Below are 72089 nucleotides of genomic sequence, written 5' to 3'. Positions count from 1 at the left end.
AGCAGTCCAAACCCAACTTGTCAAATTTCATAGGCAAAACAGAACCCAAACCCAACTCATGTCGAAAATGGGTTAACTCCAAGCTTGACTTTTCAAGTTGAGTCGAGGTTGGATTGGTGGGTTAGGTGAAGTTTTTCCACCCCTAGTGATGTAGAGCGGGTTGCAGAAAGTTTCATGGCCAAGATGGATCAGAAAAGGCCCGGTCGACGACAGAAGTGATCCGGACCGTCGGACCTTAGATCGGGCGTATCTCACAATTCGAAATGAGTTATCAGGTGTAAAATATATGATTTTGGGGTAAAACGAGCTACTTTAGCCAGCCAACCCTGCTATGTCGGGTTGCGCAAGCCGGATTTGCAAAATACCCCTGGATCGACGGTCGTTTCCCTATTTTAATTTCGTTTTTACTATAAACAGTAAGTTTTAGTTTGATTATAACTCTTCATCCGTCAGGCTTTAGGAGTTGCATCCAACGTGAAAAGAGCTTAGAATAATTAGGAAAATTGTTTGGTGAAGCCAAATAGGACACTTACTATTTTTGGCCGAAAACCTTGCGCACTAGTAGACATCACGACCGTCTATAAATAGTAAGTTTACTGTTTATAGTAAATCACGGATTCTAAGAGTTTTAGTTGTAGTTTGAATGTGATTTCTTTCTCATTGCTTGGTACCCCTCTTTAAAGGGTTGTGAACTCCTTTTTATTGCTATTTTCTACTTTCTTTCCTCATGGATTCGAGAAGTCTCCGTGAGGGGTCCAGAGAAGCTCCGTGGAGTCGATGTAGTTATCCTCATCAAGCTCATCCCTGCGTCACCTAGTCTTAAAAGGAGAGGGTTCTTCATTTGTGACTCTCTTCAAAGTTGTAATATTTCTTCGTAATGCAACGCAAGCTATTCCATCCATTCTCTGGCTAGGTCATTAGTTTTTAGCACTTGGTGGCGCAGGTGGGGGATATGCTATCGCACGGACAAAATTGCTACGGAGATAGCAAGTCCATGACACGTGCTTCCTACCGTTCCTTTTGCAGAAAATCTACCTCCTTTGGAACCAGCTACCTTTAAAAGATAAGGTGACCGTTTGTTATTCTAGGGATGCTACTTGCCTATGTCCCCTGGCCATGGGAACTTTCTATGGTCGGAAGCTATGTGGCCCAGAGAGTTGCCCATGACAAATCCACTCCATGCATCAGTTTCAAAAGACCGAAATAGTAAAGAAGTCAGGCAGATCCAAAACTTAGAGGGCCACACCACACGAAACAATGGGAATTGGGTGCCTATCATTGGAAACTTTGTGAGGCTACGGAAGTTTTGTCTCAGGGTGATATTTGTACCTACAATTCATCCGAGTAGTATTAACCCTACGAACGGTCTGGATGGCATATAAGCATCATGCTCAGCTCCAGCAAGGTTTCAACGGTGGATGTTTCTGTTCTAATTATTTTTTGTGGCACGGCCCGCATGAGTTTTCGATCGACCTGCCTGATCTTTAGATTCCTTATCTTATTATGGTCTTGCGAAACCGATGGATGGATGGGTTTGTCACAGACATCTATGTGGCCCCATACAGCTTCCAACCACAGAAACTTCCTGTGGCTGGGGACGCGCAAGTTCCTTATTATAGACTTAAATCATTGACCTGGCTTGGCTTCGGTCATCGGCCATCTCACACTCCAAATGCATCCGCATCCACATGTCTTGTCGTCCCCTACAAACTCAAGACTGGTGGTGTTTGAAGTCGAATGTGGGGCAGGATGAGAATCCAAAGGTATAATTGTGAAAGGTTAAAATTCTTTTCTACCTTTTCACTTCCGTGGCTTCTTTGTTCTTTCGCCATCTCTACCTTGCTGGTACTCATGTTTCTCACAAGAATTTCAACACAAGGTCATGGGTTCTATTGCTCATTGTTTTTACAATTTTCAATTTAGTCACACAATAAGTGTGGGTGAGCAATAATTGAATTTGTGGCTCAATTCAAATCAAACAACTATGACCCAAAGCATCAATATAGGTAGATACATAGTATGTGACCGAGATCGAATGACATTGACCGCCTATTCAATAACTCGCTCAGTATGTAAATAAGATCAGGCAATATTCAAATCGTAGGGTTTGTATGCTGATGATGAGTTATACATTTGCTTTTCATACCAAACGACTTTTCAATACAAATAAAACATAAATGGGAAAAAAAATCTTATAGTCAGTCACGAAGAGCAACTGCAAAACACCTTCTTAAATAAATAATTGAATTCAACGTATTAGCGTAAATCCAAATTATAGCTAAGATTTCGAACTACTTGATTAATGTTATGGATTACACTATGAAATGTAAACAACAGGCAAAAAATAAAGGATTACACTAAGGAATATAAATAACTTGCAGAAATCTACAGTGATTACACTAAGGAATGTAAATAACGGGTAATTGTAAGGATAATTGAAAGATATGTTTGAGTTTGATTGGGTTGGTATGAGACAAAATCTTCATGTTGAATTCATCTATTATTTATATCCTTACCCTAGCTATCTAGATCATTCTCATGTTCTGACAGTTACTATATCCGTTTAACTCTATATGGCCTTCTTTACTTCTACTCCTGCCATCTGTGATATATATAACTGCTTCTACACAATTATTCTTTAATTGACCGCTTAATAGATGTCACAACATCACTCAATGTACTCCAGTTGTATTATCATAAGATCATCTTTGTATATCCCCGCATGCATATCTCTAAATACATCACGCAAATCCATCTGAATCGCATCTAACTCACTCTGATTGGCTTTTGCATGAATTGGTGACAATAGGAATGAACATTGTTCCTTATGTCGCTTCTGTTGGACATAGGCTAGTAGGGTCCACTTGTGAGCAATCACTAGTGGGTACGTTCCATGTTTTCTCTGGTCTCTTCCTTTGAATTAAATTTCAAATTCAAATATGAATTTGATTTTTAATTGAAGATAGGGATTTGATCGGATTATTTGGCCTTATCCCAATCCCACCTAAACTCTCCTTCCTCTGTTGTAAAAAAGAATGCGCTTCTCTCGTGTAAAACATTTGAGTCATACGATAAACCGAGAGTATACGGAGAGATATTGTGTGCGCTATATTCTGTCCATTTTAGCTTGTCCTTGGGACGATCTGATCCATAGATCGCAATCCGGGGCCACTATATACCGTAGAATCAGAGGTGTGAATAGTTTCATCTGCTCCAATAGTAGATAGGCGGGCCGTTGAAGTACCGTTCTTCTACTTTTTGAGGGTCCCAAACTTCATGTAGACCGTTAGATCTTGAGGGCTCACCTTCCACGCTTCCCTACAGCTTCACCTTGGGAAAAGGTGAAAACGACATGTGACTCATCATTAATACAGCAATCCTTCCATACACATGGCAATGTCATGGTAATTGTCTCTAACTGATACATCCCCATATGCTCTAACTACCATTTTTCAAAATAAGGGTTAAACCCTTTGCGACGCATGTATATGCATCTTATAAAGCAAAATTTTAATGATGTCCTAATAAATGCTCTATCCCCTCAGCCGACGTTTCAATATTCTTTTCTATCAAGACTCTAGCATTTAATGTTAGATAGACATATGTTTTAATGAGATTTTATATTAAATGCTCTCTATGCTCATGTTTTTATTTTTTCTTTTTTGAAGTTTATCAACATCACATATGGCATGGTGTCATTTAGACCGTTTGATTGAGCACACCAGATTAGATGTAAACAACGCTCTTGATACGCAAGTAAGATTTTGTCCGCATTTTAGTGCGTAGCACCAACACATGGCGACATCTCATTGGTCAAAGTGGAGTACCAAAAACAGTTGTAAACACATGGATCCTAAGTTAGGAGTGACATTGGATATTACAATTTTATCATTTTAATTAATTTAATATATGACAAGCATATCGTTTCTAAGTGCCTGCACATTAAGCCTCATATGTAAAATTAATAACGCCCTGTGATAGAAAGTCTTTGGAAGTATGGTGACCTGAACGATTTCCACTTTGCGCCCCTGTGAGGCGTAGCACCGTAGAACTTTTGTCACTCTCGTTCAAGATGCAAATATACTAGTCACCCTACAACTTCTTTTCGTTTATGTGGGTGTTGCCCATGGCTTACTCACCCAGACAGGTGGAACCCACTGTCCATGATCCAAGCTCATAGCGTTTTATAGTTAGGAATATCATGGCCACATTATTTCACCTTCTTTATATGAAATGTGGACCGATGCAGTCTGTTTGCGGATGATGAATGGAAAAGTTGGGACTGTCCTGTAAAAAAGATATTGTGCATGGACCCAACGGATCCATGATCAGGATCACCAAGCCATGGACCCAGTTGTACCTTAAATCTTGAAGATAATACATGGTTAAGAAAACCTGTCAATTATGCTTCACTCAATGTGTAGTCTGGTTGGGTCTACTCAAATCCTTGCAGTCTTTACCGCATTTGACTCGATATTTAAGATTAACAGATTAAATCGAAGAGAAATGCTTATGCTATTGTACTCTTAGTTGCACTGTGGCATTTAGGGCTGTCCAATTCATTGATCTAGACTGTTACTTAGGTCTAACCCACATTTCATGAGCAACCATGTAAGCATTACACCAATTTGACAAATATTAACCATTCCATAACTGTTCTTTATAAATATGGACAGTCAAAATCATTTACCCAAGAATATTAGGTCCAAATAACAATATGATATAATCCATCTATTTGTTAGAGATCATCATGGATTGCTTATGATTTTAAAGGATCACTTTTATTATATGCAATGGTAGCTACCGCATTCATGGCTTGGGAAAAGGATAGTCCGATCAGTGTAATTTTGCATGGAAAATGTTTTGAACTTACCAAACAGTTCAGATTGATTGATTGCACATGTCTAACTGAACTTAGACAATTAGAAGCACTACAACTAACAGTGCTCTGAGCACTTCTCGAAATTGAAATTGACATGGTGGTTTAAAATGAAGTGCCCAACTCAGACCATTGCCTGGCCTACACATAGGTGTGAGATCCAATCCATCCATGATCAGGTTGGTCTGACCTTTTATATTTCCCTAAAAAAAAATAAAAAAATCTGGTCCACTCAGCTTGGGGATCTAATATTGGAATTGGAAACATAAAAATGCGTTATAAAATAATTGACCATTTCCTTTTAACCACCGAATTGATGGCTACAAAATCGTAGGTGGGAGTAATTTTCAGAACATGCTCCATCAAAAAAGGGTCCACAAGTTGGACGGTCTAGATGGATGTACATTTACACTACACTACTTATACCGTGGATGACCCGCCAGTGTTTAGGAATTGGCGAAGAATGCACGGTAGAATTAGCAACAAAAGAAGTAGTTTACTATGGATTCATTGTAGAAAACTGATTCCCCATGATTTAGAAGAAATGCCAACAGTAAGCAATCAAATAAAAATCTGGACAGAATTTCCATTCTTCCATTCAAATTTGCATCCAAACACAGCAACAATGTAAGAATTCATTAACCAAATTGACAAGTCTGGTTTACAAACAAAATCCAGAAGCAGCTTGAAAGTAATTGCAAGACATAATTCCAAACATACAGTAGTAGTTAGAAAGACCAAATACTTGTAACTTTTGATTTATAACAAACACCAACAGAAGGGAATCAAACATGTACCTGGACTTGCCAATCTTCGCACCTTATGCAACCATATGCTTCCATCATCTAGGCGCTGAGAGCACTGATGCCTGCGGTGGATCCGACAAGATGTGAAAATCAGCGCTTGTAGTAGAATTATGTGCCATGGCATTGGAAAATCTGTAACTGATCTCTGGCTCTACTTCCATTGCTCCCTCTAATACCTTCATCACCATAGACATCAGAGGCCTTCTTGTATGATCATCCTGCAAGCACCATGCTGCCAGCTTAATCATCTTCATGGCTTCTTCTCTATGCAATTGCATATCAGCACTCGACACATCAATGATGTCAATCAGACGGTTCTCCTCAGCCTTCTCTTGCAACAACCTTAGCAGATGCTTGCTCGGTTCTGAACGAGAGCGATCCAAGTTCTTCCTTCCACAAACAATTTCAAGAACAACAATCCCAAAACTATAGATGTCTACTTTCAACGTAATTCTAAGTTGTCGCCATTCCGGAGCAAGATACCCTGGAGTTCCTCTCATTGTCGTCTGTACTTGGCTCTGGTCTCTATCCATCAGCTTCGACAAACCAAAATCTGATACTTTGGCACTGAAACTGTCGTCCAAGAGAATGTTCTGAGGCTTGATATCCAAATGAACGATTCGTTGCCGACATTCTTCATGAAGATAAGCCAACCCTTTTGCTATATCGAGTATAATCTTCTTTCGGGTCTGCCAATTTAGAACTTGATTCTTATTTTCACTGAATATCCAGTGATCCAAGGACCCATTGCTCATGTATTCGTAAACTAGAAGTCGGTGAGATCTCTCAGCACAAAAGCCGATCAACTGCACGAGATTGAAATGGTGAATGTTGCCTATTGTTTCAACCTCCGCCAAGAACTCCTTCATTCCTTGCCCTATTTTTTCCAATTGTTTCACCGCAATTTTGGTGTCATCTTCCAGAATCCCTTTAAACACAGATCCAAATCCTCCTTCTCCAAGCTTTACCCTGAAATCGTCCGTTGCAATGCGCAGGTCTTCATAAGAAAATTTCCGGGGCATTCCCAGTACTTGTTTGAAATATTCCTCATCATCCTCCCTCTCTTTCTTCTTCTTTTTCTTCCTTGAAATCACAATACAGATAGCAGATAGAATAAAAACAACTAGCAATGCTACTGAGCCTGATATTATTGCAGCTAAAGGCACCTTGCTTCTGGACTTGACAATTAGAGAAATCTCTGTCACAGGACTGTTTACCGGCTGAGGAGTCGGTGCTAAGTAATGGCGTTGAATCTTGATGAATGCAGATGAATTGTAATTGTAGGGACCTGGTATTGGGTTTGCTCGCATCGACAAGATCTTGGATGGCAAATAGCAATCTCCATCAGAAGTGTTGCTGCCATACTTGAAGAAAGCAGCTTTGCAAGTGCAGTTTTTCAAACATGCCTGTTTGCATCCTTCTAGATCTTTCAATTTCGGAACGGCAGCAACTGAATCAATGAAGTTGAAGTACGAAAGGTTTCCAAAATCCACAAGATCGTGATGATCTAATGGACTCTGGCAAGATAAAGGAGTGATTTCAGAGCATCCCTGGTTTGGCAATGGTCCTCTGTTTCGCTTGAAGTAGTCCAACCCATCTACCGCCTTCAGACAACTGCAATTGCCTCCTCCACTGCAAACTTCATAATCACCACAGTCGTGAGGATACTGGCAATCATCCCAACGTTGAACTACAAAATCATAAACCTCACGGAAAACATCGTTTTTCTGCCACTGGTAAGTCCTCAAATGACCATCGAAATCCAGCCTCAGGTACTGATAGGATCCAACCACAGAGTCAGTGGATACCCTCTGACTATAGTTTTCTCCTTCAATGTTGAGGACAAGGTTTTCTTCATAGAGTGCAGCATAGGTGGTTGGCGAGGGTAGAGAAGAAGGTCTGCACCCAAAGATGGGCTTACACCCTCGAGAATAAGGTGAGGTCCTAACCCCTCCCGGATATGGAGTGTCTGATGCGTATCTGTTACCGTCATGAAGCATCAACTTAACATACTTCAATGGCGCATCCGCTATGACAAAAGCATCGAAACCACTTGAAGTCATTTCAGCGTAGTACCGCCCTCTGCTCCAATTCTTAGATGAAGAGCTGGAGATAAGCTGACGGCCTTCATATAACTTCTGACCGGGGAGTAATGTGTCGGTCGGGTGGTCAAACGACTCCCAAACCGTGTACTTTTCACTGTAAAGCTGAAGATTTCCATCGTCTTGAAGGATAATGCCGATAATGGACTTACCGGACGTGTCAGTAGACCAAACCTTGGTGTCATCAGAATCTAGCAGTAATAAATCTCCATTGGACGTCAGAGTCAACGTCCCATTCTCTCTTATGGGGTTTTCTCTGTTTGCTAACCAAACTAGGCCTGGAAAGCCTCCTTGCGGATCGGTTGCGCTGGTGTTGATTTCTCCGAGAATAACGACTGCGAGGTAATAGGAATCACAGGTACCAGTGCAGATGAATCCGCATGCGAAGACCGGAATGTCCGGATCGGAGTTCTCCGTCTGAAGGATTAACCTCGCGAAGGAGCTGTCTCCATAGTTGATGGTGTCAGTTATCGAATTGTTATTCGACCATGTATAGCTCGAATAAGGTTCTTCATTCGACGTGAGAGCAGAGGATAGCCAGAAAGGAAAGATGAGATTTAAGGCGAAGAAGATGTAGAGAACCATGACTCGCACTCTGTTTTCTTCTCCAACCAAGGGGTTCCAAGTTTTCTTATATGGCATCTGCCTCTCCCACGGCAGCGCAGAATACGGATAAGAAATTGAGTCAGGATCCTCTGTTATCAGGTCAACAGAGAATTCCTGATACCCTAATTCCCATTGGTCCACGTCACCACTTACTAAAAAAGTAAAAAAAGTAAAAAACAGCTTCGGACGCCAAACTTATCTGTTGACCTGATAACAAAGGATCCCGACTCAAAGAAATTACGACAGTTAAACAAACTGTAGACGTAACGGTCTTGTCAGGGGCTCTGGGGCCCACCATGATGTATATGTTTTATCCATTTTGCGAGGGCAAGAGCCCAAAAATAGGCGTATCCAAATCTCAGGTGGACCACACCACACAGGAATGCAGTAGTGATTAAACACCTACCATATTAAAGACTTCTCGGGGGCTCCCAAATGTTTTGGATTCAGCCGTGCTTTCTGTTCATCCAAGGCTGTTTGATCTAATCAACAGGTTGATAGTAAATAAATATTACAGTGGGACTTAGGAAGTTTTTAACGGTGGGTTTTCAAACAATACCCGTTTTCCTCTGGTGTCAAACACCTGAGATTTGGATCTACTTCAGTTTTAGATTCATGCCTTAGAGTGAGCTGGGGCGCACATACCACTGACTCGCTACTGGCAGGGTGAAGCTAAGAGTTCCGAGTCTGTTTGATCTAATCAACAGGTTGACAGTAAATAAACATTACAGTGGGACTTAGGAAGTTTTTAACGGTGGGTTTTCAAACAATACCCGTTTTCCTCTGGTGTAAAACACCTGAGATTTGGATCTACTTCAGTTTTAGATTCATGCCTTAGAGTGAGCTGGGGCGCACAGACCGCTGACTCGCTACTGGCAGGGTGAAGCTAAGAGTAGCACTGTGCATGCAGGGTAGCCTGCCTACAAGCCCAACCTAGCTTAGGCCTAGGCTTGGACTTAACTAGCTTGGCCCGTGACCCGGGCTTAGGCCACATGCATGGCACCCGTTGGGGAAAAATATGACAAGTCCGGAGACCTAGATATGAAATGGACCAACTCTATTGATACTTCCCGTGATTCCGAGGCACCGCGCCCGACCGATGTAAAACAGCCAAACGCCTAAGGAGAGACTTAGCTCGAATCGCAAGAAATAAATTCCGACCGAGTCTCATAAAGTCATGAGCCATAGGCAAAACATATGAGACGCATAAAGTTGACTCAAATACTGAGCTAGTAACGTCTTAAAGGACCGATTAGAGTCCGAACGCTAGAAGCCACCGGGCTGACTATAAAACCACCCCATATTAGGTCGGTTATTGTCAGCTATCAGATCAAGAAAGGATATCGGCTACGGGTCTACTCTATTTCATCCGACAGAAGGCAAAAAGCTTATTCTTGCAGCCAGTTGGGACTCAATTATTAACAGAGTCGGTTAAGGCCGAGCCAAGCAAGGGAGAGACGGTGTAAACGCAAATACCGTCCCAAAAATCTTATAAAATGATTCCCGACTCCGAAGATCTCGAGATCGGGCAGAATTCATGAACAAGTTACAACTAAATCGTATCTCCGAGATATGCGGAAGAGAATCCCTGCACGTCGGGACCCTCTCGTTCCTATAAATCCAAGAGACCTCCATGTTGAAAGGTACGCAGAAAACTCTTCTCATAAACCCTTCTCATAGTCCTATGGCTGACTTAAGCATCGAAGGGTCCCCGGCTCTAGCCAAGATCTCCTTTGCCTCTTTCTTGTGCAGGTGGTGGGACGGGGAAGGACACACCAGTTTTTTGCACGAACAGATTAGCGCTGTCTGTGGGAAGTGATACAAAAAAAGTCATTTTCAATGCTTATCCGGAAGCTTCAAACGAGTTTTAATGGCAAGGACCAAAAGAACTGTTCAAGAGGAGCTGAATGAGGCCGATATCACTAGACCGCCAGGTCCGAACGAGGCCCAGGGAGCACAAAATCAATCCGACAACCGACAGGGTTCTGCGGATCGTCCAGTAGCTTCTACCGCGACTAGGAATACCCAGCGAAGCTGAGGTAATAGACAGTTGGACAGGGAGGTCCAGGAACTCAGATCCGATATAAACGTCATGAAGCAAATGTTGGAACAGATGCATCGTCAACAAGTTCAACAACCCCATCACAGTCAGACGACGAATGTCCCACAGCAATATATCGACCCTAAGCCTGTTGCTTCGCGGTCTGTCCCTCTACAGAGTCAGCACCACGGTCCGTCCGAGTCAGTTCCCGCTCATTCCGTGACTGCCCCGTGACACCGATCTTCGACACAAAATAGATCGAAGAAGGCACGGCAGGCCTTCGGTTGAGGGAACGGCAAAAAGTGACGAACCCTGGAAAGCCGACCTCCAAGACTTTAGGAGAGAAGTGCGTCAAGAAATTGCGGATATGAAGCAGAATTGGGATGTACATCAAACCAGGCCCGAGTCAAAGGCATCCCCATTCGTTGAAGAAATAATACAAGCTCGGTTACCAGAACGGTTCCGTCTTCCGCAGATTACACCCTTCACCGGTAAAACCGACCCAACCGAGCACATTGAGTCCTTCTGGACATATATGGAGTTACATGATGCCTCGGACGCCGTAATGTGTTGAGCCTTCTCCCTCACCTTGGCCGACGTAGCTCGACTTTGGTTCAAACAATTGAAACCGAAGTCCATTAGCTCATTTGCAGAACTCAGTGATGTCTTCCTCACCAACTTCATTGGTGGAAAGAAGAGGTTAAAGTTACCCACACATCTAAACAATATAGTTCAGAAGGAGGGAGAGTTATTGAAAGAATATATTAAGCATTTCAATTTCTAATCGCTCCAAGTTCGAAAACATTCGGAGGAGACAGCCCTCAACTCGATCATGCAAGGCGCTAGAGACAAGCCATTTATAGTATCCTTGGACAAGAATCTGCCTATGACTCTGGCTGAGTTTATCGCTTGGTTGGATAAATACGCGAATGCCGAGGAAACACGGATCATGCATGAAGCCGCCCAGAACACAAAAGCCCCAACCAAAGAGTCAGCCAAAAAAGAAGTTGACTCGGCCGGAGGGAAGAAGCGTAAGGACGATCGAACGCGTGATGAATGCAAGTTGGGCAAGCGACCCGATCGAAAGTTTTCAACGTATACCCCTCTCAATAAGCCTCAAGAGCAGGTTCTGATGGAGATCAAGGGAGAAGGATTCATCAACTGGCCAGATAGGCTTCGAAGCAATCCCAATCGACGAAGCAAGAACAAGTATTGTCACTATCATCGCGATCATGGGCACAACACAAGTGATTACTATCATCTAAAGGAAGAGATCGAAAGACTCATCCGAGAAGGCCGTCTCGGAGAACACATCGAGAGAACCGGGACAACGGAAGAACGTCTGGGAGACAACCAACCCACAAAAGAAATACGAACCATCGTCAGTGGTCCCCAAGGCGAGGACGACTCAAACAACGCTCGGAAAAATTACGTCAGGAGCATCAGTCAACCCGAGTCCAAGATCCTGATCTTAGCTCGACCTTTGAAGGAAAAGAAAAGAGAGAAGTATTATATCTCGTTCGCTGATGAAGATGCTCGGGGCATTCACTACCCCCATGATGATGCATTGGTCGTCACCCTCACTATTGCAAACCGTAAGGTGTTTCGCATCCTCGTCAACACAGGATCGTTCGCAGACGTGTTGTTTACTCAAGCATTCGACAAAATAGGTGTTGAACGGTCGGCATTACAACCGGTTCGTACCCTATTGATTGGATTTTCAAGAGGACAAACATTCCCAGAAGGAACCATTTTGTTACCATTAACTGCTGGAAACCCTCCACATCAAGCAACGGTAATGGTTGACTTTCTGATAGTCTAACAGTCATCAGTCTATAATGTTATACTCGATCGACCCTCTCTTTGTCTTCTTCAAGTCATGGTATCGACCTACCACCTCTCCATGAAATTTTCGACTGAGTCAGGAGTAAGAGTCGTCAAAGGAGACCAACAAGATGCAAGACGTTGCTACGTGACAGCCGTAAAAGCTCTTGTCAAGGTATCCATGATCGAATCGTTGGATCCTCGAGTTGAGACTCACGAACGAGGACAACCGGTAGAGGACCTTATCTCAGTGCCCTTGGCCGAGACAGATGAGTCCAAAACGTGCATATCGGTTCGTCTCTACAGTCACCCCTGAAGGATAGGCTGATACCTCTACTCTGATGATACGCTGATATGTTTGCATGGAGCCATGAAGACATGCCAGGGATCGATCCATCAGTGATTACTCACCGACTCAACATCGATCCGACCTACCGGCCGATTCGACAGAAGCGACGACCGCTTGGCCCTGAGAGATACGCTATTATTGAAGAAGATGTGAGCAAGCTCCTTAAAGCAAAATTCATTGAGGAGATATACTACCCAAAGTGGGTAGCTAATGTCGTACGCATGAAAAAAGTCAATGGGAAGCGGCGAGTCTGTATTAACTATACTGACCTAAACAAAGCCTATCCGAAGGATAGCTTTCCTCTTCCTAAGATCGATCAGATAGCACGGCGGGGTATGAACTCCTTAGTTTTATGGATGCTTATTCTGGATATAATCAAATTGTAATGCATCAATCTGATAAATCTAAGACTATCTTTGTCACTGACAAAGGCCTTTATTATTACCGTGTGATGTCATTTGGTTTAAAAAATGCTAGAGCGATCTATCAACAATTAGTGAACAAAATGTTTGCTTGGCAGATCGGCCGAACCATAGAGGTATACATTGATGACATGTGGCCGACCATATAGCTAATCTAAAAGAGATATTTCTCATCCTTTGGACATATCAGATGAAGTTAAATCCTAGTAAATGTGCCTTTGGCGTCAGCTCGGGTAAGTTTCTCAGATTCTTAGTCAGCCAACAAGGAATTGAGGTGAACCCAGAGAAAATCAGAGCATTGCTCGACATGGAGTCCCCGAAGACAATCAAAGACATACAAAGGATGATCGGACAAGTAGCCACACTTAACCGCTTCCTCTCCCGAGCTACCAATAAATGCTTCTCATTCTTCAAGCAATTGAAGAGATGACAAGCGATGGATTGGACAGAAGAGTGCAAAGCAGCGTTCCAGCAATTAAAGTCTTATCTCAGATCTCCACCCCTCTTGTCGAAACCTGAACCTGGGGAGGTTCTACTATTGTATCTTACAGTGTCTGATGCAACGGTTAGCTCAGCTCTAATACGCGAGCACGAAGGAAAGCAACTGTCAGTTTACTACATCAGCAAAGCACTATTACCGGCAGAGACAAGATACTACTTCTGAAAAACGTGGCCCTAGTCCTTGTAGTCTCATCGCGACGACTTCGGCCATACTTTTAAGCTCACACTATTGTCGTTATGACCGATCTCCCACTGCGTCAGATTCTAAACAAATCGGAAGCATCCGGCCGATTAACGAAGTGGGCGATCGAGCTCAGCGAATTCGACATTCAATATAAGCCAAGAGTAACTATTAAAGGACAGGTTGTGGCCGACTTCTTAGTCGAAGAAACACCACAGGCCGATCCACCTACCGAGCTTAGAGATGAACCAACTGAAAAATCAATGACTGCTTCTCCCGAGTCATCGCCTGACCCTATACTTTGGAAGTTGTATGTCGATGGCTCCTCCAACTCTAAGGCAAGTGGGGAAGGAGTCGTCTTGAAAACTCCCAATCAAACCTACGTGCAATATGCCTTAAGACTTGGATTTCAAGCCTCGAACAATACAACGGAATATGAAGCTTTATTGCTCGACCTTCGACTCGCAGCCAGTTTGGGGGTTACTCATCTCAACGTCTTCAGCGACTCGCAGTTGGTTGTTAATTAGGTCACCAGCGTGTATCAGACACGGAAAGAGCAATTGAAAGCATATATGGAAAAAGCCAAAGAATTGATTGGCGGTTTTCAACTTTGTGTTATCACTCGGATCCCTCGAGTGAAAAACGATGAGGCCAATCTATTAGCAAAACTTACCTCTGCCGACGAAGACAACATACTCAGGTCCGTTCCAATCGAGTTAATTATTAAGCCGAGTGTCAATGACCCGGTTAGCTCGACTGTGCACACAGTCAACTCGGAACCCACTTGGCGTGATCCGATTGTTCTGTACCTCAACAATGGAAAGTTGTCTGAGGATCGTGCCGAGGCACGACAATTGAAGATTCGAGCCTCCCGTTACACCATACTCAATGGGACATTATATAAGAAGGGTTTCTACACTTCATTGTTACGATGTCTAAATCCCGATGAAGCCAACTATGTACTGCAAGAGACCCACAAAGGGATTTATGGAAATCACTTGGGAGGATGGTCACTCGCACACAAGGTCCTACATCAGGGGTATTATTGGTCGACCATCCAGCACGACACTCGTAAGATCATCCAGAGATGCGATAAATGCCAACGATTCGCAGGCATTCCGAGGCAACCCCCTGAGGAGTTGACTCCAATGATTGGTCCTTGGCCCTTTGCATAATGTAGAATCGACATCATTGGACCGCTCCCCTTGGGGAAAGGACAGACCAAGTTCGACGTCGTTGTGGTAGACTATTTTACGAAGTGGGCTGAAGCCGAACCATTGGCGAAGATAACCGAACAGAGGATCACAGACTTTGTATAGAAAAATATTGTCTGCCGATTCGGAATACCCCGGACCATTATTACTGACAATGGGAAGCATTTCGACAATAGGCGATACCGAGAGATGTGCAGCAATCTCATGATCAGAAACGTCTATTCCTCTCGTCATCATCCTCAAACAAACGGACAAGTCGAGGTAGTCAACAAGATCATTAAACAGCATTTCCAAACCCAACTCAACCGAGCTAAAGGAGCATGGGTTGAAGAGCTCCCTAAGATTCTATGAGCATACCGAACCATCGTTCGAACAGCCACATGTGAAAATCCCTTCTCCCTCGCGTATGGCTCGGAGGTCGTTACCCCGGTCGAGATCGGGTTGCCTTCAGCCCGAGTCAGTTCGTTTAATGAAGAAGATAATGAAGAACTCCTCACTCTTGGACTTGACTTAGTGGAAGAACAAAGAGAAAAAGCTCGACAACGGATGATAGCCCGGTAACGCCAAGTAGCTCGGTTTTACAATGCCCGAGTCAAGGTTCGACGTTTCCGAGTAGAAGACATGGTCCTCCGAAAAATGTTCCTAAATACAAAAGAAGTTGGTGTAGGCACATTGGGTCCCAATTGGGAGGGACCCTATGTTGTCTCGAGTACTATCTAACCCAGAACATATCGGTTGAAAGACCTAACGGGTAAATATTGCCCCATCCTTGGAATGCCGAGCATCTAAAGATCTATTATCCCTAGGTCGGCCAAAAATGATGATGATGATAAGTTTGTAAGCTAAGTCAAATGAGCAAAAAGACTATGTATATTCATTCATCAAATGACTTTTACATTGGATTACATGATTATCTATTATGGAATTACATTGATGGATAAAAGCAGAAAGAGTCCGTCGAAATACATTAAATCCTCACTCGGTTGCAGATGCTCTGGGGCCTGCCTGGTGTGCTTAAAGTGCTTGACATCATACTAAGCTCCAAGGTTCACCAGGAGCTAACACAGGAGGTGGCTCGGATTCAACTGTCGTCGCCGCTTAGAGCAACCTCTAGTGCCGCCTTAGGAGCTACTTCAAGCTTGACCTCGATACCAGCCGCTGCATCACCAGGCCTGGTTGGCTCGGCCTCTGGACCTTCGGACCTTGAGGCACCTTCGTCAAATCCCGAGAGATCAAGGTCGGGGAAGGCTTCCTTCATCACTACCATACATTTGGTGTAGTCATCCTGAAACAAGCTATCCCATTCCTCTAGATACTCTTAAGACTCAAGAAAGGCCTTCACAGCCTTATCCGCGGCCTCTTTCTTGGCCGCCTCAAGGATGGCTCAAGTCTTAGCCTTAAGCCGAGTCAACTTCTCCTTAGAAGAGTTGCGGGCCAGGCAGCCGACTCTCTTCCTGGACCTCTTTCAATAGCAAGGCCACGTGAGCATACTCAACCTTGGCATCCTCAGCGGCCTTCTGAGCAAGCCCTAGCTCGCCAGATAGCCGACCAACCCGAGTCATAGTAGCTTTGAGTTGTGCTTTGTTCACTCCCCAAGTATAGGGTTGTGATGTAGTAATAAACTCGGTGAAACCAAGGTCGAATCCCAAGGGACTGAAACTTGTACGTAATCTGAAACTAAGTAGAACCAGAACTAGACTAAGATGAAATCTAAATCAACTGTAATTTGAGAAAATAATGGTGAAATAGGAAACTAAAATTTGTAAAATTCAAAGGTAGGAAACTAGGGTGCCAAGGATCCACTTGTAGCAATTGGGAAGTTACCTTACACTGATTCAGAGACACAACTGGAATCAGAGTCCTATCTTATCTAGTTGGTAAGAAGAGATTTGTCAGATCTCTGAACTTCTCATGAATCTATTCATCAACAGATAAGATTGGTGAAGATTTGGAAATAATTCTGTCACCTAACCATGCCCAGGAGACTATGGTAAACAACAGCAATTTACCAATCTCACAGCCGATCATGAGAGAATTGTGAAAGTTAGGAAGGGTTCCATCACCCAACCATGCCCATGAGACGATGGCGAACAACAGGGCCTCCTAAGTTCACAATCTCATAATGAAAAGAACATACTCAAAGCTATTGCAGATCTACTATAATTTGAGTCACAATAAACAATTAAAAACTAAAAGTATTCCTTAATAATCAAACTAGAATCCATAAGAGTTCAATAACCATGAATCAAAGCAAAACTAACACCCCAATCATGCTACAAGCTTCACCTCTTAGCCCTGGCTAAGAGGTTTAGCCTAGCAACATGATTAGGCTAAATCCCTTCAACAAAAAATAAAATAAACAAAAGAAAAAAAAAACAACTCTACTCTCTCTCCAACCCTTCTGTGCTTCACGTCCAAGCCGAGCTCCCCTTTGCTCTTTCTTTCATCTCTTTTATATAGCAATACAAGTGGTGGAAAGCTGTCAGTGGAGGGCTGGGAACGTGCGTAACCCGTATGCACGTTACGCAGCTGCGAAACGCAACCTGTGCAGGGGATCTGCACTCGACCTACATTCGACATGATTAGCTGATCCGTTTCAGCCATCCAATCCGTTTAAGCTTCTTAATGATGGCCAGTTGCTCCAGGGGAAAGATTTGATCCGTTAGGATCATCGGTCCGATCGTAGCCAAGATCGCGGAATGCCCCAGATCATCCGGGACTCTTCGTACGTGCGTAACAGAGCTCGTTCTTCTTGCGTTGTGCTGACGGTGGGACCATGATCAGATTTTTCAAAGAAATCCACGCTGTCCATTGGTTTCCCCTCAAAAAACCAGTCGGGAATGGTCGGTTTTAAACTGATTTCGTTGTGGCCCAAAGCATTTTCTCCCTACCGTCTGTCCTACGGTTGGACAGTTGAAATCCAATACACACTAGCTTCCGAAATTATGTCACCTAGGATTGAAACATATGACCTTTGGAAATATAATGGACGGTCCAGATCTTCACGTTACATGATGAGTAGAGCCCACTGAGCGGTCCCGATGTCGGACAACGTAAACGCTGTTGTGTTTTGAAATTTGGAAATAGAAGTCAGTCAGCATGCGCTGACCGACTTTGGCTGTAATGGTGCACGGCTGGTGCATGTGTACTCTATATACACGCAATATACGTGTGGGGTCCAGCATGATGTTCTTGAGAAATCCGCTCTGTCCATCCGTTTCTTTGTATCATTTATGGGGTTGAAACTGAATTTAAAGCATATCTAGATATCAGGCGGCCCCAAATCAGAGTTTTATGGGCTGATTTGTCCATTTGGGCACTTGCACAAGGATCCAATGGCTGAAATTTGATGTGTATGGTTAACTTATGGTCATCAGGCCAGATATAAAGTTTCGAGCTGAACAGATGGTGAAAACCCTGTGATCTTGCATTCTGGCTGACTTTCAGGCCACTTGAGCTTCAGTTTCTTGATTTTCTCGGATCCTTGACGTGTAAATCCATTGATCTTGGTCCCCTGGGGTCCCGTCCATTGCCTTGGTGAATTCTGAGCGTAAATCTATGCTTTTAGCATCGTATTTCAATCCAAGCTCGTAAATACACCCTGCATCACAAACACGATTAAATCGGGCCGTTAAACAGTACCATGTTCATAAATCCAGGCAATAACTGGGGTCTGATATGCAATATTTGACCATCAACACAACCCCCAACCAGTATTTTGCTAGTCCCGAGCAAAGTATGCGAAAAATAAGTTGAGAATCATAGGACAATTTATATGAACTCGAGTGATTTTTTAAAAAACAAACCAAATACTAGAATTTTAAGATTCATGAATGTTGGGCATTACTCTCTCCTGGCCTCAAGCGCACGGTAAATTTCATAGTTAAGATCAAAGTATTAATCTATCAATTAGAAAAAATTCTAAACATTAGGATCCATGAGTGTATAGTCTAATCTCGGCTTATCGTCATTAAAATTCACTTCTCTATTTCAGGATATCATTGGTAACCAACACGAGAATTCATGACCAAAACTTGCCTCACAGATCATCTTTTCATTCTTCTAGCTTTTGATTTTTTTCATGAACAGTAACGCCAAGGGGGGGAAACAAATCTTCACCTATAGGGAGCAAACCTATGGTGAAAACTACTCACCTAACTCTCTCCAAATGTCAACCATGGTAAATCGAATCTACACCTATAGGGAGCAAACCTATGGTGAAGTTCGTTCGCCTAACCCTTTTCACAGACAGCTATCTTGTAACTGGGTATTTTCATTCTTTCATTCTTCTTATTGATCATGATGGACAAATTCCCCAAGTTGGTTCCTTCCATGCTTAATGATCACCAAGTTACAATTCAATATCGAACTGAAACCTTAATGTGCAAGCGAGATGTGTCTTGTGAAATCATGACTCAATTAATGTTTAAAACCTCTAATCATGGATTAACAGTTCAAACTTAGCTGTGAAATCTAATAAATAACTGAATCCAAGAGTCATAAATTACCAACATCACTTATCTTGTAATTCTAAATCCAAAATGGCCGTCAAAATTACTTCAAATTCACAAGAAATTCCAGAAAAATTGAAAAATTTTTACAATTTCTGCTCAAGGCCAAGAAAACACTGATTAGGAAACCTAATCTCCCACCCCCAACTTAAAATCTACATTGTCCTCAATGTAAAAGATGTATGAGCATGCAATGCACATGGGACAACGAAAGTAAATGAGAAGTGATGGGAAGATAGTACCTGCACGAAGGAATTGAGAAAGACGTTTCCACAATGATCATGAAAGTCAATCAGCACGAGAGTGAAGACACGGAAGCAAACTATCTTAAATCAATGCAGGAAGCAAACTAACCTATCGGCATAAAGCCGACTATCCTATAACGGCATCAAGCAAACTATCCTAGTCCTATGAAAGCAGGGGAAACGAAACTCAGTCATGCCGCAAGGTTTCTCTTCCAACCAGTATCTTGATAAGTTTCTCAGTAAGTTCCTCAACAGGATCATCCAAAAGCCCTTTTTTGCAATATGCTTGGATGCCCTAGAGTATGAATATCCAGAGAAATTTAAGAACCTCATCAAAAAATGGTCGTTGAAACGCTTGAGGTATCCAAAGGATATATGATTCACCTGTGACAGAGAAAGTTTCAAAGTTAGTATCCCATGGTGAATCAAAGACTACAGGTAGATAAAATTCACAAAAATTCTCAAGAAGTAATGTAATCTCAATGCATTCCGAAGTTCCAGACTTCGGTTCAATTTTCAGCTCCTCTTCCTTTAATGGTAGACATTTAGGATCAGGGGAAGAAAGAGCTTCAGAATAAAGGTTCTCTCGATCAGTAATGACTACCGAGATGTTGTCTTGTAAGGCATCCACTTTGTCTTTTGACATGGGATCGTTTGAATTTGCAAAGTGTGCCAAGCAAACATCCAAAGAGTTGGAAAGTTCAACTGAGCGTGACTTATTTTCCTCATTGGAGTTTGTGATGATCTGCCCAAAGAATCCATCATTCTTGCAAGTGGATGGAGGTACGCTTTCTTGCTCCAGTCTTGCACCGACAGATTGAAAATCAATAGGGGAAGCATTGATATGATCACTCAATTCATTGAAACTACTCAATCGAGGCATTGAATTGTCAAACGTGTACAGCCTAGATGGTGGCCTCAACTGAGTGGTTTCAAATTCCAGGGTCGTAGCGAGCACCTCGTCCTTCTCCCAAATCTCATTATCATTCGATTCAGAGGAGTGGTCCAAACATATTTCACAAGAGTTAGAAGGGTTAGTTGTAAGGGGCTCATCCTTAACTTTTAAATCAGACATGTCAAGTGAGGGGAGTGGCTCATTATGACCGACCACTTCATGTACGAATTGATCATTGACCTGGAACAAACTTAAGATTGATTCTAGGGGAATTTGGATTGCACGTTCATAATAGTCATCCCTATACGCGTCATTGTCTAATTTCATCCAATAATGCACACTTGGGATAGGATCGCTTTGCTTACATTTCATTCCTGAATTAGTTGAGGTTCGAATAAATTAACCTTTACCTCGTCATTGAAATCATGTGTGTCATGTGAGGGAGGTGTGTCACCATCACTAATTTGAAAGATACACACGTCTCTTGACCATTCCTTTGAACCGTCATCGAGATCGACTCATCAGGGAATTGAATCATATGCTCGTTAACACAATCCAACTCTTCATTCCAAATTCCAGAATTCTTCAAAAGCGAGTTAGGATCACTTTCCTCGCATTGTATTTCTGGAATGAATTGTGGCTGGGATGACCGAGCCTCCTCTACCTTATCAAGGCATGAATTAAGCGCTTCCAACGATTTTCTAATTTTCGCGAGACATGCTATGCTATGCTGAATTGAATCCTGTTGGATCTCAAAGGTAGGGGATCCAAGAGAATAATCATTATAACATGTTGTTGGCTCATTTTCCCAATTTTAATGTTTCCACTGATTATAGTCATACAGATCATAAGTAGGAGAATCTGATGGTTGGTAATACATATTATCACTCATAATATAATCACGCAATGTTTTCTTTTTATCGGATGGGTGATAATAATTCTCACTCCTATAGTTATGATAATCCCCACACTCATGTACTGTTTTGTTAATCCATGGGGTGTAATTGTTCTCCTGCATATGATCACATAAGGACTTCTTAACCGGTGGATCTTTATATTCCGGTCGGTTCTTGATGATAGTTTCAGAAAAGTTTTGAGACATTGATGGATTTCTATTATAATCATCATCCCAATATATGTTATTCTTCTCAGCATACTGACGTTCCCACTCGTGCATATACATGGTGAAACCCTAATTCTAAATCTAATTCTAAAGGAAAAATCCTACTACAATAAGAAATTTAGAAATAGGAAGAGAGATACTTAGAAAGAAGTTACCAATTTGGAGGTCTATGTTAGAATCCTGTAAAAGAAAACACAAGTTAGTTTCTAAAAACAGAAAATCTAAAATTAGAAATTTTCTAAAGAACAAAGAAGAAGAGTTAGTTTCTAAAAAGGAAGGAATTTTTAGAATTAGAAAGTTACTAAAAATAAAAATAGAAAGTTAAAAAAGAAAGTTTCTAATCGTAGAAATACAAAGCTAAGTTAGTTTCTAAAAAGGAAAAAATTTCTAAAACTAGAAAATAGAAAGTTTCTAAAATTAGAAAGAGTTTCTAAAAAGGGAAATCACTAACCTAGATTCTAAAAATAAAAGAAGAAAGTCTCTAAAAATAAAATAAAATAAAGGAAAGATGAAATAAATTAAGAAAATTCCTAGAACAAAACCAAATCTAGAAATCGAGGGTTAGAAAAACTAGAAAATCAAAAAGATATTACCAATTTAGAACGTATACAGAGTCTTACAAAACAAGAAAAATAAGTTAGTTTCTAAAAATCAGGAAAACCTAAACCTAAAATCTAAGGTTAGAAAAGTCCTAATTTAAACTAATCCCAAATCCAATTAATTTCAGAAAAATGTAGCCGTCAGTCCCCGGCAACGGCGCCAAAAAATTATTCACTCCCCAATTATAGGGTTGTGATGTAGTAATAAACTCGGTGAGACCGAGGTCGAATCCCAAGGGACTGAAACTTGTACGTAATCTGAAACTAAGTAGAACTAGAACCAGACTAAGATGAAATCTAAATCGACTGTAATTTGAGGAAATAATGGTGAAATAGGAAATTAAAATTTGTAAAATTCAAAGGTAGGAAACTAGGGTGCCAAGGATCCACTTGTAGCAATTGGAAAGTTACCTTACACTGATTCAGGGACACAACTGGAATCAGAGTCTTATCTTATCCAGTTGGTAAGAAGAGATTTGTCAGATCTCTGAACTTCTCATAAATCTAATCATCAATAGATAAGATTGATGAAGATTTGGAAGTGATTCTGTCACCTAACCATGCCCCGGAGACTATGGCAAAAAACAGCAATTTACTAATCTCACAGCCAATCATGAGAGAATTGTGAAAGTTAGGAAGGGTTCCATCACCCAATCATTCCCATGAGACGATGGCGAACAACAGGGCCTCCTAAGTTCACAAGCTCATAATGAAAAGAACATACTCAAAACTATTGCAGATCTACTGTAATTTGAGTCACAATAAACCATTAAAAACTAAAAGTATTCCTTAATAATCAAACTAGAATCCATAAGAGTTCAATAACTATGAATCAAAGAAAAACTAACACCCCAATCACGCTACAAGCTTCACCTCTTAGCCCTGGCTAAGAGGTTTAGCCTAGCAACATGATTAGGCTAAATCCCTTAAACAAAAAATAAAATAAACAAAAGAAAAAGAAAAAGAAAAAGTAAAAAATAACTCTTTTCTCTCTCCAACCCTTCTGTGCTTCACGTCCAAGCCAAGCTCCCCTCTGCTCTTTCTTTCATCTCTTTTATATAGCAATACAGGCGGTGGAAAGCTGTCAGTGGAGGGCTAGGAACGTGCGTAACCAGTATGCACGTTACACAGCTGCGAAACGCAACCTGTGCTGGGGATTGCGCTCGACCCGTGTTCGACATGATTAGCTGATCGGTTTCGGCCATCCAATCCGTTCAAGCTTCTTGATGATGGTCAGTTGCTCCAGGGGGAAGAATTGATCCATTAGGATCGTCGGTCCGATCCTAACCAAGATCGCGGAATGCCCCGGATCGTCCAAGACTCTCCGTACGTGCGTAACAGAGCTCGCTCTTCTTGCGTTGTGCTGACAGTGGGGCCATGATCAAATTTTTTAAAGAAATCCACACCGTTCATTGGTTTCCCGTCGAAAAACCAGTCAGGAATGGTCGGTTTTGAACTAATTTTGATGTGGCCCAAAGAATTTTCTCCCTACCGTCTGTCCTGCTGTTGGACGGTTGAAATCCAATCCACACTAGCTTCCGAAATTATGTCACCTAGGATTGAATCATACGGCCTTTGGAAATATAATGGACGGTCCAGATCTTCACGTTACATGATGAGTGGGGCCCACTGAGCAGTCTCGACGTCGGACAACGTAAACGCTGTTGCGTTTTTAAATTTGGAAATAAAAGTGGCTGTAATGGTGCACGGCTGGTGCACGTGTACTCTATATACACGCAGTGTACGTATGGGGTCCAGCATGATGTTCTTGAGAAATCCGCTCCATCCATCCATTTTTTCGCATCATTTAAGGGGTTGAAACTGAATTTGAAGCATATATAGATATCAAGCAGGCCCCAAATCAGAGTTTTATGGACTGATCTGTCCGTTTGGCTACTTCCACAAGGATCCAATGGCTAAAATTTGATATGTATGGTTAATTTATGGTCCTCAAGCCAGATATAAAGTTTCGAGCTGAACAGATGGTGGAAACCCTGTGATCTTGCATTCTGGCTGACTTTCAGGCCACTTGAGCTTCAGTTTCTTGATTTGGATCCTTGACGTGTAAATCCATTAATCTTGGCCCCTGGGGTCCGTCCATTGCCTTGGTGAATTCTGAGCGTAAATCTATGCTTTTAGCGTCGTATTTCAATCCAAGCTCGTAAATACACCCTACATCACAAACACAATTAAATCGGGCCGTTAAACAGTACCATGTTCATAAATTCAGGCAATAACTGGGGTCTGATATACAATATTTGACCCTCAACATGCTTCCACTTCCACTGCCCGTTTTTGAGCTACTTCAACATCCGTCACTCAACTCCGAGCCTCGGTCAGATCTATGTTAGCCTTGAGTAAGCAAGGGGCGAACTGCATAAGAAAAAGGCAAAGTTAGATTAAGACAGGAGGAAGTAACAAGATGTGAGAAAAGTTCGAGTCTTATCTCGAGCAGGATTTTCGCAGCATGAGAGAGAGAGAATCCGACTCTCGGGAGCTTCAAAGAGGGAAGCGAATTCTTTCTCGCTCCCATGAGAAATGGCCCAAGGGACCATGTCGGACACGGCCCGCTGGAAGATCGACGTCCCCTATTGAGTCATCTCCCCTCCAGAGGACTCCCCTCTCTGCACCTCCCTCTGTTCCGAGACCTGCTCGGCAGCAGGTCCTGGCTCGGGAGCCGCCTGAGCCTGAGAGTCAGAAGCGGCCACTTCCGCCATCACGTCCGCCACTTCCGTCCCTTCCTCCAAATCTATGGTCGGGACCTCAGTCGGGATAGCCAATGTGGCTTGCCCCTTAGCCTTCGAGATCGTTTTCAGTCTATTTGAAGGACGAGCCTCGGGCGAGTCTCCAACCTCGGAGGAGCTTTCATTTTGAAGGGTGGATGGAGAATAGGCCTTGCTTCAGCCATATTTGCATCAGAAAAAGCAAGACGAGTTAGAAACAGTTCGAAGAAAATGCAACGGGATTTTCAAAAATTACCTGTTACGGCTGAGTCTAAACCCGCGAGAAGAAGACGCTCCGGTTGAAGAAGTGTCTTCCAAGACCGTTCCTCCGGATCCAACGCCCTCAGATCCTTGATTCGCTCTAGGGCGTCGGCTCCTAGGGTATATCTACAAAATGCATTCAGTCAGACTCAAAGGTATCGCAACAACAAAAGATAGAGAAAGGACGCCCCGAGTCACCTGCTTCTGAGAACGCCCGGGGAACGCGAGGTTCGAAGAGTCCTGACTCAGCAATCTCCCAGCGACCACATGCTCAGAACCATCTATCTCTCTAATGCTTATTGGAGGAAGGAGGGTCGGTTATCAAAGGTCCGCCCTTGTTTCGTCAAGCACACAAAAAGTACCAACCGGGCTATTGCGGGTTCGTCCGTACTTAATATAGATGGAGAAACTCATCGATAGTCAATGGGGGCTGTTTTGCTCAGCCCACAGCACCGAGCATCCGAATAAGTTCCTCCATCCGTTCGAAACTATCTGCCCCGGTGCAATTTGTAATTGAGAAAGTAAATCCTGAGCAATGCCTTGGAGGGGGAGACGCAATCCGCACTGTAAAGCGACTTAAAAAATCGCGACCATCCCAGCAGGAGGATGGTCAGGTAATTCACTCGGCAAAGAAAGACGAAGAATGATCGAGTCTGGGACATGTACCCGACTTGAATCCTGTCCAAGTCCGCCTCAGTTAAGACCGGGGGGACTAGACCCCTCTACTCGTCTCCAGCCTCTCCTCCCTTGACAACCTCTCCACCCTCGGCAGTCGAGTCAACAGCCTGTGTCAATCTCCTAGCGGGAACCGACCCAGTGGTTCCCTCAATCTCCTCATCCTCTTCCTCCATGTCTTCCCCATGAGGATTAGGTCTCCTAGGGGCAGTCACTAGCGACATATCTCCATGAAAAGGGTCTGCCGAAGCAGGACGTTCCGCTGAAGTCACAAATATTCTCTCAGAGAACTGGAAAGCTTCATTGGCACCAATCGCCATCTCCGCCAGCAATGAGGGAAATTCCAAGACATTCCAAAAATGTCTCGTTTTGCCCTTATCACCGGAGGCTCCCTCCTGGGGGCTCTGAGAACCTTGCATTACTAAGAAAAGTAAAAACGAATGGAAGGGAGAGAGTCAAAACTCACCGAAGAGGCGAGGAGTACGCGAACGTGGATGCGAAAACGAAAATGAAGATGGAAATAGCAGAGGAAATCGAACCAGTGAAAATAGGATTTGGGAGAGAAGGGAGCAAGTGTGCGAAAATGCAGAATGGGTGTCACGCTCTTCCTTAAATAGCCCAGCCACGTGGAAAGGGCATTTAAGGAGGAGTCATATCGACGTACGTTTCAACTCCCCTGCCCGACACGTGGCGCACGCAGACTGATGAAGGAACCACTCCCGCCACGCGTCCAGTGCTTATAAGTCCGGAAAACATTCTGACGGTTGTCCGCTCATGCGACCTCGATTAATGAACCGACGCGCATTATGGACGACGCAAGAAGCATTAAATACGCCGTCATAACCTCGGTCTCCGATTCAAGCCGACGCTAAAATTCTTTACTCATCTGCATCAACACAGTTCACACAAGGAGTAAGGGGGCTTAGTTGGGGAAAAATATGACAAGTCCAGAGACCCGGATATGGAATGGACCAACTCTATTGACACTTCCCGTGATTCCGAGGCACCGCGCCCGACCGAGGTAAAATAGTCAAATGCCTAAGGAGAGACTTAGCTCGGATCGCAAGAATTAAATTCCGACTGAGTCTCATAGAGTCATGAGTCATAAGCAAAACACATGAGACGCATAAAGTTTACTCGGATACCAAGCCAGCAACGTCTAAAAGGACCGATTAGAGTCCGAACGCTAGAAGCCATCGGGCCGACTATAAAACCGCCCCATATTAGGTCGGTTATTGTCAGCTATTGGATCAAGAAAGGATATCAGCTACGAGCCTACTCTATTTCATCTGACAGAAGGCAAAAAGCTTATTCTTGCAGCCAGTCGAGACTCAATTATTAACAGAGTCGGATAAGGCCGAGCCAAGCAAGGGAGAGACGGTGTAAACGCAAATACCGTCCCGAAAATCTTGTAAAAGGATTCCCGACTCCGAAGATCTCGGGATCGGGCGGAATCCATGAACAAGTTACAACTAAATCGTATCTCCAAGATATGCGGAAGAGAATCCCTGCATGCCGGGACCCTCTCGTTCCTATAAATCCAAGAGACCTCCATGCTGAAAGGTCCGCAGAAAACTCTTCCCATAAACCTTCTCATAGTCCTATCGCTGACTTAAGCATCGAAAGGTCCCCAGCTCTAGTCAGGATCTCCTTTGCCTCTTTCTTGTGCAGGTGGTGGGACGGGGAAGGGCGCACCAGTTTTTTGCACCAACAGCACCAGTTAATTTTTTAGTTGGGCTTGAGCTCAAGTTAGAAAAGCTGACATAGCCCAACTGAAATATATGCGCATGTATTCTGTTCCACAAATATGCCGTTCCAATCCTTGGTTAGGAAATTCATCCATCTTAAATATAGACGGTCAGTTTCATTCCTCTAAAATGTGTTTTTCAAATGCAGTTGTGACCTACTTGATTAGTGAATATATCAAGAACACTCAAGCCAGAAATTAGAATTTTACCAATGTTCGGGTTAGGTCCAGCTCTGGCCATATTAATTTTTTTTGGCTTGGGCTTGGGCCAGTCTAAGGCTGCAAGTGTTGAGCCTGGACTAGCCCATTGCCACCCCTAGTGAAGATGATCAGCGGCCACCTGGTGCCAATGTGGCCCATGTGTGCAAGATCCTGGCGTTCATCTGGTGAGGCCACTCTGAGCATGCCCTGGCCTTAAAACCGGGTGGCAATGCACAATGATAACATTCGATTGTTGTCCAGATAATGAGTTGTCGACTCGCATGACTTTGACAGCGCGTTCAATTTTCATGTTGGGACTGGATGAATGAGATGTATCTTTCACACATGTGAAACATGGGCACGTGTGTCAGTAATGGTCTTTCCAGCCTTTCCTCTTGCAAAAGGGCTTTTTACTTTAAAAAATAAAAAATCGGCACTAAGGTAGCATCCATAGCACTTCTGCTTTAACAAAAAAGTAAGAGGTGAGCCCACACTCCATCAAAGGAAGCGGGGCACCCGCCTGCTGTCTTGGACGCAGATTTCCTGCGAATTTCGCAGCAAGTTCCTGCGCTAGAAACCTAGGTGGGCCCCACCGTGATGTTTGTGAGAAATTTACCCCGTCCATTCATTTTTTAGGAAATGAAATCAAAAATGACCCGGATCGAATACTCAAGGGGGCCGCACTAGAAGAAAAGGTGGGTAGGGAAATTCCTACCGTTGAAACCTCCCTGGGGTCCAAAGTAATGTTTAAATGCCATCCATACCGTTCGTAACGTCATTCCTACTGAGATAAACTGAAAACACGAAAATTAGCCTGATTCAAAACTTGTGGCCCCACGAATATTTCAACCGTGGACGTTCAATACTCACGTTTTCGGCTCACTTGAGTAATGGATCCGGGTCATTTTTTATTCTATGACCTAAAATGATCTCAAAAAATGGATGGAAGGGGTGGATTTCTCATAAACATCACGGTGGGCCCCACCTAGGTTTCAAGCGCTGGAACTTCATGCGAAAGGCTTCCGCGGTAAATCCGCGTCCCGCTGTCTTCATCCTTATCCGAAAAACAGGCCGAGTCGACCATCCGTTTGACCACTTGTATGAAGGAAAATGAATCATTAGTGGGAGACATCCAACCGACCAGATTTGACATAACAATGTAGCTAACCTGGTAACCAAATTGACCTGATTCAAGACAGACTTGAGGTGATGCGCAGGTGATTGGGATGGATTTTAGTGGAAAGGATTGGCTACTCCCTCCGACACCAGCCCCGGGGCTGGTGTTCGGTGCTCTGTGGGCCCTACCATGATGCATGTGTTTCATCCATTCCGTTCATCCATTTTTAAAGATCATTTTAATTCTTTATGCCAAAAATTAGAGGTGTATAAGTCTCAGGTAGTCCACACCACACGAAAACAATAGTGATTGGATATCCACCATTAAAATCCTCCTAAGGCCCACTGTACTGTTTTTTGATATCCAATCTGTTGATTAGGTCATACAGGCCCAGATGAAGGGAAAAAACAAAAATCAGCTTGATCCAAAGCTTTTATGGCCACCAAAATGTTTTTAATGGTCAACGCTTATTCAACACTGCTTTGTGTAATGTGGTCGACTTGAGAATGGGATATACCTCATTTTTGGTCTCATATTCTAAAATGATCTATAAACATAGATGGACAGCATGGATGAAACATATACATCATGGTGGGGCCCACAGAGCACCGACCATCAGCCATTGGCTGGTGTCAGGGGGAGTAGCCAATCCGTTCCCATTTTAGCATCCACCCCAAGCAGCCAACCCATTTGCTCCCATTCCCACCCAACTGGCAATTACGTCGGTTAAAAAATGTGTAATACGAGGGTAGCGGAATGATAATAACATGGACTAAGGAGGAACTGTTTTAAAACTATTTTTTAAAAAGTACCAAAATGTAAATTATATATAATTAGGTAGTTCCTTGTAAAATTCCTTACAAAATAATTGCAAGTTTTAGTAGGCATTAAAAAAAATTCAAGCACGCAAAGATGTACTTCGTTTGATGGTGGAGAGCGTGTGTAATAGAAAGGTTGTCTGTTTGATGCCACACTCGTAATTTTCTTCTACTAAAAACTGCCTCATAGGGCAAGTGACTCTACCGAGTCTCCACGAGTCACATTGAGTCGACTGAGTTATCAATTCGAGTCAACGAGTCTTCCCAAGCCAGGGCCGAGTCGGTGCCAGAACTGGGTTTCCTAAAGACCCGGTGGGTCATGTTGAGACGACCAAGTTATCCAGTCAAGTTGACAAGTCTCTCCGAGTTGGGGTTGAGTCAGACTTGGCTCGAAACCTCACCGAGTCAAGAGTCGACTCGGGCCAACCTTTAGAACTGGGTGGATACCATCCCTTGTACCGTACTGTGGCATGGAATCCTATCAAAACCTGAAGTGTGAAATATAAGAGCTGCCAATCAAGCAAAGTCCACTCTCTGTATGGATTCCATGCAAGGAAAATCGGGCTGAGACTATCATTTGGACCGTCAGATGGACACCGTTAATAGAGATTATCCAACGGACCAAATTTGTTGTACCAATTTAGTCCACCTAATCATCCAATTGACCTGATTCTCGACATCAGGGATCGCCCAATGTGTGTATCCAATAGCACACACGTACGAATAGTTTCCGTCTGTGCACACCTGGGCGAGTTCACGTAGCATGTAGCTGGGCTGGCTGCCTCTACAACAGCCTGCTTGTTTTGGTAGAATCTTTGCTTAGTCAACACACGCATGCGGGAACCAGTGACTTAGTATCGTACCATCAATGTCAGCTTCCATTGATGACCAGTCTGAATGTGGGTCCACAATTGAATGGACTAACTTTATGTACGTGAATGACATGTCGTAATCACATCACACATCATGCAAGATTTTCCTTACTAATTCATAATTACTGATCTCGTTTTAGGCATCTACCAAAAAGGGTACAAGTCTTTTTCTTTTTTTTTATCATGCAGGCCATGAACATGGAGGAATTGCAGAAGTTGTGTCAATTTCAGTATGGGATTCAAAGTCATCGCATTCACAGTTTTTCTTGCTTTTCGGATCCTCCTCAAATTATGGATAATCATCAAATGATGTGACAGTTAGCATATGATCATAAGAGCTTGACATGGTATAAAATGGAAGTGACTCACATGATTTTATGATTTTCAGAGAAAATATTGATTAAGTAAGCTAATTAAGAAAATCTGATTCTAGACACCAGATTTTATCCAACATGCATTCACAGATTTAATGGATAACAGTGCTTTTACAGCTTCCATATTGGCACAAGCAGGTGAGCCATTGAAGCAAACAGACTTACATGGTCAAGCTCATTTCATTGAATATGTGTGCATTGCAATCTGTCTTGAGTGTTACAAAATAGTTTCATGGCTTTCAAAGCCAAAGGTAAGCCGGTGTCACATGAGAGTGGCATTTCAATTCATGGAAACAATAACTTTTCAATCTATTCCAGCTTTCCACTTTCATATTGTACAACCTCAGAAAGTTTTTCCCATGGAAAGGACAACAATTGTAAAATGATAAACTAAAAGAGTGCTGAGAGCATATTTGATTTCTATCAATAGTACTCCAATAAAATGCATAAAAATACAAATAAATACCGCATTTGCTCCTGCTTATAGGCATCCAAATGCCTTGAAATAGTTAGGTTTGCTTCATGTGACCTGCCCATTGTTGTTGGCGATCTCAGTGAAGACTGTAAATATAGACAAGCTTATAGAAGGAAAAACAATGTTGTCAGATATCAGTAGAAGTGCGCGTTCGTGGTGGAAAAGTTTAGAAAGCTCTTTCTGTGACTGGGATGGAAGGAGAATACATAGCCTGTCTAGCAGCATCGATACAAACTGTTCTCGTGGTTGGATCAATTATCCTCCATGAAGAAATTCACGCAACTGGAATAAGCTATTGCAGTTATCTCTTGCATGCCTGTCCAAGGAGAAGAATTTAACTATAGTTTGAGCAATATCGACCACTGCGGTCTGCACATGTATTGCGGATAGACATCCGAACATGGAGTCCATTCGAACATGGAAAACTATGGAGTAGAAAGTATAGCACTGAAAATTCTCTTCCTCTATGAGTGACACATTCCACAGATCAATCAATTCAATCAACACTTTTTGTATAATGGACAGGGCAAGAACTCACCTTTATGCTGTATACTTTAGCTAGTGCAATCCTGTGCTAGCGGCATCATCCTGATCATCCATCTCATCAAGGATAACATAGTTTGCAGCTCCATTGGCAGCGGGTGACCATATTTCTTCATCATTGCCGATTGGCGGGCCTTTCTGTAGTTTTTGGTATCTAGAGATGATGATGTGGCAAATGGAGACATCAGGCATTACTTGAGTCATTTATTGTTTTACACCACATGCACAGGTTCCGAAATTGCAGTATGGTGTTCAAGTAATATCATTCAGAAAGAAATTGAAGAGTAAATGGACAACTGGATCATTTCAAACTATGGGATATCAACTTCCGTAATTAAAAAAACAAATTAAGGTGACTGAGTTATGTAATAGATTTCATATATTTTTCCCTTTCTGACACTTTTTTTATTTTTACTAATTTATGCGCCCTATATACGAATTGTCTGGGATTTTACCAACAGTGGCTTGCAATATGAAGACTTTTAGCAAGAATCTTTCAGACACTTAAAGATCAGAGTTGAAAAACAAATACGAAAATCATAAACCGCAATTACAGTCAGATTGAAGAAAAGACTAGAAGATTTCCATGAAAAAAGTTGACCTATACAAATCAACAAGGGCCCAGATTGATTTGCTATCCGATCATTTGGTTAAACTTGTAAGCAGTTCCACAACAGGTTTTGCATAATCATCTGTTACTAGGCTCAATTTTTTTAGGGACAGAAAATTAATGTACCACATCGTTCATGGTCAAACTAATGTAAAAGTCTCAGGAACTTAAAAGGGCATTTGAACTATAGAACAAATCAAATATTTAGCATGCAGCATAAATTATTTGGATCAGGTTACTCGATTAGAGGTGCATTCGATTTCATCATAGCACTGAAATAATTTCGCAAAGCCCTATGCCATAGCAATGGCAATGGCATGCAACAGATCTACCATGCACCAAAAACCATACAACTGATGCTACCTGAGAGAGGTCAAAAGCAATGGCATTTTCCTTGACCCCTCCTATTGCATGGAAACTAGTGAACTTGGTAAATATTTCGCAAATAAAAACCACTTCCTAGGTTTTTTCACTAACATATATCACTACAAGTTACAATCAACAGCTAACAACTGTAAGCTGTGCAGCGTGGACACCAACAGGTGCATCATATTGGATATGGATACAGGGTAGCAAAAACATGGCTTTAAAGTACGATTCACTGCTGTCACCAAACTATTTTCTAAAAATAATAAAAGAATATATCTTAATAGTCTGTGATGATTATTTACGTGAAAAGCCAAAATCCCAAAGGTCGGTAATAAGAATAAATCTAAAAAACAACCATCCAGATGTAAAAAAATGTGCCCAAAAATTAAAAGATAGTATTTAAATATAAAATACTTTTTGATATGATGTTGGACATGCCAGCATAGAAACGTCAACACCTAGCAATTTTAGAACCCCACAAAAAAAAGTGGTGAATCATATTACATGGACTGCAGAAATGTCTTGCCGAAAAGTATTACACAATGAAGGTATGATAACTTACTTGTACCAATTGAATAAACTGACACCGACCATTATTATGATGAGCCCAATCCCCTTCAACACAGTAAATTGATCATGGAAGTAAAACACTGCAACCTGAACAAGCGTAACAAAGATTACAAAAACATGATGCATATATTGAGTTTCTACTTGCAAAAAAATTCTCAGTAAATGATTACACAAATGTAGGTTTCAGTATCTCCAAAGTCACTAGGCAAGGGTTGACCAGAATAACATAACGAGAAAGAGGAGTGACCCATGAAACAAAAGAATAAGAAGAACACTAATTTCCTAGTAAGAAAGAAAAACTACTTCGGTCCAAGCAAGGTGTATTTGACAAAAAAGAAATTTGCTGACAGTAAAGCTTTGAAAATTCATTGAATCAACTCTAATCAATCAAGAACTGGCCCTAGTTAAGGTAGAAATGCAGTCAATCTCTCTAACCTGAAAAGATTCCAATTGAGCACTAGAAAAAACTCAAAGAAGCATGCAAGAAACTAACAGGGTTTTGTATAAACTTGAAAAGGGGTCCTCATTCCTCTTTTGTAAAGGTCGATATAGTACATAAAGACCAATCTGGTTGTGTAACAACTACTATGCTAATCTTGAAAGAAAAAAGTACAGATTCTGACGTCTTTCTTCTGTCCATACGGTATTCAAAAAACTAGGGGGCATGTTCTCATGGAAGGTGATACAATCAACTATATTTCATGGAGTCAAAACAAAATCCTGGTCCATGGAGAATAGCGTGTATCACTGACAAATTTCAGAAATAAACAAGTTCTATGGAGACTGAACTTAGCCATCCATCTCACAAGGCTAACAAGTTGGCTAATGGTCTCACAAAAGACCCAGTTGGATCCACAAGGTGTATTGGGCAATTTCTGACCTCTACCAGTTGTATCTTGCTTTCTTGGAGTAACAATTTTTTTATTGAAAAATATTAAAGGGAAAATTTTGTGAGCACACAAATCTGCCACCATCCAGTAATGGTAGGTGAGAAACTGAACATGCCTTCCAATATGGGCTCTAGAAAATTCATATCTTGAAATTCTTTCTAGATTCCTGCCAACCGTCTTTAAATGGCAGATGTGCCCAGCAACTCGTGTCCATAAAAATAGGAGCACGGGGTCGAATGAATTAAGCTACAACAAGCATAAAAGGTTATGGCATATAAGTGAGTAAGTGTATGACTGAACCACGTAGCAAACAAGATGACTCAAAAAGTCAAAATGGATATATATATATATATATATAGGGAAAAGTTACTATGCGCTCGACCTCACAATAAGCTCCCGTGAGGTCGAGCTGTGTGGGCCCCACCGTGATGCGTGTCGACCATCAACACCGTGCATTTGATGGGTCCCCTCTAAATTATGGGATATTCCAAAAATCAGCCGTATATGGAACTCAGGTGGGCCATACCATCTAAAATCATGTGAAGACACCGTTAAAACATATAAAAGCACTTGGTGGGGCCCACCTGAGTTTTGAATGCTGCTGAAACTTGGTTTGAACCCTCATCCAAGTGGGACACACATAATGGATGGGCTGGATTTGCAAACCACATCTCGGTGGGCCCAAAAAATGATTATGAATGTTTTAATGGTGCACGGCCCCTCCCCACTTCTGTATGTGGTGTGGCCCACACAAGTCACGGATTGACTTGATTTTTGAGACCTAGGCCCACGATGGAATGGTGCATCTGACTGATGGGGTAGATGTTCGAAACGCATCACGGTGGGGCCCACACAGCTCGACCTCATGGGACGGACTCGTGAGGTCAAGCGCATAGTACCTTTTCCCATATATATATATATATATATATATATATATATATATATATATATATATATATATATATATATAAAATTTAAGGGCAGATTTTTATTTTTTTTTTGACAACACAAGGTGTCCCCGTCCCTTTTTTAGGCGAGCCTATTCCCTGCGGATGCACACAATCACCCGCAACCACGTGCATTGGGTAATGCCGGGGAGGTGAGTCAAAGCATATTTTACAACATCTAAATAACATATTTAACCTGAGTGATTGGTTATGAGCATATTAAGTTGACAAGTTAAAACATACCAAAATAGTAACAGCCTCCTTAACAACACCTGCTATTGTTACCGTTACTGCACTGGTCGTTGAAACAAGAATATATTCAGTTAGAACCTGCAAGGGTTGAGGAACAAAATTGCTATTTTAAATTCCAAGCAATTAGACCAATAAAAATGTAACATCAGTTACAAAGATGATGAAGCGCCAGTGTGCTGAAGCAAAGAGGTCAGCAAATATGAGAACTCAGCCTTCAAAGGATGATTGTGCCTTTTAAATTGTTGGTGGTTGATGAAACCCCAAACTCATGGGTGATAATCATCAAATCAAAGAACCAACAGATTGTTCTTTCAATTACACACAAGTTGAACAGGTGACACTTACCATAAAAAATGCCAAAGTTCCCCCTAAAAGCAATACCATGCAAGTATGAAGAATGTGCTGTGAATTGCTGAAGTAATCATTCCTTTTAAATTCATGCCAGGGATCCATTATAAGAGAGAGCAAAGCAGTTGCCACTGCCATCACGGGGGTAACATAGCTCATAAAAGTGATGGGATGCTTTAAACCTGAGTAGCAGCCAATGAGAATGAATGCGTTAAGTTATGACTTAAAGAATCAATTAAATTTAATAAAGTTTAGGTTCTTTGTAAATTCCCCAATAAGCTGAGACAAATTATAGAGACAGTGAGCATGGAAGGCTTCCATATGCTAATGCATGCCCAGACACATGCATGCACATGAGTACACAGATGTGCAAATGGAGGGGCAAGTGACTGAGTTGGCCCATGTCCAGCCCACTAAGGTATAGGCTGGGTGTTTCATCCAACGCTCAGGTTTAGGCCAGGAATTTTGAGCCCGATTGCTAGTTGGGTCTGGTTCAGGCTTAGTATGCCAGATCCAAACAGCCCAGACCATCTTGAATAAACTTTAAGTTATTAATATTGAAATACATTATCAGCGACCAACCCAGCCTATTTGCAACACTATGTATATGGCTCTTGAAAATTAACTCTTGATTTCCCCCAACTGCTATTTGAATATATACCATAGACTACTTACCATAGGCTTCTTTCTTCATTTAGAAATCGAAAAGCAGTGAACACAAACAAAAGAAAATGTCAGATTCTGAATCACGGGAGATAGAGCAAACAAAACGATGATTAAAACAAAGTAAGATGGATACTTGAATATTTTAAATGATATGATGGATACTTGAATATTTTAAATGATATTGAACCAATTATCCTGAACCATGAAATCTTCATACAAGAGCTTTTAGTAGGCAGGAAATGGGAAGTAATGTAGGGCATACCTGCAAAAGAATCTGAGTCATGGACCAACGAAATCCTGACATAATAGCAGCCAGCATAACAAAAACGAAGCCCCAGAACTCAAATTCTGTCTCCTTTGCAACTGTAAGACAGATTTGGATATTTAAGAAAAATCATAAAATAGACGATAAAGATACAGTGGACGTAATTTAGGATGTGCTATAGAATGCTTGGGATGAAGGTCTGTACAGTACATTCGGGCTTTCAGCTTGTACGGATGGTGTGCATGGTTTGGTTATCCAAATCATCAATACAATGGGTATCATCATGAATGGACATGCAAAAATCTCCGAGATTGAAAGATCCTAGCCACAAAATGTTTAGCCTTTTCTTGGTTGAATGTGAACCATTGCTACAATCTTCATAAAAAAATGTGAACCATTGCTGTGTTTTCTTTCTTAACCTTCTATGCCTTGGCGATCTATCGAAAGATTAAGACATTCCCAATCTTGAGGATGTTTGGTGCATAGCCCATCCGCGGTGAGGCCCATCATATCACAGTTTGAATGTCTAAACATTGGGCTCCACTTATACAAATTGATGTAGATTAAATAGGTAAATATAATATTTGTTTTCATTTTAACCAGGTAGACCAAAAAATCTACTTTGAAGGAGTATTCCTTTTTCCTTTCTACCGTTTTCTTTTCACTGTCACACGCTCGATATGAATGGAGTATGGAAGAGCATATAAGTGCTCTATTCCCCTCTTTAACTCACACGTGTAAAGTGTATGAATGGTCATCAGGTGCTTTTAGCATCCAGTGCGTGAGTGCAAACATGGGTGCATGGGCAGTTGAGGCATTGTGGCATGGGCAGATGGAAGGGCACTCAAGGCGCACTTTGCAATTTGCACTTCGCACATACACATCTTCACGAGGTGAGGAGCCTTAAAAGTTATCCCAAGGAAAATCTTGACCATCAGATGGAGATCTAGGTAGATCCACCATTTGATCAACTTAAAGGATTCATATGACTTAATTTGGACGTTAGACCAAGTGCAGGATTGATCAAGTGTGTTCTGGACCATCATATCATTCTAGATTGGGTAGTTGCAGCCCAAACTGTCTTATTGCTGCCAGAAGTGAGTAACAAGTGAGTAGGATTACTCAGTGCGTTTAATTGAATTTTGACCGTGATTTGACCAGGCAGTTAAAGAGTTTGAATTGCACCAAGTGGCTCTCACAGGTAAAGACAAAAGAAAAAAAGGGAAAATAATGGGGAAAATGGTAACAAAAAGCAAAGGAAACTTAAGGAAACCTCAATTTTCTAAGGCAAACACCAACTTCAAACCAGTTTATGACCAAGTAATCTTGAAATGAACCAAACCCATCTGGGATATGTAAAAATCAAGATATGCTCTTCAATGGGAAAAGCAGAAGAAGAAGAAGAAGAAGAAAATGAAATGGTAAGGAAAATACGGGAGATAGGATATAAAGGTATGAAAAGGAAAAGTAAACATAACAACAAAAGAGCAAAATTCAAACAAACTTACAACCAGGTAAACTTGAAATAACCCAACCCATTTCCAAATGCAAGACTTGGAGCACTAAGATACAAAAGTTCACTGAATTGTGGCAATTTGGAGCCTTTTGCAATGCCATGATGCACTAGTTCATTCTCGCCCAATGCATGGATCTTTTTTTCTTTTTCTTTTTTTTTTCTTTTTTTTTTTTTTTTTTTTTTGGCGGTAAGATACAAAAGTTCACTGAATTGTACCCAAAAAAACAAGATAAGACTCTTACAGAAAAGATGACAGGCATCATCTAGAGTACCAGGAGAGGAGTCTTCACAAGAAATCCTAAAAAAGTACCCTGATCTGTCAGCAAAATCTTTGGAGGCTCTAGCCCAATCTAAAGCCATCTGTTTCGCTTTAAGGAAAACTATATCCGCAGAGCACAACTTGTCCCAGAAAGTCCTAATATTGCATTCTTGCCAAATCACCCAAAGAATAGCAAGCAGAAAATTCCTCCAAGGGCCAATCTCTTCTTACACCCCTTGCTACCTCCATGCCAAAATATGAAAGAGCTGATTGCTCACCAATCGATAACAGCATAACTCACTCCACATCAAGAAGCCTAAGGAACTTCCATCAAATCTCTTACGCAAAGAGATAGTGCATGAATAAATGATCCATTCTTTCAGCATCCCCCAGGCACATAATGCACATGTTTGTCATTTAATATCTGTGCCCGTGTAATGTTGTCAAAATCGTTATCATATCATTTAATATCTGTGCCCGTGCAATGTTGTCAAAATCGTTATCATATCGCAAATCGTAAGATTTTTATGATTTTCTTAAAAACACACACACACACACACACATGCCATCAATATGCACCAAGTAATACACACACACACACACACACACACACACACACACACACACACACATGCCATCAATATGCACCAAGTAATACCATGTCATGATAGTGTTAAAGGATTATTATCTTTCCTTCTTCTTCTTCTTCTTCTTCTTTTTTGTCTTTCAAGAAATTTTCCTTAAAAAACATACAAGGATTTTTTAATAATTTATGTTCTTGTTAACTTTCTTGAATGTAGAATCGTGCAAGAAAAGCGACATTTGATTCTATAGACTGAAGAAAGAAGATATTTTGATTTCTAACCATCATTCCACAATACATATAAGTCAACATGATCGTAAACATCCATAAAAACATTCCAAATCATCCATACATCAATTTGGTGTTTTGACCAGTTAAGTAAGAAATCATTAAAAAAAGCTCTATGATTTAACGTTGAAGAGAACATATAATCATTTAATCTCTTATAAAGAACAAAGTAAAATAATTTACCTTTTTTGAATGGTTTATTTAAAGGCTTTTTCTAGATGATTCTTAAAGCCCCCACCACTTTAAAAACATACAATGAAAGTCAAGTGAAGTTAAAATCGAAGAGAACAAGTATAATTTGAATCCTAAAGCATACGATTCAAATCATAAAATTGTCGGATGCATAAAAAAAGGGATTCAAAGGTGGGATTCAAGTCGTTTTGCTTAAGATTCTACTCAAATTGTAAATCATAGGATTTTGACAACACTGTGCCTGTGTTGTGTTTTTGTTCAACTGCTTGCTTAAGGAGCAAAATTTGCTAGCAAGGCTATATAATGGCAGAAGTGAATGGGTTTAAGTGTGATTGTCCAGACTTGTAACAATAATGAATCATAAAAATATCGCATTGTTACAGATGAAACATGCTTCTTGAGTAATCATAATATTTATCAAAAATTCTAAATTTAGAAACTTCCAATAGCCACATAGCAGGAAAGCAAATGTAATGAATGAAGCAGCAGACCTGTTAATAAAACTCCAATGGAAATGATAAATATGATTCCTAGAAGCTTGATGCTTGGACTCTCCAACCTTCCAAAACAAAAGGAAACCTTAGAATAGAGTTCTGTATGATGTTATGCAAAGGAAGCACCACAGATAACCAACCCTATGCTACACCATAATCCCAATGGTCAGAAGGTTGCAAACATAAAGGAATTATGCTTTTTGCCAGAAGCAAAGTAAGATTCATCACCCATAACACAACATGATAATTGCATCAGATTCATTATCCAAATAAACAAAAGGATGATTACATGAAATCATCAATCAAAACACAACAGGATGATTACATGCAATTCTCCAAAAAAATGATACATGCAATTCACAATGGCCTTCAGCTAAAGATAGCATCAAAATTCATTAATCACTTGTTTAATTTTGGATAAATGACAATACTGTTCACCAAATGTCATTTGTTTCAAATTACAGTCGTCATCATCATCTAAGCCTTACTCCAACTAATCGGGGTCAGCTGCACGAATCATGTTCCGCCATTCCACTCTACCAAAGGCCATAACTTCAGTTACACCATAGGTCATCAAGTCTTTTATTACTACCTCCGCCCATGTTTTTTTTGGCCTTTCCCTTGCCCTTATCAAGCCTTCAACTTACACAAACACACTCCTTCTACCAGCGCAATTCTTGGTCTCCATTACACATGACCAAACCATCTACAACTTCCCTCATCTTATTACCGATTCATGCTACTCATCCCTGGAATGCATTCATTTCTATTTCTATCATTCCTAGTCGTGCCACTCATCCATATCAACATCCTTATTTCAGCTACACTCATTTTATGAATGTTCTTCCTCAACTGCCCAACATTCTGTCCACAAAGCATGATGGTCTTATAGCCATCCTATAAAATTTCCCCTTCATCTTGATTGGCACACGACAATCACATAAAACTCTAGAGACACACCTCCATTTCCTCCTCCCATTAGTATGTGTAATATAGTGATAAAGAGAAGAATACAACCAGACAAGCCTAGAATTAGCCTCTCTGGTTTCAGAATATATTATAAAAGCCACTAAGTGTAACTGTATCAGTACTGTCGAGTCTGTTGCCAACATTCCTAACTAACACTTCAATATTCAGATATGGCACATTAGATCAAATTCATACATCCATATGAAAAATACAGAATATATAGTAAAGGTCTTGACATTCCCAGCAGTCAACATCTTCATCCAATTACTTGAATAAATCAAAGTAACAAAAGAGGATCGATATAAATATGAAAACATGTATCTATCAAGTTCTGAATCCTGATAGTAGCATGATAGTCCTAAAAATAGCCTTACAGTGAGACAAATTGTACTCCAAAAAAGATTAAACAAGAAACAGTAAAAATTACTTTAGTCTGTTGTCTCAATGCCTCCAACTACATAAAGGTTTTAAGACATACAGGAAACTCCTTTTTTTGAATGGTAATGAAATTAAATACAGGAAACTTTTGCATGGCAGGATTTTCATAAGCAGACTGCAAATGGAACAATCATATCATTTACAGAGGTCATACAAATAGAGACTCACTTGAATGCAAAAGCAAACAGAAGGAGAAATATTGGAGAGGCGGATTTACACTGCAAAAGAAAGGAGCATATAGGATAAATAATCACTTTTATGTTGGGAATCTTGTTGTTTCATAAGTAATGTGTACAACATACATAGCAGAAAGGACAATTCTATTCAAAAGAAGGTCGGTCATCATAACAAAAATTACTACAAAGAAGAAAAAGACAACTGACCATAGTGGCAAATGTGACAGAGATGAAAACAAGGGAGACATTACTCAGGTTTATATCCAGCGCTGTTCCAATAGCTGTTGGTACAACTGTAAAAGAGAAAGCACTTCTTTGCATCAGGCAACTGGCCTCAATACCTGACAGTTCCTCCAGAGTAGTGATACGGTATTTCTTTAAAGGCTAAAGCGTGTTTTCATCAATAAGAGAGATACATAGGAGCACAGATATGAGTTACCCATAAGTGCTCATGCATGCTAACAATGGTAAACCCAAAAAAGGAAATGTGAAGGTAGGAAAACATAAACTCAAATTCAAAACCTGAGTACGAAAAAAGGCAAAGCCAAGCATCTGCTTATTGAAAACATTTTTCTTTTTGAAAGGTAACACAACTAGGGTTTGAACCCTGGATCACCCACACACACTGCACTGTCTCCGCCAGCCTCTTGAAAACATATATATAGATAGTTCTTAAGTAATTCATGATAATGAAAAAATATAGATCAGAAAACACAGGCAAAGGGAAGCAGAGATAATGGAAAACCTTTGAGAAAGTAATCCCTCCATGACATTTTTACACTAGGTTGCAACTTTTGAGACCAGAATCGCACGATGGCCTTGGATAAAATGGCTTGCATGCCAAAATGAATAGTATTCATCAAGAAGGGAGCTGGGAACTTCCCCAATTTATCGCCTAAGAGTGTTTTATTATACCTGCTCACAGAAGAGAAGGGGAGACCTGTTCAGCACAAATCAACAAGCATAAAATTGATAAGGAAGAAGGTATGCATTATGCTCTACCCAGGAATAGTACAGATGGGTCCCACCTTTTGATCATCTGAACAGTTGTTCTAGTAGACCCATCATGGATTGGGACACGTCTCAGTGCCATCTCTTCTTTCAGATGATCTTTGCCATCCAAAGAAATTTTCAGTTGCATGGAATGCCCTCATTTGATGGCAGCCACATCAGATGTTTCAGATCATCCAATGAAAGATCTTCTGAGTGGCGCCCATCCACCATTTGTTCCACGATATCAGCATCTGAATCACCAAAAGGTGGCCCCAACAACATTTTTGTTGGAAGGCGATAACATTGTATCATCACCATCATCTATCATCAACAACGCCTTATCGGGACTAGTTGGGGTCGGCTAAGGCAATAACATTTTATATTTCCTAAAAAGAAACAACAAATATCAGCTGGGTGTGAAAGATGAACCACTCACAGTGTCAAACATGTGCTGAAAGTGTACCACACTAGTATGTAAAACAATGTCCGAAGCAATGCGGCCGTTGAAATGCTGCTCTGAGGAGCTTGCACTCTCTCTGAATTTCCATCTTCACCTTTGAATTCCGAAACCCGCACTTCTCTACCAGACTCGTTTTCTATATCGAATGGAACATACTTCTTCCTGTTCCCAATTCCTTCCATACAAATGGACGCATCTACCATATCAGAACCCCCGTTCAAATGCATGCTCCTCTGCTGGAATCTACTTAATTTCACTCTCTCTCTATTTAAAACGCCGTTTTCCAGCCCTTCAACTTGAAGCAGAGGCAATTCGAAATCAGTGTCTTCGACAACACTCACATCAGCACCGTCTGAAGAACAACCGGACTGATGGATCCCATCTTCATCGCACCAGCCTGAGAAGGAAGGCTCCCTCCGGAGAACCGGTTTGTGGGTTCCGCTTTGAATGTCGTCGGCCCCACTGCTGTCGCCGTTTTCTGTCTCTGAATCTCTCTCTACCATCTCCTTTCCTGCTCTAAAACTGGGCCATCCTAACTCGTCCGATCCAGCTGTGAATCTCTCCCAATCTGAAGCTCAGAAATGAGGGGAAAAGTACATGAGATTCTTCGGCGAAATGGATGAAAATGAAATTAGGTAAAAATGCTTGGCAGGATCTCTGATGAAAGTGTTCGAGTTCTAACCTTGAAATGCGGAGATTTTACCAAAGATTTCGATCTTCGACGATTCTTCGTTTTTGTCGGTCCAGTCGATCCACGGAGAGAGAGCCGGCTTCTAGGATTTTCGTCGCGAAGCTCGTATGGATGATCTGTCGCAGTCCACGAGAGCATCGAATGTAAGAGAGATCGGGGTTTTTATCTTTCAGGAGCTCGTTTTGCCTCTACAGGGCGTAGGATCCAGCGTCTGTCGCCGCCTACTGGGCCCCACATGATGAGATGGTTCACTGATTTGAACCGTCCATGTTCTCTTCACTACTGTAAATAAGCAATTAACTCATAATAAGATCCACTGAAAATTCTCTTTTCATTGTTCTAAATTCATCAACAGTTCGTAGTGGTAATAATCATCCGTTCGGTGCAATATTCTTCTTCCTGAATGTGGACGGTTGCGATCATTGTAGAACACTCAGAATGTCTGCCCCAGGAGCGACAGACGCTCGATTATACGGCGCGACGGATTTTTCGGAGTCCCGGGTACTTCGGCGGACGAGATCTATCGCCACTGTGTCGAGGGTCGACTGTTCCACTTTATGTAAATAGCTCTTGTTTGTTAGATATTTGCGAAAGTACCCCTTGGCGGTTGACTCGTCTCTGCCATGCATCTGCGATGACCGTAGCCTGCAACATCCGTTTTACGCGAACACCCAAGCTCTGTGGAGCCCGCCATGCTGTATATGTAAAATCCACTCCGTCCAACAGATGTTTCTTTCATTTCTTTTTACTTGAGGCCCAAATCATACGTGTCTACATCTCAAGTGGGCCACACAATAGAAGATAGTGTAGATGGGATGCCAACCATAGGTATGTGTGTGGTGCCAAATTGGTGTGATTCTTTCATCAAACCTTTTAATCAGGTTAACCCACTGCGATGTATGGAATATAGAAAAATTAGACTCATCTAAAACTCATTCAAGTCACGCCACATGAAAGTAGAGAATTTACACTTACCTGAGTGGTGTCACGCATATGAACTTTTTATCAAGGTGTAATTTTGTACGTAGAGTTCTTATAAGGGTTCCCACTTGATGGACGGAGTGGATTTTATATATACAATATGGTGGGTCCCAAAAAGCTCGGGTCTTTTACGCGCTTGGTGAAGCAGGTGTTGGGGGACGATTAGAGTCCCTTGCGATACATTGCACCACGCTGCGCCTCGTGTCTTATACACTGGACGAGTAACCCCATATCTGAAGGGCTGTTTTCAGTCGCATCTACAAAATCAAGATACATTGGATAATCCTGGCCATGATTAGCGGACGGCTCTTTATTGAATTTGGAACGGACACGGATTGCTTCCTACCCCGGCCGTCTCCAGCTGGGAACGGGCAGAGCTTCGAGTCGCCACCGTGGCGTGATGTATGAGTTTTTTCTGCACTGTCTACCCATTTTTTTTCCAATCATTTTAGGATATAACCTCAAAATTAAGACAGATGTCTACTACAAAACGGGGATTAAACACTTACCGTTGAAAACTCCCTGGAAGCTTCCAGAAAAGTTTTGGATCGAGTGTTTTCGCTTGGATATAACTTTATGAATAAGTTAGATTGCAAATAAACATCACGCGGGGCTGGAAAAGTTTCAACGGCCAGAATCATTTCCGCCGCTGCTTCATGTGGTGTGATCCACTTGAGTCTTGGATCTGCCTAAATTTTAGTGCTCTCTTATAGAATGATAAAATGATACAAAAAATGGATGGACGGTTTGGATAAAACCCACACATCACGGTGGCCGCTCAAAGCTCCCTCCCGTTTCCAGCTGGACGGCGGGGGTAGGACGCAATCCGCGTGCCTTTGCAACCTTTACTGCCTATCGTTCTCACCGTCAATCAATGCCCACGAATAGCTGAATCCGGTTTCAGTATGATCCATCTAGAGTGGGTCCCACTATTTGGGCCGATCGTATCCGAGGGATGTACCATGCGTACGGTGTGGCAGTCATCCGTGTACTGTTGTTGTGGCGTACTGCCGCAGTCTCCGAGCTAGCATGTTTCGCAGGCCCGTATTGGTGGATCCGCGGATGACTGCGGGGCTAACCATGGTGTATGTGTCTGATATCCAAGCCGTCCATGCGTTTTGTCGTATCATTTTAGAAAAGGAACCCAAAATTGCAGCAAATCCAAACCCCAGCTGCACTACACCACAGGAAACAGTGATGATTGACCATTAAAAAAATTTCAAGGGCAGCGAAAGTTTTAGATCAAGCTGATATTTGTGTGTTCGTTCATTCATGTCTTTGTAACCTTATCAACAGGTTGGATGACAAATAAACGTTTCATTGCCCGAGAAGTTTTTACTGGTGGGCGTTCAATCACCACTGTTTCACTTGGTGCAGTCAACGTTAGATATGAATCGGCTGCATTTTTAAGCTTAAAATGGTCTAGTGAAACGGATGAACGGTTTGGATATAAGACACATACATCATGATGGCCCCAATCAGGGTCCATCGACTCGGTGGATAAGGGGATTGGACGCGGATTAGGTACTACCCCAGACTGTCGGCCACTGTGATTTATGGGTTTATCACCGTCCATCCATTTTTGTTTTAATATCATTTTAGGATATAATCCCAAAGACTGAAGTAGATCCAAGGCTTAAAGTGAACCAAACCACAGGAAGCAGCAACCACCGTTGAACCTTCCTAGGGCCCACCGTGATGTTTAGTTGTCATCCAACATGTCCATAAGATAACATGGACCTGGATAGATGCAAAACACAAATATCAGGTTGGTCCAAAACTTCTCCAGCTCCCGATAAGTTTTTAATGGCTGGCGTTTAATTCCTACCGTATAGTCCACTTGGACCTTAGATGGTCCACTTGGGCCTTGGATTTGCCTCATTTTTGGATTTGTACCTAAAATTATATGAAAAAATGGATGAACAGTGTTGATAAACATGTAAATAATGGTGGGCCCCACAGAGTCCCAGTCTGTTCAGAGCTTGGAACAGGTGGGATTAGTACCTTATCTACATCAGCTATATAGCTGGTAGTGTGGTACATAGAGGTGGGCATCGAGCCGAGTCGAGTCGAGGTGGGCCAAGCTTGGCTTGGCTTGTCCATGATGTACTCGAGTTCGAGCTCGAGCTCGAGCTTGGCCTCGAGCTCAACATTAAAGCTTGGCTTGTTTGCCAAAGTTGTCGAGTCGAGTTCGAGTCGAGCTAGTAGTTCGAGTCGAGTCGAGTTTACCTCCAGTCGAGCTCGAGCTTGTTGGGTGAGAGAGTAATGAATTCTATTCTTGATCCTCCTCTATTGATGAAAAATTCAAAAATCTTAAGAGAATCAAAGCAAAACCAGATGAAAAAAACCAAACAAAGCTTCGAATTGGATGAGGAAACCTATAAGAACCGATCTGTTCTTGATCTTCTTCCACCAACAGAAATCCAAGTACTAGAAAAGAAACAGAGCAAAACATAGATCAAAAATCCAAATAAAGAGCTCTAGCCAATCAGATCATTGGATTCCCTTGAAACTCTAACAAATTTGAGAAGAACCCATCTCAAATTTCTTGGGTTTCTCGCCAAAGAAGTATATCTCATGATATTGAAATTATACTATGTGGAGCTGAAATGAAAATTGGTGGTGGTGGTCGGGGCAGGCGTGCGGCTGGCAGTGGGCAGAGAAAGAGAAGGGAAATGGAAGGGGGTGTGCGGTCGGGTAGAGACTCTTTTTTTATTTTTTTTATTTTAAGTTTAAACTTAAAACTTATATTAATAATATATATATATATATATAATATTTAATATATTTATTAACCGAGCCGAGTCGAGCTCGAGTTCGAGCTTCGAGTTTAGTCGAGTTAGAGCCGAGTCGAGTTGAAATGCCCCATGGTCGAACTTGGCTTGAACTCAACTCGAGCTTCAAATAATTAGCTTGGCTCGGCTCGAATCGGCCAAGCCGAGTCAATCCAAGCTAACTCGAGCCGAGTCGAGCGAGCTTTTCGAGCTAGCTTGACTTGTGAACAGCCCTAACGCTACATAATGAAATGGCAAGGTGTGGTGTTGCTACCTACTGGTAGCGGCCACGGAAGTCAGTGCAGGCAAAAGCTCTCCCGGCCCACCGGGATGCCTGTGTGGAATCTACTCCGTACATCAGTTTCTCCAGCCCTCCTAAGAACATAAGCCCGAAAAAGTGGGTCACGCCACATGAAACAGTGGGGATTGAATTTGCACCATTGAAAAATTACTGGGCCTGCTTAAATTTTGAGAGCTTATTATTGGACGTGAAGCCTTTTACATGAAGTTCCTGGGCTGAGATGCAGAGGTGAGACCTATCGTCATGTTTGTCGTAAATCCACCCGTCCATCTCTTCCCGTGGGAGAAGATTTTTTTGACATGAACAACAAAAATTGCCCCATAAATCGTATAGCAATATATGTGAAGAAAAAATTATGTAAGGAGATTCTTATTTATATAAATGGTACTTTGAACTAGTGGGCAAAGAAAGGGGGCAGGTGGGGCCTTGGCGAGACTTTCTTCTTTCAAAGCGTTTTGCCAGGAGAGCAATTAAGGGTATACACGAATCGAGTTAGCTCGCTCGACTTGACTCAAAAAAAACTCGATTCGAAGCTGAGTTTAAGCTAAGTCGAGCTGATTTTTTAAACTTGAAAAAATTTCAAATTAAGTTCGAGCTTGCCCAAGCTTGACTCAACTTAAATCAAACCCCAACTCGAATCGAACTCGGATTGAACTAGTTTGGTGACTCGGTTACTTTGATATTGATGTTGCTCACCAAGTGTTTGATGAAAATGACTCAACGAAGTGTCAGCTAGTGGCAATGAAGGTATGTGTAACACCCGTACTTTTTCTTTAATGGTGGATACTTGATCCCACTGTTCCCTATTATGTGGCCCACTTGAGCATTGGATTGCCCTCATTTTTGTGCCCTCGCCCTAACTTAACCCGGCAAGACTAATGAACGGTGTGGATTTGTCGCAAAAAAAAAAAAAAAAAACTTCTTTTGCAGTGACGTGCAAAAGCACGTCACCTCTCCCCACTCCTTGTTGGACTCTCTCTCTTCCTTCTCCTTCGGCAAATGTGATGGGTCCTACACCCACCTCGATTCAAACTACCCGCTTCTTTTTCCATCATTCTCACATTACAACATTCAGGCTGTTCAAAATTCATTGGGATTATCCTCAGCACCATAAAATACTCTGAGAAGATCACGTCGACAACTTGTGACGTGTGTAACTTTTAAACCAAGAACCCACTGAACCTTCATTATCATGCACTTACAAGCTTTCACACACCAATCTATATTGTCCATCAACCTCAGAACAAAGGAAAACTCACTGGTTGTAAATCCACCATTGACGACCCTTGTCTTCTTTACGGCGCCAAAAATCAGTCATTCCATCAACAAGAGAAAGAGGATCGTGAGAGTAATATTGAGAGAAATCAGAGAAGAAAAGAAAATATTTATAAAAGGAAGAAAAGAGAAATATAAAAGAAAGAAAGAGAAACATGCAGTTTCATCGAGTTAACTCAGCGAGTCAACCCAATGACCCACTGGTTCGATCATCCGAACTAATTCGAGATTCTGACTTGGAGCTATTTATGAGCTAAGTTTTTATTCTTCATTATTTGACCTTATACGTTAGAGTAGCCTTGATTCGAGTCAACTCACCGAGTCAACTCAGTGATTTAACGTGTTATTTTCTTATATTTTAATATTAAAGAATTATAAACCTTAGTGTAGGTCTTAATAAATCAGCATGTATAATTTGTGTAGGGATGATATCGTTTATATTGAAAATATTTACCAAGTGCTACTAGTCCAAGTGGCTTTGTGTTAAATTAAATTGAACTTGATCTAACTGAGCCGAATGGACCGCATTTATATCGATCTTAGATCTTCTCACATAATCCAACCATACATGGGATATGTCATACTGAATCAGGTAGGTGATTTTCCTGATTGAAAAGACTACATTATTATATACTTTGATTTCATTAATTATTTATTTCGTATTGCTGATTTAAGACATTTAATTTTGATTTTACATGATGTAGAATGTATTTATTTGATTTATAATATGTGAAATAAATTCATTTAATTGTTGTTAAATGTTTTTAATTATATTATGAGGTGCTCTGCCCTGAAAGGACCATTATGTTATCTTGATACGGGTACTCTGCCCAGGGTCATTCCCGAATGGATCAGCATGGTACGGGTGCTCTGCCTAGAGTCATACCCGAAAGGATCGACATGGGTGTTCCACCATGGGCAATTTCTTAAAACGATCAACACACACGGGTGCTTTACCCTGGGTATTTACTCTGAAAGTTTATTCATCAGGTGCTCTGTCGAGGGTCATTCCCTAAAAGGATCAACACCGGTGCTCTGCTAAGGGTCATTTCCTAAAAGGATAAACACACACAGGTGCTCTGCCCTTGATTGAACCAAAATTATTTTAGATGACTTATTATTGTTGTTATGTAAAATGTCGATTTAATACTTATAAGTAATCTTATTTATTTTATTGAGTTATATTAGTGTTAAGGTAAAATTTTTAATTTTGGGAATGATGTGACCCTACAAGCCATCGCGCTCACACTCATATATACTGTTTTGCAAGGTTTGTATATGAAGAACCAATTGGGCAAGATTGAAGACTTTTATATTTGTTTATTTAAAAAATTAATTAACATTCAATGTATGTTGTTATTATTTATTTTTGAATGTCAATGTAATTAAAGATTTAAAGATTGATTGGTGGACAATATTTAATGACAATGATTAGTATCGTTTTAGTTGCTCTGATTGCCTTGAAAATGCATGGAATAATGTGGGTTGCGACATATATTTTATTTATATACAAATCATAGTCCTGAATTTCGGGTTCAGGCCTGGCCAACTCGAGTTCCGATTTTTGGGGCATGACAGTATGTATATGAAACAAATATCATTTTTCATTTATTTTGATGTTGCCTATAAGGTGTTTGATGAAATACTTATAAATAGCCGTTATTGTTTTACATACAATGAGAAATTGAAAGTGCATTACATGTGTTTGTGAAAATGTCGCATAGGCTCGATTTTAGCTCGAACTCAGCTCGAATCGGCCCGAGCTGTTGACCGAACTGAGCCGAGTTCAAGCTAGGGTCAGCTAATGGTCAAGTTGAGTTGGGCTGAGGCTAGCTCGACTCAGTTTGACTCGATGTACACCCCTAAGAGCGCGGGCACCCTTCTGGGGTGGGGTGTTTCATTTCAAATGATAACTGCCTCTTCCTGTTGTACGGGAGTTGCAAAAAACCAAACCTCTCCCTGCCTGATCAAGTACTAGTTGCTTCGTAGGTAGGCGCCCACTTAGGTTAGGGGGGCATTGTCCCTTAGTTCTTACCAATCTCAGGTGTGAAATCGACATGTTGCTAGCTTATTATCGGTCGAATAAAAATCTTTGATTCCCTAATTTATGTGGATCCAAAAGTCAAGTGGGTCACAGAGAGGAAACGGTAGGGATTCAATGACCACCATTAAAACTATAACTTTGTATGGCCACAAATGCTTTATATCATTTTTTTTTTTTTTCACTTCATTTTTGTGGAAATGATCTTATAAACAGTTTGGATGGCATATAAACGTGGATCCTAAAAGGATTTCAATGGAAAGCATTTTTCCCTGATTTTTCTCTCCTGTGTGGATCACTTATGTTTTTGATCCACTTCATTTTTTGCCACATCTCTTAAAATGAGCAGGAAAAACACATAGACGAGTGGATTTCTCAAAAACCTCATAATGAGCCCCACCTTGCATTCCCTAGCAGGAACTTCCTGCTAAAAGCATTAACAGGAGATCATATCATTTGTGTTTTCCATTCATCTCAGTGGAGCAACCTGACAAACGGTTTTGATTGCATGCAAACATCAAGGTGGGCCTCCGAAGGGTGCTTGTTTCATTGCCGTTGTTTTGCCTGTATGTGGCCCGCTCTGAGTTTTGGACCTGCCTCATCTCCCGGCTGTCCTAATGTGGGCTGACGAGGCAGGATAAACTTCACATCCATTGTGTAAATGTCAGGACATTTTTCCATTTTATAATTTTATGTATAGCCCATCCACGATAGTCGTGCACTAGATCAAAGTCCACTCCACTAATGTTGCATCGTGTCTGATGCTTAGAGCAGTCGTGACTTGTGGACACACACAATGGGTCATTGGCTGATAATTGCTAGGGCGTCAATTGAAGGGAGGGATTGAAGAGGTGAGGACACTTGGACGTGCAGCTGATCCAAAATATGTGATATGTAGGGCTTGATGTTCTTGAAAGCAAAATCTCTTGTGATTGAATCATCATAAAAGTGACCCACATGGCAAGATTTGATTGGGCCCATGTTGTTGTCAAAGATGGGGCTTGATTATATACTTCATCAAACAAATTTCAAACCAGCTTTGCGTGGCCCCACCTCTAACAATTGTAAGTGGCCCATTCAAATCCCGCCACATCAAGTCAATAAGAAAATCCCTGGTGATTCAATCACCACCCAACATTCTAGTTCCAATATTCTCATTAGGCACAACATATGCATACAAGACCGAATCAGAGGAGATATCCCTAGTGATCCAATACGTTGGAAGCAGCAAATTGAATGGTGACTGAATCACAAGGGATATTTAGGATGACCCGGCATGTCAGGATTTGATTAGAATACACGGTCTTGTTAGAGATAAGGCCCATGGTCACATCTTTAAAAACGACGTGTGCCCCAATCACATCATTCCACCTGATCTCTGTAAATATCTTTAGTGATCCAGTCACCGGGTGATCTAGGTTTTTTACACATTGGGTACATAATGTTGGTGATTTCGTTTTCACTGCCTACTTTCCTTGTATGAGTGTGACCTTAATTAGTAGATTTGTTGATTTACCAGGCGGCACGCCTAATGATTGGCCCAGATATAACTAGCACATCCCATGTCTCTGCTCCCCTATGCAAATTTAGCTTTTCTCCAGCAGAAAATGTGATTATCCTTTTCTTATCAGGCAGATGATCATTTATGGAGTTTAGGTAAAAGGGCCCACGTGACCCGTTGGTGAATTATAATTACAGTCACCAACAGGCGATTCAAATTACCTGGGATGACAACAACAGGGAATTATAATCCCCAACGTTGTTTTTTTTTTTTTTTTAAAATAAAATTATTATTTAAATGGAAAATATAATCTATTGCACTATGTGGGACCCAAAACAAGGAAATTAACCAAAAAGTCAGGTCAATTAAATCACCATAATTAAGAGGCCAATAGTCCTAAATGCTTGCTCTTGTCAGCAAAACTCTCCGTCTCACTTATGTGGCATTCTATTTACCATGATAATTTTCTACCCATCAATATCCTGCATATTGAGAGCTCGTTAATTAGATATTTCCTACAGCATTTTATTTATTTATTTTTATTTTTTATTTTATTGTCGAGGGATTTGAAAGGCAATATTCCTCAATCACAAACTTAGAGAGAATGGGATGTACAGTCATCTAAATAGTAATCTAAATGCCCCTACTGACAGGGATAGAATGTAGTGCGCGAGAGAGTGAGGGAAAGAGAAGTTACCTATCACCAGCTTGAGCCCTTTAATTATGAATTCTCAACTCATTACTGGATAAGCCCAGAGCTTCCCTCGTTGCTCCTGAAACTGCTCCACAAGGACTGTCACATGCTTCATTTCACAGAGGACTCTGTTCGGTGTCTCATTTTATTATGAACCTCAAAGCGGCTCAATTTCAAAGCATCAAGGGCCAGAACATCTACTTTTGAAGGGTTAGAAATACTGGCGTCAATGAAGGTAGCTGCATTTTCTCGCTTTCTACCTTGAATATTACAACATAAGACCAACAGCCTCGCAGATGAAAGCCATGCATCACAGTCAAGGTCAGTGAATCACGTGGGGGCAGACTCTAACTATAGGTTGTGTAACACACGTTCAAACCAGCGAATTGTTTTCTTTTCTTTTTTATTTTTCAGCCAATATTCATGGGTGGTCCATTATTTCCATGGCTCTAATGTCCCACCGAAGCGACATTTTATCAAAAAATATAAACTTCATGCAATGTTTCATGGCAACATTTTCCTGTACGAGAAGCTTGCGATTAACATGCAAGAAACACACGCATCGAATAAACCCCACCACCGAATATGCACACAATATCGTTGTTCATTGAGTGGGGATTATCCGGACAATTAATATGATGGAGCCACGGGATTCACTGGTAATGGTTATAGGAACCGCTTGATGTGTGTGTTATATCCACTTCAGTCCATCTGTTTTGTTAGCTCGTTTTAGAATATGAGACCAAACAAGAGGAAAACCCAAAACTTAAGTGAGCCACGTTACAAGCATCGGTGGAGATTGAACAAACACCCTTGAAACCTTCTTGAGACGACGAATGTCTTGAATCAGGCTGAAGTTTGTATCTTCCCCTTCTTCGCAGCGGGTTTCACCTTATGCATGAGTTGGGTAGAATAGAAACGTCATTGTTCGGTTTTTAACAAGGGATGCTTCGATGGTTTCGAGTTTTGGATACACCTTATGTTTGGTGAGATAGATGGAAAATCATTACGACACAAACATCACGTAGGCCCTAGAGAGCTTATGGTTGCTAGATCTTTTTTTTTTTTTTTGTATTTACACAGATAATACTCTAAATGACACAGGGAAATGGATGGACGATGTGCATTAGTGCATAAAACTTACATCACGGTGGCGCGTCGGAGCCCTGCCGGTGACGAGCTCGGGACAGGGGCCGCGGATTGCCTCCTACAGATGCAGCAGGAAGTTCCTGCAGCAGTCAGAAGCTAGCTGGGCCCATCGTGATGTCTGTGAGAAATCCACGCCATCCATCCGTTTTTACAGCTCATGTTCGGACACGAGCCGAAAAATGAGGTAGATCCAAAACTCAAGTGGGCCCCACACTAAGAAAAAAGTGGGTAAGAAAATGCTTACCGTTGAAACCTCGCTTGGGTCCACCGTGGTGTTTATATGCCATCCAAACAGTTCATAAGTTCATTCCACTTAGGTTGAGCTGAAAAAACAATAATGTTAACCTGATCCAAAACTTCTGTTGCCCCAGGAATGTTTCAACGGTGGATGTCCAATCTTCACTGTTTCCTGTCGTGCTGTGCACTTGAGTTTTTGATCTGCCACATTTTTGGACTCATGTCCTAACATGATACGGAAAAACGGATGGACGGAGTGGATTTCTCACAAACACCATGGCGGTTTGGGTTACAAACACACAATGAACGGGCTCAAAATGAAGAATCCAACGGCCCCATTTCAACAAACAATTCTCCATGAATCAAAGGTTAGGATTGTTAAACGAATCTGATTCTATGAATGAAACTCAGAGGTGGTGAAATCCACAATTTAGTCCAGTAATTTGATTTAATTTAATGCGAGTATACAATTTCTAAGTGCCTGCGTATCAAGCATCCTACTCCGTCGGAGTAACTCCCCAAATCCCTCCCGGTTCCCACCAAGCACCCATAACCGCAGAGAAAGGCGGGAAAGTAAACCCTTGAAACAATTTCGTTTTTTTCCCGGGTCGCTTTTTCCTTTTCTCTGATTTTTTTTTTTTCCTCGCAAGCTATCTGTCGTCAATTCTATTTTTTCTGGCGAAGATCCGTCCGTTAATACCGGAATCAATGGCAGACGGCGAAACCCTAGGTTTCCTCGACGAGATCCAATTTCTAGTCTACGACAAGCGTCAAGTGGTAATGATCATCTGTCTCCTTCTTTCTCTTTTTAATTCGAAAAAATTCATATTTCCGTTGAAATTTACATTTTTTTTTTCTTTTAGATTTTTTACTTATTGTTATTTTCCTCCCTTCTCCTTACTTCATATTGCAAGTTATTTTAGCTGAACAAAGTACAGCAAATGAGGAAAGAAAGAAAGGAATAAAGAAAGGGACTGTATATAGTTTTTCCATCACAAGGCACTTGGTTTCGGTTAGTAAAAGTGGTGCCCATGGTTCGCTGATCCAGTCCATTGGTTTGATGCGCCTACCATGGATGGACGGTCCCAAAATAAAAAAAAAAAAATCTCCTTGATTGAAATATCCTAGCCGTCAATCTTTGGCTTTTTCTTCTTTGAAGGTTTATGCCTGTCCTGTTGAGTATATTTCCAGGGGCATGGTCCATGATTGGAGACTAGTGGGGTGGATTGCTGAATTATGGTGCCACTTGTATATACTGAATACCCTGCTATACTATCGTGCTTGGAGTAGTTATATGATTCCTCACAACAATAATAGTAATGAGAAAGGGTTCAGTGCTCCCAGAATAGTGTAGACCTACACTGCCTCTAGTTTCATAGGGACACATGCACACTCCAATTAATTCATCTAGTCTGTCTACCTCCAGTAAACACTTGTGGGCCAACATCGAACAATCACACCAATTGGATGACTCTAAGCATCTGATCCAATAAAATTGACAGCCAATGTGGAAAAAGAAAGTGTTTAATCTAGAAAATTTCTTCATTTGGGAGGTCTGGCGATGCTGCTGCTGCTGCCTAGGTTTACATGGCTTGGATGTAACTGGCCCAAATCGTGAGCGGTGGACAGCTGGAATGCAGGACCAACACCCTGGCAGCATTTCTTCAGAGGTCCCTTTCAAAGCTTACCTTGTGAGGGCCCACCTGTGGGTATCATAACAGCTTGTGGCTGGCATTTTCTTAGAAATTTTCTTCTGGTGCCTATCTCAATGTGGGTCCCACATGGTTATTTGAAGCGGTAGGTGTGAGATTGTGCAAGGCAGTGTGGATCAAGATATTCCATAACGGTAATGGTGGCTGTAACGGCCATGTCATTACATTACAATATGGGCTGTAACAGCCGTTATGTTTTTTTTTTTTTAAATTTTTTTTAAATTTTAAATTCTTTGAACTTATTTTAAACTTGTAATAGACTGTTATGGGCCATTATGGCTTGTTATAGGACCCTTATGGGGCTGTTATGGGTCACTTTTTCCACATTGGCTGTTACGTAACCGTTTTGTAATACCTTGGTGTGGATTCCCCAACTCTCTAGTTTTGGAAGTTGCTGTTTATGTTTTGATTTTATTGGTTGGTGACTTTTAGAAAGGGATTATCGTTGGTTGGTAAGATTTAAGATTATGATATTGGATGTTTTTCCTTTGTTTTCCCCCCCTCTTTTCATGCACGGGCTTTTATAAACCTTTAGAGGCACCTACGTATCTCTTAAGCTTCATATTTTTAAATAAAATATTGCAAGTTCTACAAAAGAGTGAAGGGTCTTCTCCCCTTGATTATTGGGTGAGTCTGCTATGTGGGTTCATGGCTGATTCTTGCCAATTTGTGGTTTACCTTCCATCCTCCTCCTTTTCTTGTTATTTTGAGACAAGACGACCACTCATTCAGTCTCATCTTTTGGGTTGCCATCCAGTTGGTATCAGAGCCAAGGTTGGATCATTCATGGTAGCCCGAGGTCGAGGATGTAGACGAGCAGTCCCTATCACAGAACCAACGATTGATCCACGTGATGGGAGATGGAGTGCATGCGAAGGCAAATTGTGCTCACCCAACACCTAGTGCGATATGAGCTGAAGTCTCATGTCGACAATGCTCTGAAGTCGTTTGAGGAATTTAAAAATCCCATACATCGCCAAGTGCTGTTGCAAGGAAGATCGTGGACATTTTGGAAGAGGCAATCGTCCCAACGATTGGAGGCAAGATCTGATAATCAAAGTTGAGACTCCCAAGTTCCATGGCGGACTCTAGGTTGTGGAGTTCATTGATTGCCTTGACACAATTGAGTGTATTTTTGACATCAATGACCATTTTCGAAGAGTGGTTAGTCAAGTTGGTGTCAAGCTGAAAGGGTGAGCCTCCGCTTGGTGGGAGCAGATCTGGTGAACCTGTCATCAATAGGGTTGATCACCAATCAGTTGATCACAACTTGGGTGCGGATGAAGAGATTGCTGAAATAAATAGTTTTACCTCACGACTACACTCAAACCTTATACCAACGGTTGTACAATGGCCTCGTTGAGATGGACGAGCAACTTGTTGCTCGCCACACGTGCGGCTTGTGACCTGCTATTCGAGTGAACTTTAGCTATATCCCGTGTGGACTGTCGCTGAAGCCTACTAATTGGCTTTGATGGTTAATTCCCGACAATCTTGAGCTGGAGTGTGAGGCGGCACGACATGGGACAATCTGGCCGTTCATCTACTTGATCTAGCAACAGTCGCACTAACGAGGGACCAGATCACGTTTACCCTGCTCAACTGACTAAAGATTCCTCTGCAGGGAAGTTGGCTATACTTATAATGACAACGAGCATCTCTAGCAACTGTTTCTGGTGTTTTAAGTGTAATGATCCAACCACAAGGCCTCTGAATGTCACAAGAAGCCCTTGTATCAAGGCAAGGGCAAACAGCTCCTTGCCAATAGGAATGGCACCGATGACTATTGCGAGATTGAAGATGACCCTGTATATGATGATTACGGAGATGAGGATGAGGTTGAGGTTGATTATAGAGATGTAGGTGTTGGTGTTGTTGAAAAGTCTCTTGCCGAAATAAGTGACACTGGGGATTGGTTGCGGACCAGTATCTTTCAAACTACTTACACTGTCAACAGGAGCAAAGTGATTATAGACAACGGTAGCTGTGAGCATGTGATCTCGCAGGAAGTGGCAGGAATGCTGAAATTGAAGGCTAAGGAACACCCATCACCCTACAAATTCTCCTAGATCAGCAAGGGGAACCATGCAACTGTTTCTAAACGGTGTTTGGTTGCATTTTCTATTGAAAAAATAAAACACTAACCATGCTTGGTGTGATGTTGTTCCTATGGATGCTTTCCACAGCTTTTGGGCAGACCATGGCGATATGATCATTGTGTTGTACACAAGGGAATGGCAAACACCTACACCTTTTGAAAGGATGGGCTAAAAATTATATTAGGGCCCAAAAAGAGGAATTACTGCCTAAGTTGAGCAAAGGGGAGGCGAAAATCTCCTCTCAGCGGCAACATTCATAAAAAAGGCCCAAGAAAGTGGAGAGGTGTACACACTGGTGGCACTTGAGAAGGAAGATGATTCCCCCATTCCTGAGACGTTAAAGTCTCTAGTTGAGGAATTCCATATCTTGTGTGGGCCCACCTTTGGGCATTACAAGTTATAACAGCTTGCGGCTGGCACTTTCTTAGAAAATTTGTTACAGTATCTCAATCTTGGTCCCACATCGTGCAAGGCAATGTGGATTTCCCAACTTTCTAGTTTAGGAAGTTGCAACTTGCAATTTATGTTTTGATTTTATTGGTTGGGGATTTTTAGAGAAGGATTCTCAGTAGTTGGTAAGATTTAAGATTATCTTATTGGATTTCTTTTTTCCTCCACCTCCCTCTTTTCATGTAAGGGCTTTTATAAAGCCTCAGAGACACCAAAGCAAGGTATTATGTAACAATAACAATGGCCGTAACAGGGCCGTCACCGTTACTTTTATGATATGGGGTGTAACGGCCTTTATGAGGGACGTAATGGCTGCTACGGTCTCTCTCTCTCTCTTAATTGAAAAAAACCCCGAAAAACCTGTATCGGCCTTGTAATGGATTGTTATGGGGCCATTACGGCCTTTACGGGGGGCGTAACTAGCTGTTATGGGGTCTGTAATGGCCTTTATGGGTCATTTTTCCGTAATGGCCATTTTAGCCTTTACGACCCCGTAACGTGTAATGGTTGCCCCTGTTACCTTTATATAATGGCCTTTACGCTTGTAACGGCCTTTTTGGCACACCATGCACCTAAGTATCTCTCAATCTTTGGATTTTTGAATAAAATATTGCAAGTTCTGTGATATGGTAAAGTGCCATCTCCCTTTGATTCTTGGGTGAGTTTGCTATATGGGTTCATGTCTAACTCTTGCTGATTTGTGATTTACCTTCTCTTCTCCTTTTCTTGTTGTCGAGAGATTGGATGTCCACGTATTGAAATTTATCTTTTGGGTTGCCATCATCCAGTCACTGATTGATTATGGTTCCAAGGAATCACTTTTATCAGATGATTCTAACCATCATGTCCAAAAATTAGAAAATGTATGGCTTTAAAAGGGAAAGCCAGCTTTTGGATGGATAGGATCATTTGATGTTGTGATTTTTTGCATGGTGGCCAATGAAGTGTTGGCTAGACCTATTCTGGCAGTCTAGATCAATTGAACTTGACCTTTCACAAGGCCCACTTTTGTGAGCACCACGACTTAGTGGTTTGGGAGCACTAGAATATTTATCCGTAACTGTAATTATTTATGCTAAAATAAGATGGATATCGAGTGAGAAAATATGGTTTTCATAATTTTCATTCATGTTACCCAGGATGCATCATAAAGATGAGTTTTTATGCATACAATTGAAGTGCTGTACATGGGTGTGTCACCTGGTTTATTGCATCTGGTATCACATCTGGTATCACATCTCATCATCTGTTCAGAATCAGATGCCATTACAACAAATTTATAAAGTATTAGACGCCATGGCAAAGCATGATATGCAACTACTTAGTTGTACTCAATATTATCTTCTTATTCATATATGAGCTCGCAAAACTCTATTGCCCAGCACAGGCGTGACGTTTCATTATTCCTTAATGGATCTGGTTGATAGTCTAGTTCCGGTGTCATACTTTTTTTTTTTTCCTGTTATGGATGCTCATTTAAGATTCTGTCGTAGCATCCATTCAAAAAACTTTATTTGCATCTCAGCAGCATTACTCTTTTTGTTGTCTGTTATGAAATAGGTGCTATTTATTGTAGTTTTTGTGCCCTTAAGAGTTATTGAGTTATATTTATTTGTTCTGCACGTTCTTGTGACGACCATCCATGAGCGACACCGAAACACCAAAAATTCGTTTCTTTTATCAGCAACAATTCTCCCTATTATTTAAAAAAACAAAGTCTCTACGTCTGGAGTGGCTTTCGGATGGATTTGGTGGGCCAATCACGGCTGATAGTATTTTTTTTTTTCTTTGAAAAGAATAGGTTCAAAAGAAACCCAATTTCGACGAGGTTGGAGGGGGATTTGAAAAACGAGAGAAATTTCGGGAAAGATAATCGGAATTTTTAGGCGGAAAACGATGGAAGCTCTTTCTTGAGACGAAAGGGGCCGGTTGAGTAGCTAGACTATTTGGCCCCATCACCACGCCTTCCACTTTGGAGAGATCATTTTAGGGCAATCTCCAAAGAACGAGCCTATAACCACAAAAGGTCGAATTTAAGTTTTCCCTTATTTTATTTATTTTTTAACTTTTGAATGGGTTGGATTTCTAAACTACATCACGGTAAGTATCCATTGTTGATTTTTTCCAAACTATCCTGCAATGTCTGTTGTTTTTGCCTTATTGCATCCATGGGTACGTTGCCTTAATTTATAAAGGTGTCAAAATTAAATGGGCCCAAAATTGATGTATTTATTACATTCATACCGTTCATTCATTTTTCAAATTCATTTTAGAGCATGAATCAAAAAATAAATCATAACCTAATCTCAAATGGACCACACCAGAAATAGCAGTGGTTAATGATTTTTACCGTTAAAACCAAAAAAGGTTTCAATGGCATACATTCAATCCCCCACTGCTTTCTGCGGTGTGATCCACTTGATCTTTATATCTATCTTATTTTTCAGCCCAAGCCTTAATACGAGCTCATAAAATGAATGGACGGTTTGGATATAACACATACCTCATGATGGGACTCATAGAACTTGCTGACGTTAGTACTCAGTATACTTGTACACCAACCAAGACGAAAGCTCCCTTTGATGCATTTGCCACTGGAATGATGATCCCATCAGCCTAATTCTACTTGGTGTAGAACTAGCTTTTGTGTTTGTTCCCTAGAAGTGAGTAAATATGAGTTAGGGCTGTCAACCAACTGAGCTGGGTTGGTTTGGGCCTGGATTTGAACTAATCCTGCTGTGTCTAGCCCATTCAAAATTTCAAAATTGCTTGGCTCGGCCCAGCACACTGACAACCCTAATATTAGGGCCCTTCCTCTTATGAGATCATCTATTTTTTAACCTCCTGGCCCCAGGTGCAGAATGTTTCACACCGACATACATAGGGATGCTAATTAAGAGGTAATTACTCAACTAAGGACTTGGAGCGATTGATGCGTTCTTATGACATGCTGCATTGCGATTCTCCTCTTCTTTATTTTTCTGTTGATTTGTCACTTAACATCTCATGCCTAATAACCTCATCTGGCTTATGGAAACTTCTAATTTAATGGATTCTTTTTACAAAATTTTCATTCCTGAATATGTAAATATGTGTATTTAGGTATGTCCTAAAGTTTCACTGAAAAATTCCACCATTTCCCCCATATTTCTCCCTTTTTTCCTGCATTTCCGGTTATCGGCGATATTATCGGCGATAACGATTTATATCTTTATCTCTGGCCAGCTTGTCACTTAACATCTCATGCTTAATAACCTCATCTGGCTTATGGGTCTTTTTCCTTCACCTTTTCTGTTGTTTTTGCCTTAATTTATATGTCGTTGATGCATTTGCCACTGGAATGATGATCCCATCAGCCTAATTCTACTTGGTGTAGAACTAGCTTTTGTGTTTGTTCCCTAGAAGTGAGTAAATATGAGTTAGGGCTGTCAACCAACTGAGCTGGGTTGGTTTGGGCCTGGATTTGAGATCATCTATTTTTTAACCTCCTGGCCCCAGGTGCAGAATGTTTCACACCGACATACATAGGGATGCTAATTAAGAGGTAATTACTCAACTAAGGACTTGGAGCGATTTACCTTGAATTCTTCTTGAAACTTGGAAATGATTTTTGCAACTTCTGATGTAAAAGAACTTGATTGTGCAGGTTACATACAAGTGGCTTAGTCGCAACTTTTCAGTGTCATCAAATGATGCCAAGAGGTATGTATAATGCTTATCATGTATTGGGTTGTAATTTGCATTTTAGTTTGCATTTTGGAGCTTATATTTCTCTTTTTCCCTGTTCTTTGTGTTTAGGCTGCTTCAGGAGTTTGTTGAGAAGAATGGATGTGGACCAAAAACAGTATATACTTTGTCTGGACGCTTAAAAAACAACCCTCAAGTCTACCATATAAGACTTGTTTCAGGGCTTCGACTTGCAGGTTAGAGTGACTAGGAAAGGTTGGACAGTTGTACACTCTGTTTTGTTGTCTGTGAACCTTCTGAATTCATGGTTTATGATATCCATGAAAATCAAGTATTTAAATGTTATTGACTTTTAAGCAGTGTTTGGATGCGCTAGTGAATTGAATTATGAACTTTCAGTTTAATCACGAGGAAATGACAAGTAATGTTTCCTAATATTCATAGCGAGGAGCAGATGACATGTCCCTCAAATTTTAGTTATATTTCTTTCCACATGAACTTGGAAGTAATGTAACTGCAAATTGGGGCCTTTCCCTCAATATGGATGCTAAGGAAATTACAATTTGACCGTTTCCATTCTATTAGATTAATAATCGCAATTGAGTTTGATATTGCATCCAAAGTCCAAACGCATCTGAGAGCTTATCTTTTCCAGATATGCATGTAAGTGTGCATCTCTCTTTGCATTTGCTTTGCATGTTTTCTGTAAGTTGTCTTGAACATTGACAAAGTCTTTATTGGTGCACCGATGCTTTAATAATAAAATCGCTTTGCAATAAAAGAAAGAAACTTATACTATATTTGGCAAAGTAAATGGTTCCTGTAAGTTTTGGCTACTGCAGTAATCTTACCTGCTGATGATTGGGTCACATTTCGTAGTTCCAACTTGAGTGGGTTATCTTTCTAGACAAAAATCAAGGTAGAAGAAATCTACAAGGCTCTGTTTGGGATCAAAGAAATGAGAATGTGAATTTGGTAAATCCATAAACTTGTCAAATTCATGAATTGGCATTGAGTTTGGATTTTGCAAATTCCAAAGGTCACTGTTTGGAATCAAACTACAAATCCAGGATTTGGGAAGCATATTGCAATGCTAGAACAATTTTTATTTTTATTTTTGAAACGATGATAATATTTCATTAAAATGGCCGAAGCCTAAGAATACAAATGTACAAAAAAACAACTGAAACTATGAACAAACACCCTAAACATATCTGAAAAGGGAGCTATGATCTACACTTTTGCCCATTCTTCTACATTAAGCTCCTCTTTTTTTGTTTCTGAAGCATTGCTCATTTCTTTCCCACCATAAGGCTCATAGAATCGCTAACAGGCTTAATCTCCACCTCTTTTTCCCGTATTTCCCGGTCTCCCTACCATGACAATGCTAGAACATTTATTTTAAGGATTAAAAAAAAAAGAGTTTCTCATTTTGAGAATTTGCCAACTCTCTCTCTCTTTTGTGTGTGTGTGTGTTTTTTTTTTTTGTGGGGGGGGGGGGTGGGTACCGACAAAAAGAAGAAGAAGAGAGATTTGAAATCCATGGATTTTACAAATATTTGTCCCAAAATCCTCACTCCAAACAGCCCCTAAGAAAATATGAAATCTGCCTCATCCTCGGGCACTACTCTCAATCTCTGGTTTTGCAATAAAAAATTGCACATTCCAAGAAATAATGTACCAAACAGTGACAATTTGACATTTGGAAAGCTTTACTTTGTATCTATTTATTATTTTTTGGCTTTCCTTCTGCACTGTCTTTGATGAAAAACTCAGTGCATATCAATGTAAAGAAATGTCTTTTCCTGATTTTGGTGCAGTTATTTTCTGGTCTTTCTTTCTGCAATGTCTTTGATGAGAAACACAGTGCATATTGACATAAAGAAATATCTTTTCGTGATTTTGGTGCAGAAGTCAAACAAGAGTTTGAGGATAATTTTTCAGTTCAGGTCTACAGTGTGCAAGATAACATTCCGAAGGATCCTGCAGCGCTTTGGAGTGATGAATTTGTACAGGCGGAAGAGCTCTTCAATCAGCCCCCAACTGCTGAGAATTGCTTGAGGGACAACAGGTATATGCCCATCACATTCAATTATGTGTATTCGTTACTTGTTTATGACATTGCTAGGCCCCAACCATTAAGATCATGTGACACTAAAGTCATGCCTGTTCTTATCAAACAGGCCACCCTGTATGAAAAAAATGGATGATTTAAATCAGACTTTGTGATGGTATGATTCAATGTACTCATGTCACTCCTCTGATGATTGGTATTGCCTGATTTCCCCCCCGGTTCTTCACTATGTTGGCCCCCATATTTTTTATGGTTTGGACATCCTACACACTATGCTACATGATATGGGCTGTATGCTAAGCACCTTCAACTCGTTGCAGGTGATCATTACCCATCTATGCATATTGCTGTACTTTTTGTGCCAATGAGCACGAATCATGCATGCATCATCTTAGCCTGTCTCCAAACCATATCAGGTAGTTGAATGGAAAAAGTTTTATGATCAGCTGCTCACCATACATCAACCTTCCTCTTTTACCTAGGATCTTGGTACTGGCCATGGCAGAGGCTCAAATCTACACCACTCACATTCTAGCATAATGCCATTCAGACCCCCAGCTCAACCATTACATGCATGCCCCAACTGTTGACCAAGCATGCTAGGGTTGTGGAAGTTCAGTTGCCATGTAAGTAGCTAAGCATGAATGCACATAAGTCTACCACCATCTGGCCAAAAGTGGATACTATATGCCCAAGTAGTGGAGGCATAGAGTAGTAGGGAGCCCACAGATCCACGTTTGTCATACAACACTTCACTTTAGTCTAACTATTCCATGTTATCTGGCAAGGAGAAATTTGCAAACAGTTAGGGTCTCTAGCATGCAATGACAAACAAGCTGGCTAGGTATTACATGAAGTACATGTGCACCTAGGAATTAAATTCATATACTCAGTCATATACAGGAATTATTCGTAAATATTTCTTTACTTGTGTTCGGTTTATTTCCTATTCCTTCTCTCAGTCTTCTGCTTCTTCTTCTTTTCTCCTTTTTTTCTTTGCCTTAAGGTTCTGTGGGGTCTCAAATACCTTTGTAAAGCGAATTGCCAATGGAGAACCTGGAGGTGTTGCTCCCCCGCAACCCAATATTGGGGGAATAGCTGTTTCATCCAAAGCTAATGTTGTGCACGAAGTCCCAACTGCTCCACAGCCTCAACAAGGACGAGTGCAAGAACCAAGCCCAAAGCTTGGACTACAGCCCTCCACTGCAGTAACAAGAGACAACAAAAGTGGAAGCAATGCCCCAGACGTTTGTGCTCAGGCTAGTAAAGATAAAGAAAAAGTCACTACAGCTCCTGCTGATAAAAAGAAAGGTCAGAATGATAGAAACTCTTCAGGAGCTGGAGGATCTCTAGCTAACTTGTGGGGCCGTGCATCTGCAAAGTCAAAACATAGCCCTGCAGAAACCAGTGACGATGTCCCAAATCCTGTCAGTAAGTGCACTTGGCACCTCCCATTTTCTGTCCTTTGTGTTGCTTATTGACATTGTTTTTACCAGACAATCTTAATGAAGCAGTTTCTTCTGTTTGGTTAAATTTCCCCGCGTGATTGATTTACATTGATTTTTAGTTTTATTGACACTTTTCTTTTTTAAAATGCCATTTAGTTACTGCAGATGCTCAAATTTGCGCTCGTGAAGCACTGGATAATATCAGTAGTGATGATGATGGGCAAGCTATTAACTGTAAGAGGGAGTCAAATGGTGAAAGCAATAGAAAGAGGAGGGTTGTTTTTGATTACTCTGATGATGAGGATGATTGTGAAAAGGTGGTGAGTTTGGCCTCGCCAGATCCTCCAAAAAGCCAGCCTATTCTGGAGTCTAAATGCAATGTTAAGAATATGGTTCTGGAGAAAAAGGAATTGAATTTCGAGGAGAAGAAAGGAGATAAACTGGAAATCAAGCAAGAGAAAAGAACAGAGATTGACTCTGGATTGCGATTGAAGGAAGATTCTGAAGCTGCTAGCAAGAGTAAGAATGGAGGGATTTCTTTCTCAGAGAAGATCCAAACCCATGCTTCTGAGGGAATAAATGATAAAAAGAAGGATACAGAAACCAGTGCTGCTTCCACATCACCCAAAAGGAGGAAAGTGCTCAAGACACGAATTGATGAGCGGGGGAGAGAAGGTATTTGCCTTTTACTGCTGGCTTGAACTAGTATCAGCCAAAAGGTTTGCTTGGTGATGTTGGCTTGGCACATTCACAGTCTCCTCTATTTGTAAAAGTTTTTTCCCCCTATTTAAACCAAGTCGGTTCTTTAAAGTAGAGATTTGGATTACTGCTAATTGTTTTGTTAATAGTCATGATATCCGTAAATTGCAAAATTGTAAGTACTTTATTGTGTCTTTGGTTCCACCAAATTTCATGAAATATCATGAAAATATGAAAATTTGCATGAAATTAGATTGGTCAATCATGAAATTCTATCATATTTGTGCAACCAAATGCACCCTTAGATTTTCAAAATTGTGTGGATAATTTAAATTTGTGTAGCCAAAACATCTAGTATTTCGAGTAGTGTTTTCAGTCGGTATCGATGCATGTATTGCACCCTTGCGATATGGAAACATATCGGGTATCGCACGGGAAATATTGGATGTATTGCTGTTTTCGGTAAACATAGGGAAATCAGTCAAACTTTTCAATGAAACTTCTAGGGATGTCAAAAAAAAGACATTATTATACACTTAAGAAATCAAAAGATCACAGAACACAAGTGCACATAATAAGTTTCCTTTGTATGGGGTCCTAGGCTGGGCTGTTTAACAAAAGCGATGCAACTATATTCAAAATTAGTTTATATTATTTATAAATTTAAGAGGACATGTATGAAAACAGAACCAATACATTCGAAAGCTAAAGAAGTAAAAATATACCTCTGATGTGCCCACAGTGCGCATATGTGGCCATGCCTCGTATCGACATATAGTCGATATGAAAATATATTATCTACTTTTTTAAAAAAAAATCTAAAAGCCTCTGTCAATCAACACGTTCAATGTGAGTTTTCTGTACTCTAATGGCAATTTAAATGGGTGAAATATTTTTCCCAAATTTGCAAATTAGTGTGTAGCTGATATTAAGATCAGGCAACGCTTGTAAATACTTGCAAACTAAGGCTAAATAACCACTGATCAATTTGGATTTTTTAATATTTTTAATTAAAAATAAAAATTTCTAAAAACTTCCATTAACCTGTATATCAGCCCTCAACATGTTTAATGTGATTTTTTTGTACTCTAGTTGCAATTTAAATGGGTGAAATGGGAAAATTTCCAGAATTTCCCCAAATTTACAAATTAGGGTGTAGCTGATATTAAGATCAACCAACACTCTTAAATACTTGCAAATTAAGGCTAAATAGCCGCTAATCAATTTGGAATTTTAATATTTTTAATTAAAAATATAATTTTTTTTCCCAAAAATCTAAAAATCTCCATCAATCTGTAGATCAGCCTTCAACATGTTCAATGTGATTTTTCCGTACTCTGATTGTAATTTAAATGGGTGAAATGGGGAAAATTTCAGTTTTTTTTTCCTTCTAATTTTCCCCATTTTCCTCAATTTTGCAAATGGGAAGTTGAAATCCATGATCGAGCATGCAAAACATGCAAAATCATAGATTTCCATCGTAGTTCTAATAATTCCAAGTGATTTATAGCAAAATAGGGAGTATTAAAATTGAAAAAATCTCACTATTTGAAGGGCTCACCTGCTGTATGATCTTGATTTCTGCAAATCCCCCTGTTTCTCCAAAAAATGAAGAGGATTGGTCGAAATCAGGTTAGGAATGGATTACAAGCAAGAGATTTGGTTAAAAAAAAAAAAACTGATTTTCTAGGGTTTTTGGAGATTATTAAAATAAAAAAATAAAAAATAATAAAAAGAAGAAGACGAAGAAGAAGAAAAACAAGGGGGTCTCAGGGCTGGAATGGTATTGATGATATTGTCGCATGTATTGTCGATATTAAGAAAATTTTAACTGCGATATCACCAAATGCGGTATTTTGTGATATCTCGTGTGACACCCGGCAGTCCAATGACTCCTGGGGCTGTTTCATATTGGGCCCATGCAATGCCAATACTATTGGCCAATAGTATTGATGCTGCCAGCACTGATTTCGAGAATCATTCAAATGCTCAAAATTCCAAAATGATTTCCAGAATCCTCAGGTTTTTACCAGTGCTGTTTTTTTTTTTCCTTGTAAAAAAATCTTATCAGCTGGTAGAGCTCCATTCTTTAGACATTCAATATGCATCAATGGTAAGAGAACATTCATTTGCTTTTCCATGGGTGATCAAATGATTCTCATCCTTTGTGAGTAAGCTTTATCATAGTTGTGACATCCCTTGATCGGTCAAAATTTTTGTAATAGCATGTGCATCTCGACCCTTTCAGTAGCATGCCACATTCGTTGTGCAGAAATGCCGTTTTCTTTGGAAACATTTGAAATACTAAATGTTTTGTTTGCTCATTAAGAGAAGTGTGGCATGCACATCATTTCCTGAAAATTTACTAGGGGAGGGGATGCACTTGAATTTTCGAAATATATCTATTTTGCCTAACTCTTGTGTTCTGATTCCAGTTACCGAGGTTGTTTGGGAGGGCGAGGCTACAGACAGCAGTAATGCTGACAAGAATGCAGTTGCTAACAGTGCTGAGAACAGGTCTGTCACTCCATTAGTTTTTTCACCTAAATCCAGAGGTTGAATCAAACTGGATATACAATTGCAGCTTTTCTTATTTCCTTTGCAGCCATGTTCTCTTGTTCTCTTCCCACTTTTCTTATTTCCTTTTGCTGTATTCAACAGCTTTCTGATGATGTAGTATGGCTGATTCTTACCACTTTTAGTGAGTGATGAAATCAAACTATCCGGTGGGTCCATCCAGTTGAAATGTCACCCAAGAGTATAAGCTATGAGTCTGGGTGTTGCAGTATTCTGGTTATTGTGGTATAAATATAATCAGAGAGGCAAGTGTAGTATATATTAAACTTTATAACTTTATCTTGGCATATAAGAGCATACAAGACAGTAAATTACTGAAGAATACAGTGCACTAGTCCATCTTTGATTCCGATTCCAATGTGTGTATCCAATTTGTATTTTCTACATCAACTTTCCTGGGGATGGGGCATCCTTGTTACTGTGGGTGCAGGATTAGAACTGCATGATCAATATCTGGCCGTGTTTAGAGCTTAGAGCTTGGTTGCATGAACCCTTCGACCCAGGTCGTAGCTTCTGCTCCCACTTTGGCCTTGGGCCCTTGTTTCTGCTTCTAGCCATTTATTTACACTTGCTAACATTTTGCAAGAGATGCTTACCTGCTTTGGCTTCTCCTCATGCCTTTGTGTAACTAAGGCTTAAAACCCTGCAGCTTTTGTTAACGCCAGTTGATCTGGTTGAAACGTTGAACGGCATTTGTGATGTTGTGGGTAGCATGCACGCTCCATCAGTGATGCAGACGGCTGAGTTGATAAGAGGATTACTAGTTTCTTTGTAAACTTTTTTTAAAACAATGGGAATGGAGATCCTTTAGAAGCTTTTTAATTTTTAATTGTGTATTGGTGTGTGCTGTTAAACATTGGAATTTAGACAACCTTGGTCATGTCAGATCCAATCTGAAGGGTTCTGCTTTTTGTTTTGTACAGTTTTTTCCTTTCCGATCTGATTAATGGTAGATAAATGACTGAATAGGTTTATGCTTGTTCTTCATTCATTAAATTTCTAAATGTTGTTTTTCTTTAATCTCAGGCCTCCTGCAGCTAATAAAGCACCAGCGTCAGTGAACACTGCTCCATCAAATGCAGTGGCCAAAGCTGGAAACAAGAAAATGGCCAAGGGTGGCGGGAAGGATGCCAAGCAAGGCAACATTCTATCCTTCTTCAAGAAGGTCTGAAGAATTTAAACATGAGGATAGCTGAGCAGATGAGGCAGCCGTGAGTGTACTAGGAGCTGAGCAGATGCATTACAGCTGTTTTCTTTTCTGAATTGATTTAATGATCGAATATGAAACTACTGTCAAGAGCATCTTGTATGAAAAAAAAGGATGTTGTAGAAAGGGTTTCTTTTCTGATACACGATTGTGTTTGGCTGTTCTGCTTGCCTTGTGGTTGATGTATTGGATGAGCCATGTTCGTGAGTCTGGTCTTTGTACAGCCATATTCATTTCAGAACTTGTGTAGCATTGGGTTAATGATGGATGTGAATCTTCAGACCATTCATGTCGCTAATGCTGGTCTATCCAAGTTTTATTCGAATTTTAGCTGCACAATCCTTCTAATCAGGTGCTTTTTACACTGCAGACTCGTTGTCCTAGCTATTTGTACTTGCTTCACATCCCGTGCAACTGTACTTGGAATACTAGATTGGTGGGGAGGGCTTCATACCCACATGCGAGCATCTCCTCCAAGGTATTATTATTATTATTATTTTACCCACATCCCCACACCCCCACCCACCCACCCACCCACCCACCACATGGGCACTTGATTCCTGGGCTCAGTGTTAAAACGGAGTCTGTCTACCACTGAGCCATGCAGCGATATCCGAGTATTTGATGCATGCTGCGATATCCTTCTTGTCACTAATGCTGATCTATCCGAGTTCTATTTGAAGATTTTTCTGAGCAGGTGCCCATTGTGCTTCCAACTCCCACTCTCATGCCCGAATCTGTTGCCACTACACTCCACATTTCACGAGGACCTGATTGTTTTGCTGCAGCATTTTGCCATGTAGCGAAGTTTGGTAACTGCAAAATCTCAGGTTTCAGAATTTCTCTCACGTGTTGTGATTGGACACCAGCATAGCCACTTTTCTGGGAGGCGACAGGTGAAACACCCAAATGTGATTTGGGGAACTGCAGTGCAATTTTTTTCAACAAGGGCTGATTTTGCACTGGATCTTCCACCGTTTGCCGTTGGTGGGCGGGAAATCTGTGGATGGTGGGAGATTTTTGGTACGCAAGCTTTTCTCGTCAAATGGGTATTATACTGAGACTGATTTCCTGCATTAGTATCTCAGTAAATATTTTCTGAT

At 41.0% G+C, this 72089-nt stretch overlaps 5 protein-coding genes across 9 annotated transcripts; 2 read left to right on the top strand and 3 right to left on the bottom strand.

Moving 5' to 3' along the window:
* Positions 1-5505: 5505 nt before the first annotated feature.
* LOC131240961 (G-type lectin S-receptor-like serine/threonine-protein kinase SD2-5) lies at positions 5506-7583 on the bottom strand. Its single transcript, XM_058239531.1, has one exon. It carries the CDS (start codon positions 6993-6995, stop codon positions 5721-5723), a length of 1275 nt encoding a protein of 424 aa, XP_058095514.1. The 5' UTR covers positions 6996-7583; the 3' UTR covers positions 5506-5720.
* LOC131239123 (EP1-like glycoprotein 2) lies at positions 7030-8386 on the bottom strand. Its single transcript, XM_058236680.1, has 2 exons — positions 7092-8386; positions 7030-7041 (listed from the first exon to the last, which is right to left on the bottom strand). The coding sequence occupies exons 1-2, from the start codon at positions 8370-8372 to the stop codon at positions 7030-7032; spliced, it is 1293 nt and encodes a 430-aa protein (XP_058092663.1). The 5' UTR covers positions 8373-8386.
* Positions 8387-11266: 2880 nt separating this feature from the next.
* On the top strand, positions 11267-12256 carry LOC131239121 (uncharacterized). The gene has a single exon (XM_058236679.1). The coding sequence runs from the start codon at positions 11267-11269 to the stop codon at positions 12254-12256; it is 990 nt and encodes a 329-aa protein (XP_058092662.1).
* Positions 12257-31232: 18976 nt separating this feature from the next.
* LOC131240960 (probable sugar phosphate/phosphate translocator At1g06470) lies at positions 31233-44328 on the bottom strand. Of its 3 annotated transcripts, none has more exons than XM_058239528.1 (13): positions 44072-44328; positions 43366-43957; positions 42682-42851; positions 42144-42229; positions 41929-41978; positions 40351-40418; positions 37019-37119; positions 36766-36778; positions 36088-36272; positions 35734-35820; positions 33646-33740; positions 32100-32258; positions 31233-31923 (listed from the first exon to the last, which is right to left on the bottom strand). In XM_058239528.1, the coding sequence occupies exons 2-12, from the start codon at positions 43890-43892 to the stop codon at positions 32120-32122; spliced, it is 1521 nt and encodes a 506-aa protein (XP_058095511.1). In that variant the 5' UTR covers positions 43893-43957; positions 44072-44328; the 3' UTR covers positions 31233-31923; positions 32100-32119. The 3 variants fall into 3 exon arrangements, with proteins under 3 accessions (XP_058095511.1, XP_058095513.1, XP_058095512.1); XM_058239530.1 differs by having other exon boundaries at positions 31233-31664; XM_058239529.1 differs by having other exon boundaries at positions 31233-31877; positions 44072-44326.
* An 11187-nt stretch (positions 44329-55515) lies between these two features.
* On the top strand, positions 55516-71284 carry LOC131240959 (uncharacterized). Of its 3 annotated transcripts, XM_058239527.1 has the most exons (9): positions 55582-55606; positions 55684-55810; positions 62941-62996; positions 63093-63217; positions 64893-65052; positions 66062-66486; positions 66660-67178; positions 69638-69719; positions 70806-71284. In XM_058239527.1, exons 2-9 carry the CDS (start codon positions 55742-55744, stop codon positions 70948-70950), a joined length of 1581 nt encoding a protein of 526 aa, XP_058095510.1. In that variant the 5' UTR covers positions 55582-55606; positions 55684-55741; the 3' UTR covers positions 70951-71284. The 3 variants fall into 3 exon arrangements, with proteins under 3 accessions (XP_058095508.1, XP_058095510.1, XP_058095507.1); XM_058239525.1 differs by having other exon boundaries at positions 55516-55810; XM_058239524.1 differs by lacking the exon at positions 55582-55606 and having other exon boundaries at positions 64896-65052.
* Positions 71285-72089: the final 805 nt, after the last annotated feature.

The sequence above is a fragment of the Magnolia sinica genome, chromosome 3 (assembly GCF_029962835.1).
Source record: "Magnolia sinica isolate HGM2019 chromosome 3, MsV1, whole genome shotgun sequence".
Lineage (NCBI taxonomy): Eukaryota > Viridiplantae > Streptophyta > Magnoliopsida > Magnoliales > Magnoliaceae > Magnolia > Magnolia sinica.
Note: the sequence above shows the minus strand (reverse complement) of the source record. Positions and strands in the feature narration are given on the sequence as shown.

Bases quoted from the DNA above. Each gene is read 5' to 3' on its own strand.
- LOC131240961 (XM_058239531.1), bottom strand. From the start codon at position 6,995: ATGCGAGCAAACCCAATACCAGGTCCCTACAATTACAATTCATCTGCA.
- LOC131239123 (XM_058236680.1), bottom strand. From the start codon at position 8,372: ATGGTTCTCTACATCTTCTTCGCCTTAAATCTCATCTTTCCTTTCTGG.
- LOC131239121 (XM_058236679.1), top strand. From the start codon at position 11,267: ATGCAAGGCGCTAGAGACAAGCCATTTATAGTATCCTTGGACAAGAAT.
- LOC131240960 (XM_058239528.1), bottom strand. From the start codon at position 43,892: ATGGTAGAGAGAGATTCAGAGACAGAAAACGGCGACAGCAGTGGGGCC. The intron at 42,852-43,365 runs GTGAGTGGTTCA...TTCTGTGAGCAG, and splicing joins TTCAGCACATGTTTGACACT to GTATAATAAAACACTCTTAG. The intron at 37,120-40,350 runs GTCTGCTGCTTC...TCTGTCTTACAG, and splicing joins CATTGGAGTTTTATTAACAG to TTGCAAAGGAGACAGAATTT.
- LOC131240959 (XM_058239525.1), top strand. From the start codon at position 55,742: ATGGCAGACGGCGAAACCCTAGGTTTCCTCGACGAGATCCAATTTCTA. The intron at 65,053-66,061 runs GTATATGCCCAT...CTTTGCCTTAAG, and splicing joins AATTGCTTGAGGGACAACAG to GTTCTGTGGGGTCTCAAATA. The intron at 66,487-66,659 runs GTAAGTGCACTT...AATGCCATTTAG, and splicing joins CGATGTCCCAAATCCTGTCA to TTACTGCAGATGCTCAAATT.